Source organism: Malaclemys terrapin, chromosome 12, assembly GCF_027887155.1.
Source record: "Malaclemys terrapin pileata isolate rMalTer1 chromosome 12, rMalTer1.hap1, whole genome shotgun sequence".
Lineage (NCBI taxonomy): Eukaryota > Metazoa > Chordata > Testudines > Emydidae > Malaclemys > Malaclemys terrapin.
In genome coordinates this window covers 5,030,398-5,101,731 of record NC_071516.1, presented here as the reverse complement: position 1 = coordinate 5,101,731, position 71,334 = coordinate 5,030,398, and the positions used below count along the sequence as shown (strand labels likewise).

The following is a 71,334-nucleotide window of genomic DNA, read 5'->3' as shown; positions in this document are numbered from 1 at the left end:
AACCAGGCCTGGTCTGCTCAGAAGGCCCAGAATGGGACTGAGGCACATGTGCAGAGCGGTGCGACTGTCTTGTGCAGTGCCTGCCCACGCTTTCGGAAACGCTCCATTTGCTCATACATACCAAACCACCCCAGAGCCCTCCAGCTCTGACTCCATGACAATCAGCAGAGAGGAGCTCTGTCTATAGGCTGGGGTCACCCTGCAGGGCCAATCACGATGGTCCTTCCGGTTATTCTCCTGTATGCTGCACTGCAAGGATAGAGGAGAATGGAAGACTGTCAGTGCACTTTTTTTCCTCCAAGGGGGCTGGGTTGCAACCTCTGGCAGTAGAAGACAAGGCAAAACTTGTATATAGGAAAGGGAGATGCGTCTCCTTGCTACCGCAAATGACCAGATCTCCAGCGTGGAAGATCGGAAAAGAAGCAGCCGGGAAAGAGCTCTCTTGGCATAAGGCCACTTGCTTCTGCTATCTTATTCATAGATTCATAGATTCATAGATTCTAGGACTGGAAGGGACCTCGAGAGGTCATCGAGTCCAGTCCCCTGCCCGCATGGCAGGACCAAATACTGTCTAGACCATCCCTGATAGACATTTATCTAACCTACTCTTAAATATCTCCAGAGATGGAGATTCCACAACCTCCCTAGGCAATTTATTCCAGTGTTTAACCACCCTGACAGTTAGGAACTTTTTCCTAATGTCCAACCTAGACCTCCCTTGCTGCAATTTAAGCCCATTGCTTCTTGTTCTTATTGCTGAGGAAAGTCCTCAAGAACTTTTTCTGTCCCTCTCCCAGAGGGTGGGATGGAGACTGCCTTGTACTAGGCAATGGAAAAGGCAGAGACCCCTATCATATACCATATCCATAATCTCAGTCTCAACATTTCATCAGATGATCTACTCTTTTTGAAGGACTTCAGTTTGATTTATAGCTGACATTAAGTCAGCTTGAGAGACCTCCGCCTCCTTCTTACTCTGACCAGCCCTACCTTCATCTGAACATTTTTACTCTACTTTCTCCTTTAAAGGTCATCTTTGGTTCACGTTCTCAAAGTTCAGCTTCCACCAGATCCACCATGGGATCAAACAACAAACAACAACAAAGCCAAACAAACAGGAGGAAACCAGAGCCAGGGCTTCCGTCCCGGGTTCTCTTTTCCTTGATGCCACCTGTACATAGGGACAAAACAAATCAAAATCTGTCCCGGACATGCAGCCATATAAATATACCCAGCACAGAGGCAGACACGGCCCCTCCAGATGCAAAGATTCCCTAAGGAATGTCCCGCAGTACAGGTCCCAAAGCATCACCCCTCTTCCCCACTAGTCTAACGTACCACAGGGAATGTAAATAACCTTCTTTCTCCCTTTATGTTATTGACCTGAGATTTAATTAGAGTCCAGCTTCCTCTCTATATGAAAAATCACTTCCTGGAGCAGGTGGCTCTGCGACTGCAGGGATTGGGGGGGGCGTAAATTGGGGGAAGAGTTTGTTGTTTATTTTTGTATTTACAAAGCACAGCTTTTTCCTGATCCCGGGCCTGGGAAGAGTGACAGGATGCGAACTCCATCCATCTCCTCCGAAATCAGACAATACCCGCGGCACAATAATGATTTACAGTAGAGAATAAAAAATGGCCCCTCCTGAAGCGCCGGTGCAAACACCTGGTGCCCTCACACACATGTCGTTAGTATCGCAGGCGGAGGCGGACGCGTGCATGTGTTCCCCCACCGCCCCTCATTCCCAGCTGTGTTGTATCCTCTCTCTCTCTCATTCACACACACACACACACACACACACACACACACACACACACACACACACACACACAAAGCAAGGTTGCAGATTTCCTCTGTACAAAACAAACTCCAAGGCAGAGAAAGACAGAGGCATTGTGGGAAGGGAGGGAGGGATTTTATTCTTCGCCATTATCTCCAGTGCCTCCAGGGCTGTCTATATGACACAGAATGAATTCTGTCTCTTCAGCCCCCAGAGTTGCCCAGGTGCAAAGGTGGCCTCTTCCACTAGGCTGGGAGTTCAGTGCTGCATTTCTTAGAGGCACAATGCAGAATCTCAGCCCTGTCTTTTTAATTTGCTAGGGAAAGCTGAGGATGGGTTAATACCTTAGGATGAGCAAATGGGTTTGTATAAAATAAAAAATGACCTAAATCTCTGCCAATGTGAAGTTCTGAGGTTCAAAGTGCTCTCTCTCTCTCCCTCTCTCTCTCTCTCACACACACACTTTTGTGCCCTTACACAGTCCCCCAGACACACAAAATCCATGCCGTCTATGATAGCCTGGGTGGACAGCTGAGATGCAGGAAAGAATATTCCCAGAGAAGACAGCCCCTAGCCCATGAGATAAAGGGAATCTCTATCAGCTGTATCAGACTGGAATTCTTGCGAGAAAAGCCAACCGTTGAAGATTTCCCGGATCCATTGAATAAACCCGGATCCATTGAATGAAGGCACAAAGCTTTAACGTTTGACCAAGGATTATGGTGGAATCGCCAACAGCTGGAGTCTCGACATCAAGACTTGTCTTGATTGGATGCCGTAAGACGTCTTTCCAAAAGCTATGGTCTAGCTCAACCACAAGGTATTGAGCTCAATGCAGAAGTCACCGGGTTAAATTATGGCGTGTGTTATACAGGAGGTCAGACTAGAGGATCATAAACGGACCTTCTGGCCTTAAAATCTCTGAAATTGACAAAATGGTGCTTCTGTGGAGTAGCTGTTCTGGGAACTGTTCTTGTTTTGTTCATACTGGGAATGTGGTAAAAGGAGCAGCTGTATGATGAATCGAAAGATAAAGTGAATTCATGCTTTTACATTATTTTAATTAAATAAAAATAAGCTTTTTTAAAACAAGCCCTCCCTAACTCACCCTAGTACTGTCTTTTTTTCTTGCCGTTGTGTTTGCTCAGGTTTCAATCTACTCCGTGAGCGAGGTTCTGAGTCAAAGCTATAAAACATTAGAATGACCAGGCTTGACTTGTAACCCTGCCCTCCACTGTATGGAATCAGAATTGTTCTGCATTGTGGCATAGGCCTTATAGTGTTAGCAGATACGGAGATTCTCTTTTAGCCCAAGTGGCGAAGACTTGTGCTTTCAGAGCACTAATGTTTGAGTTCCAACCTTGTTGCCGTTAAAAGCTCTCATTTGTATGCCACAAGGTGATAACAGTTAAGTCCTAAGTGACTAGGAATTTGTTCAATATTTTACATTTCTAGAGGGTCTTTCATCCAGAAAGAACTTCACAAGCTTTGACTGGTCTGTGTAAAACCCAAACCATGAAAAATTCTACTAGTTTCAGGTTTCATTGCAACCTGAAATCCCAGTGCAAATGAATCAGGAGGTTTTGCTAAGGCACCACTCAAGTAACCCCGGGCCCAATCTGGACAAGCCTGTGATGATTTATGGCTTCACTTCAGCATTAAGCAAAGCTCACACACTGGATTGATATTCTCTTTGAGTTTCCAGGTTTTTTCAACCCCCAAAGCACAACTGAAGGAGTGCAGACCCCACATGCATCATAACTGAGGAGAATGTTTGCACAGTGTTCTGCATACAACAGCTGCCTGATTTCACACAGCTCTGCAAACTCTACATATAGATCACGACAGAAATGCAGCTACCTCTGGGGTAGAGGGCAGCAGCCACTCAGTGCACAGTACTATGCACAGTGGTGGTGAGTAGGGAGCGGAAAATATTGCCAATCCCGCTGCTGTTGTGGAAAGTGAGATGGGAGTCTTTAATGCCCACCCAGAGCAGACAGCACCTCTGGAGATTTAGATTTCATCCGCGAAGAGAATTGCAAAGCAGGGATTGGAAACAGGTTTCAGAGGGGAAAAGAACTGGCGTACTTGTGGCACCTTAGAGACTAACAAATTTATTTGAGCATAAGCGTTCGTGGGCTACAGCCCACTTCATCGGATGCAACGGTTTCAGAGGGGTAGCCGTGTTAGTCTGTATCAGCAAAAACAACGAGGAGTCCTTGTGGCACCTTAGAGACTAACACATTTATTTGGGCATAAGCTTTTGTGGGCTAAAACCCACTTCATCAGATGCATGGAGTGGAAAATACAGTAGGGAGGTGTAAATACACAGCACATGAAAAGATGGGAGTTGCCTTACCAAGTCCGGGGTAGTGCTAACGAGCCAATTCAATTAAGGTGGAAGTGGGCTATTCTCAACAGTTGACAAGAAGGTGTGAGTATCAGCGAGGGGAATTAGTTTTTGTAGTGACCCCTCCACTCCCAGTCTTTTTTCAGGCCTAGAAAGTTTGTCTTGAACCTGTTGGTGTTCCCCGTATTTCAAGAGAACACGTATTGGGCTCAATCCTGATCCTGCTCAAGTGAGTGGCTAAACTGCCATTGACTTCCATAAGAGCAGGTGCAAGCCAGCTACGATACACCGCACATCTCAGGGCGACACGCAAAACTCCCATTGAGCTCCCTGGGGTTGCTGGGTGTAATGGAGAGTGGAATTAGGCTGGTCAGACCCAGGGGACTTTTACCCTCTCCTATTATTAAGTATTAGTAGTATTACTATAATGCATAGGAAATATGGTCATGGACTAGACCCGATTTTGCTAAGTACTGTGCAAACAAAGAACAAAAAGGTGGTTCCCCCTCTGTCCTGATCCTTACACTGAATATACTCCTGGGAAGAACACGGGGGGAGGGATAGCTCAGTGGTTTGAGCATTGGCCTGCTAAACCCAGGGTTGTGAGTTCAATCCTTGAGGGGGCCACTTAGGGATCTGGGGCAAAATCAGTACTTGGTCCTGCTAGTGAAGGCAGGGGGCTGGACTTGATGACCTTTCAAGGTCCCTTCCAGTTCTAGGAGATAGGATATCTTTATTTATTTATTCCCTGACATTGTTGTTCCTGCTCAGTCACACCCACCCACCCACCCTCTTCGGTGTACAGTTGGTTGTAGTTACAAGCATTTGGCGTAAGTAACTTCCATTTGCATTAACAGGAGGAGAGAGAGAGAAAGAGGAAAACCCAGCTCAAGGCGATTTAATAAGTTCAGCTTTATGAGTTGGGGAATGAGTGGAACACACAAGTGGTAACACAGGATTAATCTCTGCTTTAGCCCTGGGAATTATGTTTTCATTAATCCTAATTTTTCCAGATGTTTCACTCCTTATACCATGGGCTTCAAAGCGTCTGTGGCTGCGAGTTCCAATGAAGCCATGAGAACATTTTAAGAGAAAGATTCAAAGCCTGAATTGCTTCCTTTTCTCTGCCACCCCCCCCCCGGCTGTGTTTGAGTGTGTGTGTGTGTGCGGTCCTGTTGCCTCAACATGTTGTGTTACACAATGTGCTAACAAGATGGAGTGGGGCATTTGGACTGGGTAATGGGAATGTGACGTCTTTCTTTATCCTCCTCCCCCCCCCCAGGTTTTACAGTGTTTTGTGGGAGGTTTGGCCACCTGCCCATAATTTGTCAGTATTTTACGACTGTAATAACTCGAGAGACAAGGTTATTTGGGTCTGAAATATCGAGATGTTTTTAAATATATTTATTCACCATGCTGCCATTGACCACATTACCCATGAATCATTAAAAAAAAAAAGACAGCAACCGATACTGTTTATGTAGGACCTACAGTGTCAAGGGATTTCACAGGTTTTCAGAGAAGGCTGCGTCTATTCTCCTGAATCTGCCATGAGAGCGGTGGCCACACCTTATAAAGGCAACCTGGAAAGAGTTTAGAAAAGAGCTACAAGGCTGCTTGGAAGTCTGGAAGACCTGCCTTACAATGAGAGACTGAGGAAGCTCGGTCTATTTGGCTTAAATGAAGATGTGGCTGGACCAGTCTCTCAGCATGTACCTGCGGGAGAAGATGTCTTACAGCAGAGAGGCTTTAATCTGCCAGGGCAAGGCAACATAAGAGCCAGTGGCTGGAAACTGAAGCTAGACAAATGAAGACTAGAAACAAGGTGCAAACTTTGAACGGTGAGGGTCTGTCAGCACTGCAACAACTTACCTAGAGACGCGGTGGATTCTCCATCACTTGAAGTCTTCAGATCAAGTCTGGGGATGAGATCCTCACTCTTTACAGCACGTAAAAGGGATGGAGCAGCATAAAAGACCCTAAAGACTCAGGTGGGAGCAGGCACTGGAGGAGACAGGTGCCAGGCTGCCTGCCCAGGACACCCTTGTACGCCCAAGCAAAGGGGGCATGCTGGGGGGTGGGGGGGCTCAAGGGCAGTGTTCTCATGTAGTCAGGTATTTTGAAGGACTCTATATACTTGTGCTTAAGCACTTGAAATAAAATGTACTTAATAAAAGTACTAACCTCCCTCCCCACTGTCCCGGATCCTGGGTGGCCCGCAGCACCCACTGTCCCAGCTGGGCTGCACGCACCACAGGGCTTTTCCCTAGTGGACCTGCTGTTGCACCGGCCAGGTGGGTGGCAGCCCCACACCCTTCACATCTGATCGGTCATGGGGGTAACGGGGAGACTTACTCCCAGCCCAGCGGACGGGTGACTCGGGAGCAGGGGGAGCCAGACCAGGCGGACACCTACCTCTCAGTGTCCTGCAGCAATGGAACAAGCCCAGTAACTGCGTCCCCTGCAGGGTGGGGTAGGAAGCGCCTGCCAGCCACTGGGCATGCATGGGCCAGTGCTGTGGGGCTGTGGGGCCTAAGCAATTGCTTAGCATGCCTCTTGCCTTCCCAGCACGGATGGTGCTGAGATGGTTCCCCAGCCCTTCCATCATAGAGCGACTGCCCATTGCAGTTAAAGGGAGATGGGGGAAATTCATCTCTCTTTTGACCCAGCCTCAGCTCTCTCCAGATGCCTCCTTCATCTGGCTGGGACACCCCCAGCCTCAACTGCCTGGGTGCCAAAGGAATACTGCTGCTAATAACAATACAGTCGACGGAAGGGACAAAGCCACCCCACTGCTCTCACCCCTTCACACGCTACAATAGGGGGTGGAGGGAACGGAGGTACATACCTCCCTTCCAAGCCCAGATCGGCGCGGGAGGGACCCCCACTCCTGGACTGGGAATGGTGTGACGGGAACATTGCTGGTGGCTGCTTGTGCTGGGACTTCAGACTTCATAGGGACTTTAACCCTTTTATAGGTGCAATAAAGATTATTTTTTTACTCTTAAAAGAGGTGTCTTGGGTTTGATCCGTGGCTCCCCATCCCCTTCCCACCCTCGTGTGGGGACTTGGTCCCAAGGACCAGGGATCACTTGGATTTCTTTTTGAATGGCTCACACAGGGGGCTCCTCCCCCGTTACTGATTGGGTCACGCCTCTTGTCTGACACCCGGTTTTATGCCCCAGGTGCTTAGTGCAGACTGGATGAGGGCAGCTGGCTGCTGTTGCTGATTGAACTTAGCAGACCGATCCCTTCCTGGTGTTACTGGGGATGGTTTTAACCCTTCACAGTCAAGCTGCACTCGTCATGCAGCCGGGCACACTAGATTCTGTACAGCTCTGATTTCTAGGTGTCTGTATTGGAACCGATTCACATTGACGTTATGGAGAGAGACACAGGAGAGACATTGTGTCTACTGGACTGACCACAGGGCAAGGAACCAGGAGCTCCTGACCTCAAATCCTGACATGCCCGTGGCTTCCAAGACACCAGTTTACCTTTGTGTGTCTCAATTTCCCCATTGGTAAAATGAGGATAATAAAAATCGTCCCTCCCTCCCAGGGGAATTGTTTGGAGCATTCATACGGCTGATTTATTATTATTAATTATCGCTATTAGACCTCAGTAGGAGCCCTAACGTGGGAGCAGACATCTGCCTGCTGCAGGGTTCTTACGCCTTCCTCTGGAACATCTGGTACTTGCTGTTGTCACAAACAGGATACCGGGCTAGGAGGACCTTGGGGCTGCTCCAGGCTGGCAGTTCCTATGCGCCTACTGTACTGAGTACATCCGAATAATATGTGCGGATTGAATAATAGTTCCATGTCGAGGAGTCTTTGGGTCCAAGGGCATGAGGCAGTTTTGTACTGTAGATATTATGATGGGTTTGCAGTGGCTACAGCGGGTGTGTGTTGCAGGTGCTGAAAGGGCCCCACCCCATACCACGCCAGCTGACTCACAAATGTTTGCCCCGAGTGGGCCTGATTCACCATTGCCTCGCGCCTCGGGAAGTCACTCACGCAGAGTGGGCGTGTCCGGAGCGGGAAGCATTTGACCCCTGCTTTGCATTAGCGTAAATAACTGCACAAGGCAGTGGCGAATCCGGTGTAGCTGCCAGCAGTCCTTGTCTGGCTGGGGACGTCCTGGGTTTTACAAACCTGTCCCGAGCCAGGTCAGGTTTTCTAAACCTCAAGAAGTCATCAATTCCAATCCCCTGCACTGAGGCAAGACCAACTCAGCCTGGACCATGCCTGACAGGTGTGTGTCCAACCTGTTCTTAAAAACCTCCAATGATGGAGATTCCACAGCCTCCCTAGGTAATTTGTCCCTGAGTTTAACCACCCTCATAGCAAGAAAAAATTTCCTAATTTCTAACCTAAATCTCCCTTGCTGCAGATGAAGCTCATGACTTCTTATCCTCCCTTCAGTGGACAGGGAGAAAAATTGATCACCCTCCTCTTTATTAGAGCCCTTCCCACATTTGAAGGCTGTTATCAGGTCCCCCTTCAGTCTTCTTTTCTCAGGACTAACCGTGACCAGGTTTTTTAGCCTTTCCTCACAGGTCAGGTTTTCTAAACCATCTATCATTTTGGTTGCTCTCCTCTGGACTCTCTCCAGTTTGTCCACATCTTTCCTAAAGCGTGGGACCCAGAACTGGACACAGGACTCCAGGGAGGCCTCACCAGTGCAGAGTAGAGTAGGACAATGACCTCCTTTGTTTTACATATGACTCTACATAAGAACGGCCATCCTGGGTCAGACCAAGGGTCCATCTAGTCCAGTATCCTGTCTTCCGACAGTGGCTAATGTCAGGTGTCCCAGAGGGAATGAACAGAACAGATAGTCATCAAGTGATCCATCCCCTGTCGCCCATTCCCAGCTTCTGGCAAACAGAGGTTAGTGACACCATCCCTGTCCATCCTGGTTAATAGCCATTGATGGACCTATCCTCCATGAATTTATCTAGACTCTCCTGTTACCACACCCCAGAATATGAGTCTCTTTTTTGCAGCCATATCACATATTCGACCCCTTGAATTTTTCCCTGGCCTAGTGTCACACATACCAAATAGAACAATTCTTACATTATGCTTGGTCTTCCCAAGGAGCACTGAAAGAAGCACCTTCTTCTCTGGGTGGACGTGAACTCACATATATGCACCTCTGAACTGGTGAGGGAGCAGAGGGGGGCACAGTAAAGGAACTGTTGGTTGTAGCACTCAAGAACATGAGGCGGAAGGCACTGCCCCACGCACTCTGGCGTGGGTGTCCTGCTCACAGCTTTATGTTTATGAATCCTACTTGTGGCATTTTCCCTAATTAACGTCAGGTGACTTCTCTCCTTTCATTAAAAGTTTCTTTTCTACACTCAGACTCTGTGCTTGTGAGTGGGGAAGTATTGCCTCTCAGAGGCGCCCAGGGATAGTGTGGAACTTTCCCAGGTTACTGGGGGGGGGGGGGGGGGGGGGGGGGGGGAGCTCGAGCCGGTTTTGTGTTGCATTGTTGAAAAGGAACCACTAGATATTGAACCCAGGCCTGGTTGCTGCTGGCTCCAGCTGGCAGAAGGGTCAGATAATACAATTACCCTGGTTCCAATTGTATATGTTTCAAGTGTTCAGTCCCCTCACATGGTAATTTTTATTTATTTCTTTATTATCTCTTGGAAATCTTAAAACCCTTGTGTGTGCTTTTATTATTGCAAAATGAGACGAGCTACAATTTATGACTATTACTTTTTTAAAAGTCTGCTCTCCTAGAGCATTAAAGTGTATCCCTGATTAATTTTTAACTCTAGCAACAAAACCTAAAACATAAGAGTGCCTCGGTGCTCAGCCCAGAACATGAGCCTGGCACGGGTTGGGCTGGTTTCCATGCGAGTGAACGTGGAGGCAGATGGCAGACATTGCCCTGAATGGCAACTAACTTGCCGGCTGTGTGTCGTCTTCTGGTTTATTGCCTAATCTTCTCCTCTGCACAGAATCTGCTTGGCGCAGCCCAGTGCAGAATGTCCAAAGTGTTTTGCCCCAGTCTCCGCTGCTGATTGCCCGTGTTGCTTGGCCTCTTTCAGGGAGCCCTGCCGGTGCTCTTTGACCTATGATGAGCACACGGACACTGCCTCTCAGGCTGCAGATGTCAGGGTACTAACCAGCTCTATGGTATCTTTCCGCTCTTCCGGGACATGCAGGTGATGCGGCTGGAGGGACAGGGCCTCCTGTTGTCTTTCACAAAGCTGGATGGGCTCAGTGCCATTCTTACTGGCCAGCTTCTCCACCCAGAGGGCCTTAGTCGTGCAGGGGTTTGTGCACCACCACCACCGTGGCTAGGTTCACCTCGGCCTCCACTGTGGTTTGCAGCCGTGGCTGTTTTAATCTCGGTCGGGGACACCCTTGGCAGAACTGGCCCCTTCCAGCTCCTCCTCCTGGCCTTGTGTGAAATCCCCTTCTGTGTAGCCTGCGAATGGATGGTCAGCGCCCATCTGAAGGTCACTTATGTTGGAGGAACCATACCTCTCCCTGTCTTTACTTGCTATTTTGGAGTTGTTGTCTCTGCTGCTCTGTGCCAGACAGGGATGTGGCAGGAGCACCGCCCCCCCCCAAGAGATTCCTTCTTACCAATCCAATCTCTTGTCCCTGGTAGGAACCATGTTTCTCTGGATCTTCTGGCTGATCTTTGTGGCAGCCCGTGCCCAGCCAGGGGATGCCTTCCTCACCCTCAGCGGCCAGCGCTCTGATCACATTTGCGGCTTCCTGCCTTCTTAAAGCAGGGCAAGCTGAGCATTTGCCAACTGCAGAATGCTCCCTTAGCTGGGGACATGATCACTGGGGCGTTGGCCAACATGATGATCACAGCGGCTGCTACCTTCGCCCTGGGCAGCATCTCCTCTTTGGCATGCATCCTGGGTCTCAAGTCTGCAACTCCCTTCTTGACTGGAAAACTCCCTCTCCAGCAACAGTGTGGCATTAACAACCTCCATGACCTGTGTGGCATCACTGGCACCATGGGCGGGATGGTGGCCAGCTGGGTTGCTTCTGTGGAGATCTATGGCCCCCACCTCTACCAGGTCTTCCCTCTGCATGCCTGGCCAGATGGCAATGTCGGCTTGAATGCGTCCTCATTGGGGGAGAGACGGGGATGGAACACCTCAGAGCAGGTTCTCTACCAGGCTGAAGGTTTTGGGGCATCTTTTGCGGTGTCCCTCTTTGGAGGGTACCTCCATGGGCTGGTTCTGAAACTCCCCTTCCTGGTCCCGCCATCTGATGACCTCTGTTTTGATGATGCTCTTTATTTTAAGGTCCTGCATCCGACTGAGATCTCGGACACTGTTAACCTCCATCAGGAAGTTCATCTGCCAATGAAGGACAAGGTTTATCTCCAGGCCTATCTCCCGTGGCTGTATCTAAATAATGCTGTGTCCTTGCATTGTGTCCATCCTGTTCCCTTGTTCTGCTTTAGGTGGGAATGACTTAAATCCACGGAAAGGCGACTTGGCTTTTCAAATCAAAATGGCGTCACATGTGGGCCTGGATTGCATCTGAAGAAGTGAGGTTCTTACCCACGAAAGCTTATGCTCCCTATACTTCTGTTAGTCTCAAAGGTGCCACAGGACCCTCTGTTGCTTTTTACAGATTCAGACTAACACGGCTACCCCTCTGATACTTGACTCCAAATTTTTGGTGACTCAAAAAGTTGAAAAAAAAAACATTGCAGGCTGAACAAAGCGTTTCATGTAGAGTTTGAGTGGTTTTTTACATTTGTAATTTTAAAAAAAGATAAAAGTAAAGGACATTCCTAAACAGAAGGTCGTTTTGAGTCAAAAAATTGACACATTTTGTTCTGAAACGATCTAAACGAACCCTGCAGCGGTATCTTTTTTCTGACATTTTTGTCTCCTCCCCCCTAACTTTTCACAGTCATGGGCAGGTAATAGGTACGGGATTCACCTTGCAGCGATGGGGCAATCCCCTCTGCATGCCCCAAGGGATGTTTAATCTCGTACTGTCTTGTTTCCAGCTCTCTCTGGGGCTACGGGTTTGCTTTGTGAAAAAGCCGTTATCGGCTCAGGTCTATTTACAACATCCATTTTCAGTGGCACCATGAATGAACACTGTGCTGCTCTGGAGACCCAGCCACCCACTCCCCAGAGGGGGACAGGAGTAGGAGTAGCTTAGGCGTTGGAGAAATTGTTATCCAGCAGATCATGTACCCCCGCCTCCTCTCCCAGTCTGGTGCCTGCCTCCAGGCGAGCAGGTGTCCCGGGAGCAGCCCACAGGGAATTTGGTGGGACAGGAGAGATGGGGGTTGGAGCTGCAGAGATGGTGGCATCACTTGATTTCTGTAGCAGCTGGTTGGGCTGGAATCCCCTCTCTGGGGGGCGGTTGGGAAGGGCTAGTCCCTTGAAAGGAGCATCCCCCACTGAGGACATCCCAGAGCAGGCACGCCGGGGAGGCCCCCGTGCTTTGTGGCACTCAATCTGCTTGGCAGATGGCAGGACTATTTGTTGTCGTGCAGGAGCCTGGAAACCCGGCAGCAGGACCAGAGAAAGGGGGAGGTTCTCCCCCACCCAGGGAGCCTCTTTATTATTGTTTAGCCTGAGGTTTTCCATGTATTTCTTGCTCAAGGACTCAGAGCGCTGCCTAAAGCCCGGCATGGAGCTAGCAGACAGCATGAGCGTCTCCAGGCAGCTCTGCTCAGACACCTCCCTCCTGAGCTGCAGCCCGCACCAGAGACAGCCAGACGCCCTGACGTTGCTCTGCCGAGGCACCGCCATGCGGGCCTCCGGGAACCCTGCTATTCTAGTCCGGCCTGGAGCCGTGAAGAGCACGTATCGGCGGGGTGGGGCTGGTGGGGATGGACAAATGTCCTCCAGGATTTACATTCTGGCCCCTCGCGTTGTGGATATCCACAGCTGCATTGGATGGGGACAGTCTGTGTCTTCCCATTGTTATCCACACCTGGGGGTTCCTGCCCCCAGAGAAATCCTCTCCTCCAGCTGGAGCCAGGGAGGGCCTGGGGATGGGCGCGTCGCAGGGCTCTCCAAAAACAACCGCTCTCCAAAGGATTGCGCCGTAAAATATTAACCAGAGCCCCTAGCGTTTATCACACTGTAAATCTGGGCTTTCAACAACTTTATGACGCTGCGCAGAGACAGGGAGAGAACAACACACTGTTCCCATTGTCATACACAGACTTAACATGCCAGGCCAATTCCCTTCTCCCTCAGTGCCCCTCACTGGAGCTGGCCGGAGGGGGGTGGTGCAGGAGCCCACGTTCCAGGTCTGGAACACCCACAGGTGCTCTGGAACTACAGGTACAAGTGCCAAGGTCAAGTCAACCAGCCTTCCTTCGGAGACGGACAAAAGGAGCATTGTGTGGTTTACTCCGGGAAGGTCTTTTGAGTGAGACTTTGAAACCAAGAGTCTGCCCCGTATGCAAATGCGCCTCCAAGGGTGTTTGCGCTCAGCCAAACCTCCACCCCAGAGGCAGCTGCATTTTGGTGGGGCAGAGTCCATGGCAATTGTGAAGCCCTTGGGATGAACAGCACTGTAGAAGTGTGAAAGATGTTATTAAATTGCATCCTTGGAGGAGGAAATGCTGCAGCGCCGATCCGAGGGAGTCCCTAGCGTGTCACTGGACATGGGCAGATACAGGATCAGCTGGTCTGGACGCCATCAGACCCCAAACTCAAACCGCACCTCTTTGGCCATTAGAAACAGTTGTCTTAACTGCTGCTGTCACTCTCCCTCCCCTGCTCCAACACCCTCATGTTCTCCAGCTCCAGGAGCCCCTGAGCTGCCCTGAGATGGACTCGTGGTGTTTTTGAGTCTCCAGGAATGGGTCCATAACACGATGGCCAGGTTTGTGCTCTTCCCGGCCTGACCCCGGTCTTAGGGTTACCATATCTCATAAATAAAAAAAGAGGACCCTCCACGGGTCATGGCCCCGCCCATTTCCCCACCCCTAGCTCCGCCCCAACTCCGCCCCTTCCCCCACCCTAACTCCGCCCCCTCCTCCCTCCCACTCCCAGCCAGGGGGAAAGGGCTGCCCCAGTGCTACCAGCATCACGGTTTCCCGGGCAGCCCCCAGACCCTGCGCCCCCAGCCGGCGCTTCCCCAGCGCAGCTGGTGCCCGGGAGGGGAAGCGCCCAGCCGGGGGCGCAGGGTCTGGAGGCTGCCCAGCAAACCGTGAAGCCGGTAGCGCTCGGGCTTTGGGCAGCCCCCATGCCTCCGGACCCTGTGCCCCCAGCCGGGCACTTCCCCTCCGGGGCTCCGGCGGCTCTGCGTAACTTACACTGTATAAGTTACACAGAGCGGAAGAGGAGCAGAGCCCCCGCAGCTGGAGGCTCTGCTCCTCTTAGGCTCTAAGAGCCGGGCTGCCCCAGCGCTACCGGCTTTGGGCAGCCCCCGTGCCTCCGGACCCTGTGCCGCCGGAGCCCGGGAGGGGAAGTGCCCAGCTGGGGGCGCAGGGTCCGGAGGCAAGGGGGCTGCCCGAAGCCGGTAGCTCTCGGGCAGCCCGGTTCTTAAACAGAGCCTCCAGCGGCTGGGGCTCTGTGTAACTGACACTGTGTCAGTTACACACAGCCCCGGCGGCTGGAGGCTCCAGTCCCCGCGGCTCTATTTAAGAGCCGGGCTGCCCGAGCGCTACCGGCTTCGGGCAGCCTCGTGCCTGCAGACCCTGCGCCCCCAGCCGGGCACTTCCCCTCCCGGGCTCCGGCGGCGCAGGGTCTCCAGGCACAGGGCTGCCCGAAGCCGGGAGCGTTCAGGCAGCCGGGCTCTTAAACAGAGCCGCCATTTTCCCGGACATGTTCCGCTTTTTGGCAATTCCCCCCGGACGGGGGTTTGACTGCCGAAAAGCCGGACATGTCCGGGAAAAAGAGGACGTATGGTAACCCTACCCGGTCTAAGCGTTTTGGGGACTAGCCATGCTGCTTGGGTCGTCTCTGCTCTAACCCTCTGGCAGTCCATCCATCAACGGTGCTGGGCTAGCACCCCAGGGCTCTCCAGAGGGAACAGATCACTGGACTTCTCCAGACTGGGGCACCTCACCCCAGAGCTCTCACTCAATCTAGCCAGGCCTGTATTTAGCAACATGGATTGGACGGCCCCCTTGAAATCTGTCCCCAATCCCCTTGGGAGCTGTGACTTCCCAGGCTGAGATGCCAAGACCAACCCAACCACTCCCTGCACTACCCCGGTTAGGAGAAGGGATCTGGGATAAATCCTCTGGAGCATCCGCGGGCAGTAGCTACACCATACTGGTCCCACCCCACTGTCGCTGCTTCCCTGGTGCAGCCGAAGGACGCTGTAATGAGTGATAATTACACAAGAGCCCCAGAGAAGGAAGTTTAGATTCAGAGGTTATCAAGTGCATGGAGCATATCTGTGATGGCTGTTAAATGGACCTCTGCAACACACATGCACCTCCACGCACCCCATCACATGCCCGCAGACACACGATGGCCACACACCTGGACACAAACAGGTGCTCTGACACGTGCACGGAACAGAAAAGACACGGTGGCATGGGCATGGACCCAAACAGGTACCACTGCTCACTCCTGCCTGCACACAGACATATAGAAAAACACACTTAGGGCAATCCCAGACATTCCCCCCCACACACACCCTTTCCCCCACACATGCATTTGCTTTTCACACTCAACAGCGAGCAGGCAGAGACTGCACAATCCTCCAAAGCGCCAATGCCCCAGAGCTGGGCACCATTCTGGGTGCCAACCAACCGCCTGGCATTGCAAGGGGGAGCGGCGAGGGGCTGCAAGGAGCCATCCGGGGGGGCTGGGATTGGGGCCACTTGCGGGGAGCCCCAGCCGCAGGGCAGGGAGTGTGCGCCCTCAAGGAAATGTGCTCACTCCCGCACTTGGCCTTGCCTGCCGGCTATTTTTATTTTCCTTTTCAGGCCAGTTTCCTTTTTCCGGCTGTTTTGCTACAATTCCACCATCGCTCCAACCTCCCTTTTCCCCTCCCTCCCTTTAGCATTTTCCTTCCTTTCCATTCACTCATCCCTCCCTGATGGTCCATAACGCTCCGCCTGCCTGGTGCTGGTTCTGACGCCCCCCCCCGGCTTGCTTCAGTCTCCACCCAGCCCCGCGCACCCTGCTCCCAGCCAGCAGGGGATGGCGTAGCCGCAGCCGCGTGGCTTTTGGGAGCAGCGGGAGGACCGGACTGGAGAGGGGCAGGGGTTTGGTGGTGATTATTAACTGGTCTATCAGGCAATCGTTTTAAAGCCTTAGTCGCTGGTGGTTCCGTGGTCTTAGGTAGCCACTGGAAGGAGACCTGCTCCCATGCACCCAGGGCCAGTGCGTTCCACACCTCGCTTCCCACGTCCGTGTAACTGCCCTGGCCTCTGTCACGTTCCCCCTTGATAACGCAGCAGCTGCTGCTCCCACCCTACTGCCCGATCGGTCTGCGGCTATCCTAGGTCTCTGAGGCAGGGCCTGAGCCGGGACGTCCAAGGGGCACCCATGTGCCTGAATCCGAGTTCAGGCCCGTCTAGGCAAAGCAAGGCCTGGCCTGCACTTTCCAGGCCAGGCAGCAGCCTGGGAGTTTCACGGCTGCTCCATGTGGCCCAGAGAATGGCCCAGTCTGCCCAGTCGTTGCTCTGCTTGCTCTGAGACTGTGCTGCCAGCTGGGGGGGACTTTGCTCCATGGCTCCCGCGAAGAACCGAGCCAGACGTTCGGACAACGCAAGTCACAGCTCGGAACCCGTCCCGCTGGGAGCTGGCAGGCGGAGGCCCCCCGGCCGCGTCTGGACTCCCTGTAGAAGGTGGCGGGCTGTGTCCAGAGCGCGAATATCTCTCAGAGACTGGTGGGATGTGTGTGAAGGGAACGTGCTCCCGTCCCCCGTGCGTACAACCCCTAAGCAACCACTCCCCCTCTGCCAGGCCCTAGGTGACTCGTCTGCCCCCGCAGCCCAAACGACAGACACTCACACCAAGGACCTGCCGGTCCCACCAGCCCGAGCAGCGTCTCAGGCCTGGCCCTGCCTGCGAGCTGCAAACGCAGCCAGCTGCGGCAATGCCCGGGGCAGCACTGGCTAACGCTGCAAAGCACCTCGCCTAAAAGAGCTCCCGCAGGGCAGCCTTGAGCACACGCATCACTGGGCTGCCTCGCAATCCCTTGGCTTTTCCACTGGCTCTGCAGCAGAGACGGGGACAGCGCGGGCGCCCGGGGCACACTAAGCAGCGCACATCATCCCACCCTCAGCCGACCGCTGCTGAGAACAAACAGGGAAAACATTACCTCTGGGGGGCCTGCGTGAATCATGCTTCCCCTGGTGCACTGGAAAGGCTGATGGCAGAGACTGGGGGCGATTGAGGAGGGGGCATCCCCCCCCCCCCCCGATATTGTTATAAAAGCTGGATGCAAACTGGCAAAATCTTTGCTATTTTAGGACTCTCGGGGGGATGGTTGCTGGGGGGCGGGGTAGCTGGTCCCCCCCTCCATTTAACAATTAAAATGCTCTCTGTATTTGATCTTTTGTTTAGGGAAAGAAGCCCAAACCCAAACAACGTTTTCAATGCAAACCCCCCTGCAGAGCTGATAGAATGAGGATCAGCAAAACAAGCCGGCGTTTGTTCTCTGCACAAGCTACTGGCTCTCGGGAGCCCAGCAGCGAACTCTGCCCACCCCTGCCACCTCCCAGCTGACTTTGCTGGGCTGGAGGGGGGCGCAGGGTGAAGCGCTGCTCCGCGCTGAGATGCCAGGCCTGCCTGGGGGAACGTACAGGAGGGAGCTGTGCTGCTGAAGGGGGCTCTGGGAGTTACAGGGAGGGGCATGGGATCCCTGCATGGGATTCGCACACCCGTGGGCATAAACTTCACCCCAGCTCCAGGACCCACACGTCTGACACCCTTGCACAGGTTGCAGCTGCCACCAGGCGGGAACCCCAGACTGTGAGGAAAGGAGACGGGCCCAGCCACCATAGACCAGGACAGGGAAAGCGCAGGCAGGCAGAAGGGGCACAGTATGAGGAGCGGGGCTGGAGGCTGAGGGAGCTAGTTTGGTGAGACACCTGGCAATCAGGACCGCAAACCATTCGCCAGGCTGCTGCCGGCCAACAATGGCCAGTAAAGATCTCTTTCCTCCCACTGTGCCGCAGCACTTCCTGCTAATGACACTGGGCCGGGGTGGGGAAGGGGCAACTCAGCAGTGCTGCCTCTCATTATTTTAATCACATGCCTGGTGATAACTGATTTTCCTTAAAGCCCCAGCTCCTGGAGGCAGGTGATTGTGGGCAACGCTCAGCTTTCTCTCTCCCTTTTTTTTTTTAAAAGTCAATTTCTAGCCATTGCCTGCAAACGTGAGCCGAGGGCGCCCTAAGGGCTCAGGAACCAGAAGGCAAAGCAAAAAGGAGCCCCCGTTTTTTTAGATCTCGTGATGTTTAAGCCTTTCTGGGGCTGGGCTCAGGCTTTCAGAAGGCTCCCATTAGCGATGCCCCTCCGATTGGTGCAGAGACACTTCCTCTCCGGTTACAATGGCGCGGCAGCCTGTAGCTAGCGAAACAAGGAAGCGCTGGGTCTTGCTGGGGACTGAGCAAGTGAGGGCATGACGGGCCCACGAGGAAACCTCCGTCCCCCTCTCTGGTGAAATCGCACTGACTTCACTCCAAGCAATTTCCCCCGACCAAGAACATAAGGGGGGGTCGGGGTGGCAGGCCGGGATCCTCCCCAGGAATCTGAGTTCCACCCTCCAGCAATGCTTTGGGCAGCCCCACACAGTGGCTGCCAGCCACGCTGCGTGGCATAGCTACGTGGGTCAAAGCCCAGTGTCCCTGGCTGCTTGGCTCCACAGTCTTTCCAGGATGTCTCTAGCACAGCCCTCTCCTGCCATCTAGCGTCGTGCAAACGCCCGGGCCGGGTTCTATGCTCCACCCCCGGTGTTGGCTTACGTTTGCTCTCAGGCTGAGACCGGCCAAGGGCCTTGGCTGGGCTCGGGTCTCAAGCCCGTGCGCTCTTTGATGGACGGGCGCCCTGCAGAGGATGCGGATGGACCACGGCCGTCCCCCGGCTGATGCAGAGCCAGACTCTGGATGCCAATCTCCTGCCTTGCTCCATGCGCAGGCCTGGCCCCAGTGCAACGGCTGCAGAAAGCCCCCAGCGGCGAGCGGCCTGGGAAGGAGAGTGACCAGCAGGATTAAGAGAAGCCAGTTCTGCCCTCCCCTGCTCCCGCGCTAGCTCACCAGCGTCAGTGGCGCTGAACAGGCTCAGCTGGGGGCATCGTTTGGCCCCGGGTGCTGGGAGCTGGACTCGGGCCTCGGGAGGAAAAGTCCTCTCGCAGAGGGGCTGCGAGCACTTTGCAAACAGTCAGGTGGGCTCAGCCCAGCAGGAAGGGGAAGCTCTCGGGGGCACAGGCCAGGTCCTTCTGTGCTTGTACGGCACCCAGCCCACGTGGGATCCTGAGCAGGGCCTCCGGGCACTCCCTGCCCCGGAGTATTAAATAAAGAGTGATTATCCCCATTTCACAGCTAGGAAAACCCAGGCAGGGAGCGAGGCAGGAATTTGCCCAGGGTTACAAAGAAGGCCAGTGTCAGAGTTGGGTGGAGATGCCTTCCGGCCCTGTTCACTGCTTTAACCACTAGCCCATGCTCTCCCCGCTTGCTGGGGGCAGGGAAAGTGCATAGGAGGGAGACCGCCGTCTCTTGGGGGGGGGTGTCATAAGGAGGAGCCCCTCCCCCAACAGTTAGTTTGGGGACTAACCTTAGCCACTGAGGCAGCTCCTCTCCAGCTGGCCCCACTCACCTGCTCCCTGCTGAAGCTGCTCAGTGCACTGACCGCAGGGCCCTCAGGATCAGGCCCAGAGGGGCTAGCTGGAGTCACCGCCATCGTGTTATCACACATTCCCCGGGTGCATTGGCGGTGACTGGGGGCAGGAGAGGGCAGAGGCCAAGCCTGCCACGCCCATTAACCCTCTAGCAGCAGTGCCAGCCGCACCGCTCCGGGGCCGCTTTGCTGGGTCGATGACGAGCAGCCCCGTGGGGTCCCTGGGCCGCTCGCGGCTGTCGCTCTGGTGTGGGCTGGCTCGAGAGGATAGTCACAGCCCTTGCCTGAGCCTGCCTCCCTCGCTTGGGCAGGGCGGTGTCCCGGAACAAGGGAGGCTGGCTCCGTTCCAAACGGACGGGCAGCAGCATGCTGGCAATGGACCACCCAGCCCTAGGTGCGGCTTCTCTGACCTGCCACCTCTCCAGGAACAACCCAGGGGGCTCCACGTTTATTCACCCCATCCAGTTCCTAACAGGCTGGCTCAGGGTACAAGCCATCCTTGCTAGAAGAAACCCAGCAGAATCATTTGCATGTCTACAGTTCCTCGGAGGCAGACTGGGAGAGGTTCATTTAAAACTGATCAAGGGATTTTTTTCACCCGGGGTATAACTAGCCTGCGGACCCCCCTGCCACAAGATAGCACTGAGGCCAGATGCCTAGCAGGGTTCAGACCAGGACTGGGCATTGATAGGGAAAGGACAGTAGGACTAAAAACCACCCAGGGTTTTGAAAGGGATCTAAACCTTCATGCTTTAGCGCATGAGCCAGACTCTAACTAACCGGGGTCACGAGGAAACATGCCCCATGGGTAGGTTTTCCCATTCCTGCCTGCTGCCATGTTCTTTGCACCTTGCTCTGAAGCACCTGGTTCCGGCCAGAGTCAGAGAGAGGTATCAGCCTAGATTGGCCCCTGCTCCAAGTTCATAAGACAAGTCCTGCGATTAGCATCATACCTGCTTTACAGCACGAGAAACTAAGCTTGACCGTCTGGGTGACTTGCCCAAGGCCAGCCAGCTGCAGAGTCAGGAACAGAACCCAGCAGAGTGATTCCGCCCAGCCCTCTGTTTTACCCACTAAGCCAGACTGTCACCGTTACTCTAGGAACTCCACTGTCGGCAGCAGTTAGGTTGTGTCAGCAGGGACAGGTGTGGGAGGTGTGAGAGGCATGGGATGCGGCTTGCTCTCCCGTAGCCATGGTGGCTCTGGAGTGGGGGGCTCATGGGCCTGTCAGGCACACAGAGAGCACATGCCACTTCTCTGAAAAACAGTGCCACTCACCTCTCCCTCATCATCCAGGAGTTCAAACGAGGGCCGGGAGCCAGGAGATCTGGCTTCTCTTCCTGGGCCTGCTACCAACTCTGCGAGCGACCTTGGGCACGTCACTTCGGGGACATCTACACTGCAAAAAACACCCTGCAGCAGCTAGTCTCCGAGCTCACGTGATGGTGCTAAAAATAACTGTGTAGATGTTCCCACTGGGGCTCTGAAACCTGGGGAGTTGGGGGCTTGCAGACCTTGCGCTCCAGCCCAAGCGGGAACACCTGCACGGCTACATTTAGTGCCTTAGCGTCAGCCTGCGTCTGTAGGCTCAGGCTCTGAAACCCGCTGCTGCAGGGTTCTGTTGGGTGTTTTTTGCAGTGTAAACGTACCCTGGTCTCTCTGCGCCTCGGTTCCCCATCTGTACTCCAGGGATAACAGCACTTCTCTGCTCCCAGGGGTATTGTGCGGGTAAACTCCTTTATGCCTGCGAGACACTGTAGTGAAGCAGAGCCATAGATGTACCTACACAGGTCGTTGCAAAGGGTTACAGTTGCAGCAGAGGGAGCGTACCCGCAAGACAGCACCACAGAACACCTGGGAGTTGCACGGGATACTCCGATGAGTCTGCACCACCTCCTTCAGCCAGCAGAGGGAATTCTAGTTTAGTGATAAAATCTGGTCCCCAGACCGAAGAGCCGTTGACTGTATTTTTGCTGCAAGGAAGGAAAGGATGGTAGTAAGATGTGACTGCAGATCGGGTAGGCCAGACCTGGGCTAGCTTTAATTCAACTGGCCTGGCTAAAAATAGCAGCCAAGGCATAGAGGCCCAGACTTCCACTCCAGCTGTACAAACTCTAGAAGAGAGGGGGGAGTTCGTGTTTTCTAGATAAAATATCCAGAATCAGTAAGGGAAGAAGTTTTATTTTCAAGCTTCTGAGAAGCTGCAAACACGGGGGCGTTCACACCCAAGAATTTAAAGCAGGCAGAATGTGTTGGTAAGAGAAAAACTGTTATTCATGAAACAAACTATCCCCTCCCCCACCATCTGGGGGTTTTTAATTCTCACCATTATGGCATTTCAACATTGGATACACTGGGGATTTATGTATTTCCCAAGCTCATGGATTTGAAGGATTTTTGCCGAGGTTTTGTTTTGGTGCATGGAAAACGCGCTCCTTTCCGACGCTGCTCCTTCGGGGAGGCTCATGTTTAAATGCCAGGCAGCCAGTAAGTAAAAGGATGTTTCTTTACGATCTCTGCTCACTGCCTATGACGTTCACTTGTCTGCACGAGGCTGGCTGGGCGCTTCTCGAAGAGCTACAGGGGCTCAGTGAATCTCAGACCAGCTCCCTCTGAGCTCATACTCACCACTGGTGTAAGAGGGCCCACTGACTGCAATGGAGTGGCACTCCCTAACTCCAGCAGAGATCTTGGCCCTTGGTGTTGTGTTTCTGACCAAGTAGATACCTTGACCAACAGCCACGATGCAGAGTACAGCAATGGCATTGTCCCATGAAGAGCAGAGAGAAGGAGATTCATAGATTCCAAGGCCAGAAAGAACTACTGTGATCAAACACTTTTTACTCCACCAGCCATGGCCACAGAGGGATTTGAACCGCTGCCCTCTAGAATCGCAAGCAGGAGCCGAGTCCCAATGCCACCTCATATAGATACAAGACTTTGCTCAGCAGCCACTGGCTAGGGTGTCCCTGAATGTCCTAATGCACCACTCAGCATGAATCCACAGCAAGTCGTGTCCTCTGGTGAAGCTAATGGGAGCAGCTCTGCCTCCAGGGCTGGAGTCCTACCAGCAACAACTGGTTTTCTATAACTGATTAAAGGGCGAGCTCTGGTGCCTCTCTTCTAGAAGCAGGGGATTTGTTTTGCTGGTAGGAAGAGGACAGTAGTTACAACAGCATAAATGATGAGCAACTAAAGGCTGGTTTTACGTCTAGGCAGCACAACCTTCCCCTTAGCACCACGAGGCAACATCAGTTCAGCCCTGACCCAGAGGGAAGAGCACCACTTCCTGAGTCACCAACCCCACTTCCTACAGCACTTTGGCTTTCCCTTGTCCACTTGCAAGTGTCCAGCACAAAGAATGATGGGAAGAGAAACCCGGCCCCGAGAGGCGATACAAGTGGTTCTCAATTGTCTATTCTTCCTGGTTTTTCCAGGACATGGCAGCAGCTGTAGAAAGTCCATTTCATTCTCCGCACCAGCCTGTTGAGCGCAGGTTGGAAGAACGAGGGAGAGAGAGCTAGTTCAAACCCATGGAATGTCAGGGGGATCTAAGATTTCCTAGACTACTTGCCATGATGGCTACCATGCCCAGCCTTTCCTGAAGCAGCAACCCTTCAGGAGCTAGATGGCTTTCTTCCCAGCATCTTCCGGGCTATGAAGCCAATATTGCATGTCAATGAACATCCCCGGGAAAGCAGCAGACATCATCTCAGGTGGTGCAGTTGTAACCCACACACCTCCTGGGTGTGGTGCTCTGTCCCATCGAGTGGTACTGAGACCACTTAAAGAGAGAGATCAAATGAGTCTACTCTACAGGGAGATGGCCTTTAGCTCATGCGGTAGGGCTCACGTAGTTAAGCTCCACAGGTCCCAGATTCAATCCCACCCACCAACAACAGGTCTGTCAGTGTTACACAGCGTGAGAGAATTCCTAGCAGACAAGAAGCATTTTCATAATCCAGGAGCCTCTTGTTACCCTATTACCCCCTTCTTTCACTGCCTGCTCACTGCCCTGTCCTTCCAAATTCCTAACATACAGACCCGCCGGAGCCAAGGCCCCCGCTGTGGAAATGTCCAACAAAGTTTTATTCAGCACAAAGGAGCAAATTCTGTTGATGCCACTCAGCTGATTTCAGGGCTGAATCTGACCCTCAGTATTTGCTACCTGGAACAGTAGCAGAGCGGGCCATGAGCACAAGAGACGTCCCTCTCCAGTCCCCAAAGAGAAGGATGGGATGCAATGGAAAGCCTGCCCCAGCACCGCCTGCTTCACCCAATGGCAGAACCAAGAAATCAGAAGGCAAGGAGTTTCCAGGAAATCAGTGTTGCTTACTGGCTAGTACGGAGGTGGTGGTACAATCCCAGGTACTCAGCACCCATGGGGAGAGCACCATACACTGCTTCCTACTGACCCTATGTGTCCCAGTCCTTTGAGTGGAGAGAGAACAGCTTCTCCCAGCAGGTGACCAAGTTTTCCACTGTTCGCGCTATCACCTTCAGCTGCTTTCTCCTGTTGCCCTGGCCTCTGTGTCGCGGTTTCTCTGTAGCTGTTGACAGACTCTTCTGTTAGCATGCAAAGAAAGAAAAACAGTCGCAGCAATGAAAACCAGGGCCTAGATACAGACGCCGAACAGGACAGAGACCAGTTCAGGGCTGTTCGTACCCCAGGAGCATGTGGGGAAAAGCAGTGGGGAGGGGGATAGCACTGGAAAATGGGGGTCCCCAAGCATGCATGTAACCCACTGGTGAGGGTGTGGGACCTGTAACACACACTTCCCAGGGGGTTGCGAGCGCTCTGCTGGATACCTGGACACTCACGCGCATGTGCACATCTGGCCGTACAGGAGAGAAGCCACCTGTGAGGTGTGGGGTTGTACCATCAAGTATCACTCTCCAGAGAGGGTGGGTGCGTTCCAACCTGGTGGAACGTCCCAAGGCAAAACTTCCAACTCTGACAAATTGGGTGGAGGAGGGGGCGGAGCCGGGGATTTCCTGAGATTGTGCCAGGTAACCTGAGCTCCTCGGCAGAGTCTTGCACAAGGGCATCAAACATCCGAATGGATTCCCTCAGCTTGGGCTTTCCCCCGCGACTCTCCCAGGTGAAGAGTGTCCGTTAATGAACCCAGCACTAGTGCCAGATAGGGAGAGGGTGGCGATCAGCTTGGGGTTTCCCCAGGGTTCTCCCGCAGGGAATTCATTTCAGACAACAGAACAGCTCAGTGACAGTTCGAAGGCATCATTTCTGGCAGGGGCGGCTCCAGGCACCAGTGCACCAACTGCGTGCCTGGGGCGGGAAGCCGCGGAGGTTGGCCTGCTGGTCCCTGTAGGTTGGCAGTCAGGCTGCCTTTGGCAGCATGCCTGCGGGAGGTCCGCCGGTCCCGCGGCAATTCGGCGGCGGGTACGCCGAAAGCATGGGACTGGCGGACCTCCCGCAGGCATGCCACCAAAGGCTGTCTGACTGCCATGCTTGGGGCGGCAAAAGACATAGAGCCACCCCTGATTTCTGGGGAGACCCTGGATCTTGCCCCAGGCCTGCATGTGCTGCCCAACAAAGACAAGGGGGGTGAGGTAATATCTTTGATTGGACCAACGTCTGGTGGTGAAAGAGATACACTTTTGCGCTTGTACAGACCTGAAGAAGAGCTCAAAAACGTGACTCTTTCACCACCAGAAGTTGGTCCCATAAAAGACATTACCTCACCCACCTTGTCTCTCTAATATCCTGGGACCAACAAGGTTACAACACTTAAACTTCTTAATGAATGGCTGCTATTTTTTGCACTGTGCCAGCTGCATGGCAGAAGAGAAAAGCAAGCCCTGACCTTGTGGATTTTCTTGCAGTTCTGTTTGGTCACAGACTCCGTGTTGCTGACCACCTGCATCACAGCCACCACTTCAGGATTCCTCCAGGGGCCTCTGACCATGTTCCTGAGAGACATGCTCATGGTGGAGATAGACAGCAGGATTTTCTGCTCCTGAACAAAGAAAGATGCAAAATCCAGATGTGCAGAGCCAACTCAAGCAGAAAGCTCTATGGTTAAGTAGAGGAGCCAGCGGTAGCTTAAGACAACCTCGGGGTCCCAGCGTCTTAGATCACTGGAGTAAATAGTGCCCTAAAATATAGTCGTCGCCCAACCCTGCCCAAAAAAAATCCCTCCCCCCACTAGAATACAGCTTAGGGCCGCTGTTCTGCTGACCGCTTGGGGAACAAGGCATGAGGCTGTGGCCACAGGCAGTGTCACCGTGCAAGTGATACAAGTGTTACCTGCTGCCCATCCACCTGCACCGCCACGTTAGCGCTGCTGCCGTCCAGCAGGCTCCCCTCCACCCCAGCTGCTAAAGAGACCTGCAGCCTTTCCCTCAAAGGGCAGGTCATGGGCACATCCATTTCCCTTTTTTGATGATCCCCCCCCCCGCCACACACACACACACACACTTCCCCTTGTTTGAATACAAAAGAAGAAGCCCTCAGTTATTAGCTACACAAAAGCTGCGGGGCAGAGCAAACAGCAAAATCCTCAGGTGTTAATAAAATAATAATAATAATATATTAATTATTATTATTAACACCTGAGGATTTTGCTGTTTGCTCTGTTCTGAGTTCCTGCCCCGCAGCTTTTGTGTAGCTAATACCCGAGGGCTTTTTAGCTACACAAAAGCGGCGGGGCAGGAACTCAGAACAGAGCAAACAGCAAAATCCTCAGGTGTGAGCAGTAAACCGTGCGAAAGCAAAAGGGCACATAGCGCACTGAACTGGTTAGTGTGCCTGCGTTCTACTGCCTCCTCCTGGATGGAATCGTAACTGCTCCAATAGCAAATGGCAGTTCGGAGTCCCAGGGTTTCGAGTTCTATCCCCTGCTGTAGCCACGGAGCTCTGCGGTGCCCTGGTGTACAGCACAGGGACAACACTGCCTGCAGACTTGTCCCACCAGGGTCAAGAGTGGGACTGGAACTTCTGTTAGGGCACGTCTTCACTACCCGCCGGATCGGCGGGGAGCAATCGATCTATTGGGGATCGACTTACTAGTGAAGACGCGATAAAATCGATCCCTGATTGCGCTGCCGTCGACTCCGGAAATCCACCGCGGCAAGAGGCGGAAGCGGAGTCGACGGCAGAGCGGCAGTGGTCGACTCGCCGCCGTCCTCACAGCCAGGTAAGTCGACCTAAAATACGCCACTTCGGCTACGCTATTCACGTGGCTGAAGTTGCGTATCTTAGGTCGACCCCCCGTAGTGTAGACCTAGCCTATGTCTCAGACACTTGTGGCTGGGCTTTGTCTAGCTAGGGGAGTGTGTCGAACTGGCTCGAGAGCGAGCGCCAGTCACAATTTGGCCATGTCTCTGCTGCCACGAAATGCCGAGTGGCCATGGCATGAGAGTTAGTCACTGCTGGGCAGTTTGGATGGCCACTCTCGCATTCCCACAACACCTGGCTTTCCTGTACTTCTGGAATGGCGTGGGCCCACCCCACCGGTGCGACCTTGCGCACGTGGGGCATAGGAAGTCGCGCTGCAGACGCCATTTTGAGGAGCGCACCGCTCCACCCCTGCTGGGGGAACCTCGCACGCATGGCATGAATGAGGTCACGTTGCACAGATGACGCCATTTTGAAGGGCGTGCCGGTCCAGCCTTGCCACGTGGCCTCGCATGCACAGCGGGGCGGGGGGAGCAGTGCGCTCTCCAAAATGTCATTCCCTGTTCGATACTGGACAAAACCACCTCTGATTTTGTCTCAGTCCCGGACAGGGAACAAACCACCCAAGAAGAAGACTCTGCAGCTTAAAACCAGACAAACGGCCTGCCTACGTGCACTGCAGGATCGCCTGGTGTGACCCAGTATTGTACAGACTCACATCTCAGCCCCCACTCTCTTTCTCACACCCATTCAATGGCCAAACCTGTGTGAAAACAGGAAGAGAACCCACGTCACCCTGTTCCACATACACAGACAGTGCTCACTGAGCTAAAGGGAAGTACTGGCTGTTAGCTAGCGGTACAGGGCTGATGACACACAGTTGAGTAGTCCTGATTTCATCTAGTACAGGATGCTGGTGTACACACACACACATACACACACACACACACACACACACACACACCCCCAAAGCACGTTGCAGAGAAAGCATTTACCTTGTTAGAGAGGCAGGCTAGGCCAGCTCTCCCCCTCCTTGGGGTTTCAGCAGATCGAGTCAAGTTTTTCTGTGTAAAATAAAAGGATTGCAAGCTGATCAGCTTTGGGCCTTTCCCCCCGGCTCCCCTGAAGTTACTATCCCGCGCTCTGTGCACAGCACAAGCAATATGCGCTGGGGAGAGAGACCCACGGAACTGAGCAGAGCACCCCTTGAAGCTCTATGGCTGGCTTGATGGGGGGACAGTGCCCCTTACAAAAATCTCCTGGCACTTTTCATGGGGGTGGGGAGTTTGCTGTCGCCTTGGCAGCTGAATTCCAGTGGCACTCTTGGTACACTCTTCCCATTCGCAGGGAACACTGTTATACTCCAGCAATGCCTAAAGGCCCAGGTAGGATGGACGCCTTATTCTGCTGGGCGTTGTACCCACATCAGCGGAACCACGGTCCCTGCTCCAAAGGCCCGACACAGTCTAAGACAACCCGTGCCACATGGCCAGATAGCTACATTTGTATACCCGCCCGCCCACCCGCCGGGGACTGTCCGCTCCACTCACCAGGTTCTGGAGCTCATCGAAGATCACGGCTTGGTATTGCCGCAGGATTTCCACAATGCTGCACTTCGCCTTGCCCTTGCTCAGCACCGATACAAGCAGCAGCAGCAGAACAGCACAAAGGAGAGTCCTGGGGAGAATCTAGATGGGAAAGAACAACGCAGCTGCAGCACGGGAGACCTGCCTTCCCTTCGCCTTTCAGGCTGAAAGGACGCTGGTTCCGCTTGTGTGGTTTAAAAGCTGCATGGTCGGCTGAACAGGGAGGGGTCAGCGTGGACTCCAGAAGTGCATATGGGGAGCTCCTATGTAAGAAGTGGAAAGCATGAAGAGTACATTGGACTACAGTATAAATAAGGTATCCTTCGGGAATACATGTCCCTGGGTCAGCTAATCAGGTTGTGCAGCATTCCCGACAGATCTGGACTTTATCAGATCAGGGGAGAGGAGACTCCAAAGCCGAGAGGCCCTCCTGGAGAACACGCTGCCAGCACTTCCTTCTCCTTTTAGAGCAAAGGGGCTTCAGTCATGGGAGAGATGCAGTCTTAGGTCGGATGGTTCCCGGCCATTTCAGGGGCAAATCCAAAGACTTCATTTAGAATTAATGGCAACAGCGTCTCAATCCTCGGAGAGGTGTTTTTATGTGTCCAAACAAAACTGGGGGCAGCTGTCAGGATGGTGCATAGGGACAGAGGAGGCCTGAATTGGCAGAAGAATGGCTGCTGTGTGGGAAGCCTATTTTGTCACATTTTTAAAAAGGTGCTGAATATAAAATACAGGAGCAATAAAATCCAGTGAGACATGGTCTCTTGTGCAATTGTTCTGCGCGTGTTCCAGCTTTTCAAAAAGTTCCTTTAATCCAGGTGCTCAGGGGTCTCACACAGGAACGAAACAGACGCTCTTGATGGCTAAATGGGGGCGGGGAAATAGCCTACACAGATCTCTGCTTGCATTGGTGCAGCACGGATCCCTAGTCAAACCTTCAGGCTTCAGGCTTTCCACGCAGCACTGAAGCCAGCCGTGGCATAGCACTGAAGCCAAAGCTTTGATATCTGAGACTGTTGAGTGGATGAAGTAAATAAATTTTATCTCAGTGCTTGTCCTGTCTTGGAAAAATCAATGATCCTCAGACGCGTCAAGGAATGGTCTAGGTTTACTTCCCTCTGCCCCAGCGAAGGGAGTGGAATTTCTATTTGGGTGTGGCAGAATCTTCTCAGATACGCCAATTGCACCGCTTTGTTTTCTCTGTACATTTCCCCAAGAGAAGGGAGATATCACTCCAGAGCAAACTTCAAACCAGGCAGCACAGAAGAGATAAATAACGCTCAAAGACATTCATCAAAATGCCAGCTTCGCTGCAAACGGAATATCCCTTTCCACACAGACACCGGCCAAAGTCTAAGGGTTGCTACTCAGGAAGGCTTCCCCACAGAGGAAAGAAGGCCATGCAATTTCACTTGAACTATTAAGTAAAGGACTCTTTCCATAAATATCAAATTCCGGAACAGAGCACCATTTCCAAGCAGCTGGGACGGGTACTACATTTTCAGTCCTTAATATGTGAAGAAACACAGTCTGCCATTAAAAAGACAGGCTGGCTACACTCTCAAAGGCTATGACCTGCAATTCTCACAACTCACGTGACCAGCCTGATGGAGGGGTGCCCATAAGAGATACACACTTGTGGAAGGAAGACTCTAATGAACAAATCATGAGAACTGTTTTCTCTTAGTAATTGGCACTGTTCAGAGGTGGAAAAAGTTATTGTAGTTAATTCACATGCCTGGGGATTACTAATTCTCTCTCCATGACAGTTTGAAGGTTTGGGCCCCTGCCCCCCTTACACACACACACACAACATCCTTTCAAAATTGGCATCACTTAATATTTGTTAGTGGCATCCAGGAAAAGTTCATTCTGGGTTTAGAAGTCACCTCCTTCCATGGAAGGACCAGGAGTGATTTGTAAGGTTAAGAACAGGTCTGTGAACTGGGTAGAAAAACTCAGGTATTAAATTGTGCTTTGCATATGCCTGAGGGAGCTAATCTTTTCTTTCCTGGCTTTAATCCTCTTGCAAACAGTGACAGATAAGGGAAATCACCAGTATTGATAGAGCACTTCCTGGTGGCACATGCTCTAAACTCAGAGGCACAGATGTGCTCCAGCAGAAATCACTTTGGTCCCCACACGGTGTCCTGGCTTGCACTGTCCTGATGACCCCTGTCGCTTTGGGTATCTTGGAGGGCAGAAGGGGTCTGGTTGGCTCTGCCTTAAACCTGGCAGACAAGCCCGGAGGAAATCGATTTCAACACACTGCTAATTAAGGACAGAGCTTTCCCCCCTCCGCCAGTGCGCTGATTTTTATACACTTCAGGGCTAGGAGTTTATCCCCCCTGCAAAAGGGTCTCTCTCCCTGGCCCGGCTGCCCCCGACCACACCAGGAGGCTGATGCTTTCCACAGAGCTGGGACGAGCCCCCCCCCCCCCCCCCAAGCATCTACACACGCCCACGCTGGCTCCGTGCAATGACCGGGCTCCAGCCATGAGCCAGCCCCAGGACGGGGGAAGATCCTGCCCTTTCCAGAAACAAGCAGCCGCTGCTGCAAAGCGGGACCATTTACAGGAAAGTCTGGCCCGTGGCGAGCGGGGTTTAGACAGGAACAGTCCCTGGGGGCCGGTGCGGAGTGGGAATTTCCAGTCCCTTCTCCTGGATCTAGCTGGAATCGGTGCTTCTCCTATGCGGGGGGGACGGGACCCCACATGGTCCCAAAATGCCCTCTCAGCCCCCCCGGGCGCAAACTTCCAGGTGGCAGCTGCCGCTGGCTGGGATCAAATCCCCCCCCCTCCCCCCGGGACACTCACCATTTATCGCTCGCGGTGCCGATCCCCACATCTGCAAAGGCCCGGGGAGGGAGGCGAGGCGCCCAGCTGCATGGTCCCGTACGGTCCCTCCAAGCTCCAGGATGCCCGGCGCAGGGGACCTGTCTCAACCGGTGCCCCTGCCGCTCCCTCGCCTGCCCCAGCTGGGTCCCAGCATTTGAACTTGGCTCCAGGAGCTAAGAGTAGGAGTGGGAGGGGATAACGCGCCCGCGGCTCTAGTCCCACCCACCCCACGCCGCCCCCAGATCCTGCCTGCCCCAGTTATCCCAGCCGGAGACCTGCACCTGCCCTCCCAGAGCTGGAAGAAGGGGAAAGGGGGCGGGCTGTGTGTGTGTGGTGGGGGGGAGAGTGAAGCAGTTTCTCAAAGCCTCGGCACAGGGATAGGATCATGGCAGATTATAACAACTTGGTTATAGAGGAGCTGGAGAAGAAAGTCTCTGCCTGGGAGCGGAGGGTCAGGTCTGATCGCTCTGTTTTACAGCGCAAACTGCTGGGAGTCGAGTCCCAGTGTGCGGAGGGTGGGATTTTCGGGGTGCTGATGAAGTACCTGTCTGGAGAAGGTGCTTTTGGACAGCCTGTAGCACTCCTGGCCTGAGGAGGTTGTGAAGACTAGGACTATAACAAGGTTTCAAAGAGAACTGGATAAATTCATGGAGGTTAAGTCCATTAATGGCTATTAGCCAGGATGGGTAAGGAATGGTGTCCCTAGCCTCTGTTTGTCAGAGGGTGGAGATGGATGGCAGGAGAGAGATCACTTGATCATTACCTGTTAGGTTCACTCCCTCTGGGGCATCTGGCATTGGCCACTGTCGGTAGACAGGATATTGGGCTGGATGGACCTTTGGTCTGACCCAGTCTGGCCGTTCTTATGTTCTTATGACCTGTCTATGAAGCAACAAGGGCAAGTCCCTTCTGGGTTTCAACCTAAATTTCAAACCTTGATTGTGAACTCTTTGGGGTAGGGACCTTGTTCCATGTATATACATTGCCAAGTCTAGGACAGGGCTACCACACTACAGGTAATAAATAACCATCTCCCTTCCTCCGTGTTTCAACCACCACCACAACCTCCAGAAAGTCTCCCGAAAGCCAGTCTCAAACTGAAGCACATGGTGCCAGCTCCATCAGGCATGCAGAGGGCCAGGTAAGGCTTCCAAAACACTATGGAACTACTACTGCTGAAGACAGCCATGCCTAGGCCAAGCTGCCAGAGGTTTGAAGATCCTGAAACAAAAGCAAGAGGAAACACTTGGGAATTCTGCTTTGGAAATAAGGTGTTGGCTCCATCCTTGCTCTCACAGAACCACCTTTTGGGGCTGAGAAGTATTGCTGCGGAGCTAACTGCTGTCAAAGATCCCGGATCGTGGCAAGCCAGACCTTTCCCTTTCAGTTTCTACTAGCAACAAGTTTTAATCATTAGCAATTTCTGACAGTGGATCTAAAATGGAATTAACCTACTTTAGTGCTCATAACTGCACTTTGTACTATAAAATCATCTTGCTAGATGTTATCAATTTATAGAACTTACTGTGAGTAGCCAGTGTAATATGGTTAAGACACTTGAGCTCTGTATACACACAAAGAGAGGTTAACAAGGTACCTTTGCTGGCCTCAGATGAATGAGCTCAGAATCATATTTGGAGTGTGAAGTCAGCTAAACCTAATTTAAATTCTTCTCACCATGATTTTTACAGAACAAATTGCGGATGGCTAATCTAAAGATTTGACAGCAACCAAAAGCATGCTAGGCACCTGGGTATTAATAAGACATGGCCCATGCCACAAGTTTACAACTACGTTCATACATGATGAAACAAAGATTAATGGAACAACAAAGGAGGAATGGGTTAAGAGCAATAGTTACTTGGCAAAGAAGAGGGCGCAGAACCATGAAGCAAAAATGTGTGGCTTTTAGGATACCTGAATAACTCAACCCAATTCTTACAGACGTCTTGGCAGCACTAAGCCTTCCAGAGGGATCTGAGAGGGGAATGGTCTGCTGGATCATCAGTTGAAGCAGAAGGAACTATGTATACTCAAGGACACACCACTGAAGGCTGGATCCTGACATGTTTATTGTGCTCTATGTGCATATAAATAAAATTTACAGGTTCAAAAATCCATTTTCAAAATGTTAAGACATCTAAAAACATTAAGCTGGTAAAGGGAAGAGTCCATTTAAAAAAAAAAAAGCATCAACAATTAAGGGCATTTTGAAAGATAAGGTGAAAGGTAGAAACACTGGGTGGCAAGAGGAATTTCATGCTGGAAAGGAAACAAATCCATGTGTTGGTACATAGCCCTCACATCCCGATGCTTTCAATATCCCATTCTGTGCTTCAGCACTGGGAGAGAGCGTACATTTACCCTGAAGGTGAATTTTTGTATTACTATGTTGCTACATTTTATGCTCTTTAAATAAGGGAAAGTTCACTCCAATCTCACACAAAGTCTGAATGAATGGACTTTGTGTTGGGAACAAAGCAAGTGCAGGGGAGGATGGAATTCAGCCCTCAACCAATGGGCAGGGATGTGAGGTGGGGGTCAGTGTCCCAACCCTCCAAACCCCTCTCCCCTATTTGGGACTTTCCCAGACATTGGATCCAACAGCCCTTCCCCAGCCCATTCCAAAGCAGAGTGTAAAAACCCCACTGTGTTTCATCCAACACAGCCTCACTGCAGGACTTAAGGGCCATATAGGGCTTTTTAGGCCCTCTGTACCTGGGTGACCATGAAGCCCAAGCTTGCTGCCCTGATTACTCTAGCACGTTTCTAGCACTGTGGCACTTTCCAACCAAGAGGAACAGTCCTCTCCCCCAAAGATCTTACAACCTAGAGAGACAAAGGACAGATGAGAAGACAGGGAAGGGACACCATCTATAAGCAGAGGGGTCAGGATAGGCCCCGTAGGTACTCAATACAGTATGTAAATGGCATTTGTTAATATATGCAGTAGCCATGTTGGTCCCAGGATATTAGAGAGACAAGATGGGTGAGGTAGTATCTTTTATTGGACCAACTTCTGTTGCTTTAAGCTGGTCTCTCTCACTAACAGAAGTTGGTCCAATAAAAGATCTCACCCACCTTGTCTAATTTGTTAACACATTTTTTTCAAGCTGACCCCCTGCAGAACCATTATTAGTTTACCCAACTCTGGGAAATCCTAGTTAAACTATCCCCTTGTCTATACCTCCCCACCCCAACCAACCAACACCCCTGTCCTCTCTCAGTACGGTTAACCCAGACTCAGCCCCTGCATCCCCCATGCAGAGAACCGTCACTCTGCCTCTGCATCAGCGACGGAAGGAAAGTCACTGTTGGTGGTGGAGAATCTCTTGGGATAGTGGAGGTCTTCCCTCTCCATGCTGCTTGCCTGAACAGCTGCAGGCCTGAGCCTTTGAAAGTTTACAAGCCCCCAGCACACTAATGAGGTATACCTTTCTTAATGAAGGTACAATTGCACATGTTCTCACCAGCTATGAGAGAGAACACATGGGCTTCATTTCGCATTTATAAATCTGGAAGAAAAACTTTCATCAAGAGTTGCCACTCCTTAAACAATGTGGCACTTAAAGCAAAAGAATATGAGAAAGCTTGGCAGACAGATACATTCCTCACACGGGCATCTTTGTAAGGAGTAGCTGGCCTTTCATAGGGTACCCACCCACTAGTCACATCCAACCACCCTGCATTTACTCTTTGACACGCAACAGTCACTGCAATGGAGGAGATGGTGGTCAAATAGAATTCAAAGCGAAACACAAGACAGTTGTATTTTATAGCATCCCATTACATCTGTACAGTTTTCCAGGCAAGTGACAGGTTTTCTTCAAACAGCATTCTATGATGATGATACATACTTTAAAAAAAAAAATCACTATATCCTAATATACAAATGCTATTAAATGAAGTTGGAGACATTTGTATCTTTCAGTTGGTGAAGAATAAAATAGATACAATCTCTCTGGAGGACATTTCTTTTCACTCAAAGGAGGATCAAGAGAATGAAAGTCTCCCCTTTGGGTCAAAAAATGGCATTGCTCATAGGTTTAGAAAACTTTACTCATGAACCTAAGACAACTTACAGGGGCTACAGACACAGATATCGTCTATGTGCTCCAAGATCATCCCAGCAACAAGCTAGTTTCTCCATCTGAGCTTGGAGAAGTTTTTCATATCCATCCATCCTGGAGATCAGCTTCAGTTGTTAAAGCACATGGCTTCTGAATGGTTCTAAGAATAAGGATTTTTCCTTTAAAGAGCCTCGATTTATTTTTACCATGTTGTTTTAACACTACTGCTGTAGTATTAAAGTGAAATTATTCCATTAAAAGAAAATGCTTACATTATACATTTAAAAATTAGAGAAAATATCACTAAAAATAGGTTCTGGTTATTGGATTTCACAAAATGCTCAATTAAGAATAGTTTTCCACAAAAATCTGACCAGGATTCTACCCCAAAAGTTGAGGGGGCAGTTCCAGTCTAGCTTTGTCACACCAAACATACAGTTTTGCCTTCTGTTTCTGCCACCATGCCCTTCCTTCCATCCCAACATTCCAGGCATGTCTTTCAGCAATAATTGTTCTTTGGTTCCTCGTTCTTTAAGCCTTAGTATGCTTAAATATGAAGGGGACAGCTTTGTTGACCAAGAGTCATCATTAAAAGGGCCAAACACCAAGAAACTGAAGGCCTGGTTGACAGGAAGAGAACTCGTGCCAGGAAAGACACTAGAGGAGCTGCACGTCATCAGAAAGCGATCAATAATTAAGGTTTGAATTTACAGAATGGGTTCAGACATCCAAATGAGAATGCCCATCAAACCTACGCAAAATGACTCAGCACCATCACCTGCCAGCAATGTTCACAGAAGACATTACAACACAAACGCATCGGATTATGCCTCACCAACGACTGCAATGTGCAGTCTCAAGCACTACCGCAGAAGTGGAAGGGACCGTCTCCTCATCATAATACTGTTTTTGGAAAACCAGGGGTCCTCATTTGTTCCACCAACTTCCTTAGTTTGCTCTAAGCAATTGTGTCGCTGGCAGGGTTGAGGGTGTTGGAAACATGTCTAGCAAAGGGGCCATGTCCTGCAGGGATGATTGAGGCAGATGAACATGGCATACTCTAGAAGGCATTTTTAATTTTGGCTGCCACAACTACTAGGATCTCTCCAATTTTTTTCTGCCAGTTCTCTATGTCCTTGGACACTTCACACCACAACTCTCCATGGCGGGGCTCAGCATTCTCACAGCGCTTCTTCACCTCTTCCTGCTGCTCCTACAGAGGAAGAAAAACAACAGGTTGGGACTATCTTAATCCCGCAATTCTTTCTCCTAGCTGAGTAAGACCGTCTTCAGATTCTACCATTCCTTCTAATGCATTGGTACATTGTGCTGAAAGTTAAGCACTTATACCAGGGGTAGGCAACCTATGGCACGCGTGCCAAAGGCGGCACACGAGCTGATTTTCGGTGGCACTCACACTGCCCGGGTCCTGGCCACCGGTCTGGAGGGCTCTACATTTTAATTTAATTTTAAATGAAGCTTCTTAAACATTTTAAAAACCTTATTTACTTTACATACAACAATAGTTTAGTTCTATATTATAGACTTCTAGAAAGAGACCTTCTAAAAACGTTAAAATGTATGACTGGCACGCGAAACCTTACATTAGAGTGAATAAATGAAGACTCGGCACAGCACTTCTGACAGGTTGCCGACCCCTGACTTATACAAACCATTAAAAAAAGAAAGAGGTGGGAACCAGGGTTAGGAATAACTGAAGGTTAAAACTTGGCAGCAATGACAACTGCTTTGCAAAGCAGCCCAATGGGCCACCAAACTAGGTTTGGTTTTCCACCATCTACCTTTCCCCACGTTCTTTCCATAGCTGCTCTTCAACAGAATCTAACATTGGTTTTGAGAGAACACACAAAAACGGACATTTTGCGGAGTTATGAATCTAATAGGGTGCTCTAGAGCCTAGTCTTAGTACATTCCAGGCTGCCAGACAATGAAACTGTTTCCCTAGTCGCAGATCAGGCAGAATCAAAGCAACTGTGGTGGATTAAATTAAATTTAAATTAAATTAATGGAGATATCCTATCTCCTAGAACTGGAAGGGACCTTGAAAGGTCATCGAGTCCAGCCCCCTGCCTTCACTAGCAGGACAAGTACTGATTTTGCCCCAGCTCCCCAAGTGGCCCCCTCAAGGATTGAACTCACAACCCTGGGTTTAGCAGAACAATGCTCAACACCCCCCTCCCCCCCCCCCCATGCTTTCCCTGTGTTGCCTAGACAGTTAGCAGTGCATGTAATGCTTGCCACAGCTCTTGTACATTTAGGCAGAATATGCACTTCTCTCTACATGCACGCTCCAGCATGTGGAGGGAGATGCCTCTCCCTGAAGCTGAGAAGTCTCACATCAGCTCAGCACCAGGCTTCTCATGAGCATTACATAGGAGCTGCCATACAGGATTAGAACAATGGTCCATCGGAGCTGGTCTGCTACTTCCAACTGCAACCCATATCGATATTTCAGGGAACGGGATAAAAACCCTCATAAGGGGCAATTATCCAGCAACACCTACAGGGACACTTCTGACTAACCCCAAGCAGTTAGCGGATGGCTTATGCCTTGAATGAAGTTTGATCTCATACATTTTTGTATCAGCTAATGTAACTGTGGATGGCAAAGACAGGCTGCCAGCTGTGTCGAGTTCTTTGTGGTGGTGGTTTTTGTGAGATTCACTCCCGGTGGACTGAGTGGAAATACCATCTTTGGAGAACCACACAGAAAAGATAGTGTACTTGGGGTCAGTGCTCAACAGTGCACATTTTACTGCATCTATTATTGGGGTAGCAGTTTCTAATTTTAAAAATCCGTATTATTTTTCCATGCTGTGATATCTAGAGGAATTGATTAAGGAACACCAGAGCGTGCATGTAGAGAGAAGTGCATATTCTGCCTAAACGTACAAGAGCTGTGGCAAGCATTACATGCACTGCTAACTGATCCTGAAGAATCCTCCATCCTCTGCTTCAAAAGCAGAAACTACACACTTCAGTTTAAGAATAGATGTGCAATGGCAGAGGGTGTTCAACATGGCATTTGGCTTGATAATTTCCATTTCCTGCAGAACCACAGAGAGAGCACAGATGGGGTACACTAGACTGACAGTTGCTCTGATCTATAATCAAACACTAGGATTGCACACAATTGTTTCCCAGCCACATAAAGTTGTCTGTTAAGATACAGAACCCTTTTTGTTTAGAGTTTTGAGATAGCTGCTCTGAAAGGTTCTGGATTCAGAAAATGATTAAGTCATTTGTAGGTTTACATTTCCTTTCATAAAGGAATTTGGCAATTTCTGAAGCTGAAATCTAAAAAGTAATTCCATCTATTAACAATGCTGGTTTTAAAAATATCATGTTTTAAGTCACACGGCTCATAATTATCTAGTTAGCAAAAGCAGTCTCAGCCTCTCACTCCTCAGGCCACGTGTACTGCAGAGACAATGCACTCTCTGCTAGGAACAGGCTGAGCAGGGATTCCTGTTGCTGATTAATGAATAGTGATGATGGGCTTCAAAACCAGTCCTGTTAGCCAGCAGAAGGTGGGGTCAGGACCCCATATCACTCCCCAGGAGGTCAAGTCTTCTATCTATAGAGAGAGACACTCTCTTACCTCAGTGCCGTGCTGGAGCTCGAATTTGTAGAAGAAAGCCCAGGCATCCCCCAGGTCTGAATCTATCTTCACTGTTCGATGGAACCATTCTCGGGCCTTGGTTATTTTACGCTCGCTCCAGAACAACCTGTTGTGGGAAGGAAAGGGAGAAAAGCAGAAGTGAGCAGTTGGCAGGTCACTCTCTCCTTGCAGAGACAACGGGTCACCTGACACCTTGAAAAGTTCAGCTCTTGGCTCTCCCAGCACAGAGGGGGCAGCTTTGCAAAAAGAGATCCTTCTGGCTGGGAAGGTGGAAGAGGGACTATAGAGGTAAAATGGAACACCCACTGTTTCCTTGCTGATTGCTGACAGTCTAAAAGGCTAAATTAGCCCCCAACCAAGGAAGGGAGCAGGGGGGAGAGTCAGATGTTCTGAAGAAAGAATGTTATTTTCTTGAAACCCAGGCAGAATCTTCCCCCCCTTATTTGCTTACTGTCAGTCAACCATGCTGCACCAAATTCATAAAATGAGAGGCTCATGCAGGCAATCTTATCTCCCACCATCATGTTCTTAATGTTTTAAGATGATCTTGTAGCTATCTAACAAGCTATGTACAATCTTTAGATATTTGGAGTTTATTTAAGTCCTGTACCTACAGAAGTGTGTCCAGATTTATGAAGGCCAAGATCTGAAGCAGAACCCATCGTACTGTGTAGCAGAGCCATCAGTACAAGTGCATGTATATAGCGAAATACTAAAATCTACTGAAACAGACGTACATTGAAAATCTGTTTCAATGCAAAAGGGTAGGCGTGGGATTTAGATGTTTAAACCCCAACTTTTGCACTCACATTGCCTGTCGCCATTTCTAAAATTTGCTCATGAATTTCAAAACTTTTCCCCCCCAAGAACTAATCAACTGTGTCAATATTTTATGGGTTTGGTTTCTGTACATCAAATAGAGTTCAATTAAAACTAGCGAGGTCTTTATGAATAGGAGGCTGTGTGATTGGCTAAGCTGTTAAGTTGTATAATTTTATGGTTTGATAACATGATTGTTTTTTAAGCCTTATGATACTCTTGATTGTTCGGTGTTAGATAAACTGTGATTTAAAGAGCATGAACACTGATATGAAACAGACAAAACACCTGCAAAGTAACAATCTGTAGTAACTTATTTACTTTTAACAAAAGCTCTTCACAATCATGTTACAGCCCAAAGTATCAGAGACACATACAGAAGACTCATTATGGGAGGTGGAAGCAACTTGTGCTGGGTTTAGTTTAGCTACTAAATAGTTTGAGGATGTACCAGAAGGGGCCTGGAACCAGTTTCTTTAAAGAGAAAGTTAAAATTCTTCTTCTTTGCTGACAAAACTGAAGAAGTCAGCTGTCATTGTCTGGCAGACCCTAGTGCCACAGTAACTGGAGTGAATCCTGTATGATTTGCTTTGGCTTACAAGAAAAGTTGTGTAAGATTTGGGCACTGTTTTACACACTTCCTCTATTAAACTCTTCTGGTATTTACAAAAGAAAAAACAGCTGTTTCCAATCACTATTGCACTAAAGTCAGCCCTGCACTTGACTGGAGGCTTGTAACATAAAAGAACAGGAAAAAAGCCATGAAGCACAGTGGATTAAAATACTAGCCCTTCAACATTAGATTAACTCAAAATCTGGTCTAGGCAACAAGAGAAAATGACATTTTAGTTTTGTTTCAATTCCTAAATGTACATTTGCCTGCTTCACAGAAGCAAATTCAGCATGACCGGCAACTTATACTCAAGAAATGCCCAAAATGAAACAGCATGGGATGATGGAAGCAGCAGAACTGGAAAAGGAGAGTATGGCAGGTCAAGATTATGGGCCACTGGCAGAATTTGGGGACTAAGAGGGAAGAGACAGGGAGTTTAAATAGCACCTGTCCACATTAAACTGGCATAGTGGCCAGCACAAGCAGCCCCACGCTTCCATGGGCATGAACAACATGTCCCCAAAAGGAAAAGCAATTACAGCTTGACTTCAAGTCTTTGTCAAAGCTATGTACCAAGGGAGCCCATGCTAGTGATGTTTTCAGTGTACCTAAACCTAACACTAGAACAGATCTCTGCATGAATCCACAGTGTTCCCCACTGCACTCCTACACTTCCCAGCTGACATTAGTACTCTGAGAAAAGGCAGACAGCTTATGTTCAAGCAAGAGAAAGAAGCTGATTTGCACTGATGCTCAGAGCCAGCCATCCAGATGCATCAGTTGTTCCTGGTTTTGAGGCATATCAATACTGTATTGAAGCAAGGCCACATGCTACTGATCTGCAGCAGTGTTTTCATGGTGTATGTGACCTTAACTTGTGTCCAGAGACAAAATGTCTATTTTTACTTCATTAAAAATAGGAATAGCTGCTCACTTGGCTACAGCCAACAGGACGTGAGGGTCGTGCTCACACTTCTTCAGGGCATCCACACTTTTGGTCTTTCGCTGTGGTCTTGCCTCAAGGAAAATTGCTTCTGACCATAGGATTCCTAAAAACCAAACAGAAAGATTCCAATTTTTGTTAAGTCAAAGATTAAAAGGTCACATTTTACCAAGAACAGCAAGTATGGTAGGTGCTTAAATCCAGAATGCAGTGTGTCATTACTGCTTCAGACGTTCAGGCCAGAAAGGACCATCATGATGATCTAGTCGGATACTCCCACCTATTGCAGGCCACAAAACCTCACCCACCCACTCCTATAGTAGGCCCATAACCTCTGGCTGAGTTACTGAAGTCCTCAAATCTTGATTTAAAGACTTCAAGCTACAGAGAATCCACCACTTACTCTAGTTCAAAACAGCCCAATGACCCATGCCTCACTCTGAAGAGGAAGGCAAACTCCCTCAGGGTCTCTGCCAATCTGACCTGGGAAAAAATTCTTTCCTGACCCCACATATGGCAATCAATGAAACGCTGAGCATGTGGGCAAGAACCACTAGCCAGACACCTGGGAAAGAATTCTTTCTAACTCAGAGCCGTCTCCTCTAGTGTCCCATCTCTGGCCAGTGGAGATATTTGCTAATAGCAGTCACGGATGGGCCACAGGCCATTGTAGGCAATCATACCATCCCCTCCACAAACTTAGCAAGCTCAGTCTTAAAATAAGTTAGGTTTTTTGCCCCCACTATTCCCCTTGGAAGGCTGTTCCAGAACTTCACTCTTCTGATGGTTAGAAACCTTCATCTAATTTCAAGCCTAAACTTATTGATGACCAGTTTATATTCATTTGTTCTAGTGCCAACGTTGGCCCTTAACTTAAATAATTCCTCTCCTTTCCTGGTGTTTATCCCTCTGATGTATTCATAGAGAGCGATCATATCTCCTCTTCTACTTCGTTTTGTTAGGCTAAACAAGCCAAGCTCCTTAAGTCTCCTCTTGTAAGATAGGTTATCCATTCCTCTGATCATTTTAGTAGCCCTTTTCTGCACCTGTTCCAGTTTGAATTAGTCTTTCTTAAAGATGGGAGACCAGAACTGCACACAGTATTCCAGATGAGCGTACACCAGTGCCTTGTATAATGGTAATAATGCTTCCCTAACTCTACTGGAAATACCTTGCCAGATGCATCCCAGGATTGCATTAGCCTCCTTCACAGCCGCATCATATTTGTGCTTCATAATCATAGTGTGATGGACCAACCTAATACTCAAATAGCTCTCACCAAAACTCACTAACTTTGTACTGAATGCTTCTTTGTTTTGTGCTCTGCAGTATCAGCTGCTATTCCCTGAATACTGAGTCTCCAGCTATGAAGCGCTTCTACAAGACACTCTTCGCTTTCCATTTTTTTTGGTACTTCATACACTAGGTATGTGCCGGCCCAAAGACTTTCAGCTGTGACCACCACACAGTGGGAACAGTGCAATATAGAACTATCCTCAAACCTCTTCTGGAGACCCTGCATCATGCAAAACACATGATTGGTGTTATGCGGTGGCCATCAGCCATCTATGGATGCCTCTGTAAGCAATGTTTGAACACTGTTATCCCACAAGTGCAGGTAAATGTTTTAATTGTACAGACAAATCACACACATTGCCTACATACTAATTCAGTTAATTCATGAGTGCCACAAGGTGGGATACACTCATCAACTTTCCAGTGGTTAGCATGAAGGGATAAATGGTCTGGTGAAACTTTCCACAGCTCTCTTCAGGCACCCGGTATACTTCCCAACAACACTGCCAACCTCCCAACAAATTACTAGAAGCAAAACTAAAATGCCTTGAAAATATATACATTTCTAGCAGTCTGCTACGAAGGGGGCACTTAGTATGAAAATAATAGACCACCCAAGGTCATTATTGGCAGATTGACGGTAGCCAAACTTGAGCCTGGTCTACACTACAAAGTTTTGCCAGCATAGTTGTCGGCTAGAAGTCCGGGGGAGGGCGGAAATCACACCCAACATAGTTATGCCACCAAAACCCTGGTGTAGATGCAACTATGCTGACAGAAGAATGAGATGGTGCAGCTATGCCTGCAGAAGAACTTCTGCCAGCTTAGACTGCATCTGCACTAGAGGGCTCTGCTAGCATAGCTACACTATAGATAGACAAGCCCATAGTGAACGACCCAGAACAAAAAGGTTACCAAATCTTTCAGATAGCCAGGAGTGAAATTGTTCAGTGTGTAATTTTAATTGTACAGGACACGCTACATCTACTTAAGAATCATCAACTCTCATCTCTTCAAAGCAAACATGACAGGTAACTACCCTCAGGAGGAAAAACATTAAGAAGCTGTAAAATGTACCACCTGGAAGCAATTGGAAGAGTTTGATGAGGAACGCTGAAGTCCTCCCAATGATCCTTACTGTACCCTGCTGCCAAACAGGCCAGTCACAGGAGGCCCAGAAAAACTGCTCTAAATGCCCACAGAAGTTTAAGCTTACACATCCCCAGAGAATTTTTCTTTCATTGCCAAAAAGCTGAAAAGGAAATCTGCTCAAAGGAGCATGAAATCTTCTGCTTCACTTGTCAGCCAGCCACACCTGTGGAACACTCTAGAGCTGTGGAAATCTTTAGAAGTCTCACATCTGCCAGGATTCCATCAGGTGGTTCGTGCAATAGCTTCCTGTAAGTGGCAGCCATATATGCACCATAGGTAAGGCTACGATTCTGTCATGGATATTTTGAGTAAAAGTCATGGACAGGTTACGGCTTCCGTGAATTTTTGTTTATTGCCCGTGACCTGTTCATGACTTTTACTCAAAAAATCGCTGACAAAATGGGGAGGGAGGAGGGTCCTGTACCCTGCCCGGGAGCTGCAGGGGGGCCCCGTCAGCAGTAGTGGCCGGGGAGCTCTGGGATCCCCGCAGCGGCTGGGAGCTGTGGGAGGTCCCACTGCTGCCTGCAGAGGCTGGGCTGCTGCAGTGGTCCCCTGCTGCTGGCAGTGGTTAATCAGCTGCAGGGCCCCCAATGTCACAGAGGTCTCTGGAAGTCAGAGATTCTGTGACTTCCGCGACCTCCGTGACATAATCGTAGCCTTAACCATGGGGGGGGGGGGTGTACGTATACACACGTGCACGCGCATACACACTCACTCTCTCTAACTTTGTTCTGATTTCACTGACAGTTTAGAGCAAGAATTTTCCCTTTGTGTCTTTCAAGACTTCTCTTTACTTGCAGGCTATATTTGTACCAGTGTAGAAAAGTCCATGACCTGACCTGAGCACATGTTTTATGACTATTGTGGTATTCCACAACAGGGGGAAAAAAAAGATCCTTAAAATAAAAAGCTTTTCTTTCTCAAGATTATTTAGCTATGTAGTTGCTACAGGGCTGTTATACAATTGTGACTAGGAAGAGAACTCAGCAATCATGAATGGCAGGGAAGGAGGTTCAGGATGAAATACTTACACATGGCTCCTGCTACAAAAAAGTTTAGAAACCCTTGACCTAGTGGGAGGGTGGGAACTGGAACACTTGCATTCTAGTCCTGGTTCCAACACCAATCTGCTGTGTTATCCTGGGCAAGTCACTTGCACACAATCAGTTTTCCCCGTCTATAAAATGGGGATAATATTTACCTATCCCATGGAAGTGTTGTCAAGCTGCCGACAAGCTCCGACATAAGGAATTCTTAAGAGTGCACATCTAGTCATGGAAGATGCAAAGAAATCTCATAATTCTTCCACTAAATCATACCCTGTTGAACAGTTCTACTGCACAAATGATCTCTGTTAACCCAGAGTGTTTTCATTCAACCCCAGAACCCAGCACCTCCTTTAAACAGGAGCAATCAGTTTAGTCCTCAAAGAAAAAATGTCACCCATGTCCAAGATACTCTCTCAGGAAACCAGGAACCACATACCGGGCACGGGCCTGATAACACAATCCAAGCAACACTGCAGGAAAACTGAACCACCTGTGAACAATCCATGCCCTTCTCTTCAGGCAAGAGGCAAGAGCATCTGAGACCTCGAACAGATCTGCAACGCTTCTTTTGCGGAAGGAAATTACCACCTCCTAGAGCAGTGGTTCTCAAACTTCTGTACTGGTGACCCCTTTCACACAGTAAGCCTCTCAGTGCGACCCCCCTTATCAATTAAAAACACTTCAAAAATATATTTAACACCATTATAAATGCTGGAGGCAAAGCAGGGTTTGGGGTGGAGGCTGACAGCTCGTGACCCCCCCCATGTATTAACCTTGCGACCCCCTGAGCGGTTCTGACCCCCAGTTTGAGAACCACTGTCCTAGAGCATATCAGAATCTGACCAGTACATAAGATGACACGGCTAGCAGAAACATCTTAGAGAGATGAGGACCCCTCTTATCCACCAAGCAAAAATAACTGCATTTCAGAAAAATCAGCTCCTCCTTACCCGAGTTGGGACATTCCTGCAATGCCTTGGCCATCAGCGTATTAGCAATGTTTTTTAGTCCAGCTCTGTATTCTAATCGCACAGACTCTAACCTGGTGTGGAAAAGACACCATTGTCAACATCTCAATTCAGTAGCTAAGAAAGCAAGAAACCCGTGAGACATTTCATTTAAAGGACATGGGACTTGTTAAGAACACATCTACCAGTGCTCTCTGCACAGCTGCCAGGAGACTAATTTTGCTCACTCGTAAGCTCATTGGGCTAAATGTGTTCAGCAGGAAATCATGGAAGAATCAATGGCTATTATAATTTTTCCATCCCATGGGTTAAAAGATCATTGTGACCTTTATTTTGAACAGTCATCTTAGATAAAAGCATTTAGAGGAGACTGAATTAACACAGAAATGGAAAGGTAGTTTAGATTAATCTACAGTTTCCATTACAAGAAAACAGTTGGCAACCAACTGCATCCCCAGAACAAGTAACATGATGGCAGCTGTGTCCTAGATGAGCCCCCCAGAGGACTACACATATTCAGAAGGGAATTGTTGTCCCCAAAGCAAAAGAGTGAAATACCCAGGATTTCCTTCTGGTTGTATGCGATAATAGAGAATCCATGCTCAGACGGCAGGAGGTTGGGGAAGGGTGCAAGGTGGTTAGCATAAAGAATACATTGCCTGTGTTGTTCGTGTGTACTTAGGTCAGCTCTACACTACTCACCAGAGGTCTGGATTCTTCGGATTCTTCAAGCGAGACTTCTCCAAGATGGCTCTTGCTCTGGTCAGTTGCCCAACTTTTTCCTCCAGCCTGGACAGCAAGAGCCACAGGGGTGTGGAATGGGGGCACTTCTTCAACTGTTTAAAAGAAAGCAAACAAACCAGGGTTTGGGGCAACAGGGAGAGATGACGATGGGGAGTTTATAGTATTGACTGCTTTTATACCAAAGCTGCAATTACTAACATGTCTCCAATTCAGTTTCATGGCTAATTTTAAGATCATTCACTCTCGTATTCCACATCACTCCCAAGACATGCCCCAAACATATTTGAAGTATATGGCAGCATGCACCTTTTTGGTGGCTAATGCATCTCTTTGGTCTACATAAACTCTCTCCTTGCACTTTGTTCCTCGTAAAACCTACCAATGGGCACTTTTTTCCTTTGGTAGCCATTAGAATATTAAGTAGAAAAAGTAAATATTTTAAAGGGGAGCTTGAATTCTCCCTCCCCCCAATCAAGAACAAGCATCTGGCCAGCTTCCTCTTAACATTGTCAATACAACCTAAAGAATAGGTAACTCAGCTATAGCATAACGACAGTCAATCTACTTGGATGTGTGGTTTGATGTTTATACTACAGAGCATGAATGTGAGGCAAAGAAGAGATTAGCCTCTCATTTTATGCGGACAAATCTGAATGCACCAAATATATGTAACCTGGAATGATCTAGTGGAGGATACATTCTATCCAGAGACTCTGGTTTAGATGTTCATCCTTTGCTCATCCTCATCACCTAGCCATTCCTATGTGATCATTCTACCCTTTTAGCAAGATGTCAGCATCCAGCCTACCAGTCTGCCAGGGACAGATTCCTACAAGTTACGGCTTTTGCTTTGAGGAAGACAGTCAATACATGATTTCCCTATACTGGAAGAATGAAGCAGAGATGGAATCATGTCCATCCTTACCCCTTGATTATAGGCTTCCCGAGCTTTTTCTATTAGCTCGTCTTGCTCCTCAATCTGCCCTTTCATCATCCACAGCTTGGGGAAGTCTTCATAGTGCTTCAGGGCTTCCTCACAGAGCTCCTGGGCAGCAGCAATGTTCCCAAGCACCCATTCCAATTTCACAGACTTCATAAAGACCTGAGACCAGACAAGAAGGTGCTTTCTCATTAGCAGTTATTGATCCAGTAACATATCAATGCAGTGGATTCCTTGTTCCACAAACATACACCTATTACATGCACAGACTAGGAACAGGCTTCTGAAAACATGAAAATTAAGGCTAAAAAAATTCTGGGAGTCAGCAACAGCTTGAGATCAACACAAAAGTTATCCAGGAGTTGGAACAACATGATCAACCTTAACCTTTGCCCCCACTGTAAGCAGAGTGCAGATAGTGACATTAAAGAAGTATTCCAGGCAAAAATATTTAGGCAGTAGAAGAGCACATGAACATGAATTTGCTCACTGGCTTTCCTACCACACCCCACTTTCCTTTCCCAGGTCTCTACCACACTTGTAAATGTGGCTCCCAGGACCTCTTTCTCTCCTTCCCCACAGTCCAAAGCTCTGAACCAGAAGGCTAAGGACTGCCACATACTGCTTTCAATTCTTTCCTTTACCATTTAGAAGGGCCATTATTGAGAGGCAATGTGCTTCTTGCTGGTCCAGATTGTGACAGACTAAAACCAAAAATCAAATACAGACTGCAAGATGTTTAGATACTATTAGCTTCCCACGCACTTGAATGCCCCCAATAGCCCATCCAAGGAGCAACAGCATCGAATCTGACATACAAAAGTTTCACAACCCTGACTGCCAGGTAGAGAGGAATGTTTAAAAGATCAAGGATGAGAGGTAATTTTTTTAAATTAAATCTTGATTTATTTTCCCCATTACATAGACTAGATGTATTTTGTTTGAGGGGTGGGGTGGGAGGGTGTTTTAAAATGGTCCAGTTGAAAACTGGCAAAATAACTTTTGACTACAAATAATATTGCTAGCAACATCCTTCAGACTGATACACCAATGTAGTTTTGTATCACAAAGCAGAATAGTCGGGCCTTTTAGATAATATGCCTGTATTAGGAACTCAAAAAAATACGCACTAGAAAGTCTTCCCTACAAATAGGAGAGTTTCATTTTTAAAAGCGAGAAATGAAATGCAAGACATGCTTTATGTAACATGACTATTACATAAACTGTCAGCTGTAACTGGGAATTTCTTGACTTTTGCCATCTGGGTAACAATCTAAAGTTTTATTTGATCCCAGACTTTTTTCTCCATAATACGTTTACTTCATGTTGCAATGCGCTGGGGAAGCACTTTAACAAATCAGCCACGTCCCTGCAAAAAACAAATAGCAGGATGCCAGCTGGTACGTCTCTGGGGTCATGAAAGTGAAGGAACTCCCTCTTCTTCCCTCCCGTCTCCCCCATATCAAAAGAAGACTGTCGTTCCACCCATCACATGTTCTTACTCTGGCTGTGGGGGCACTGCTACGTGCTTTCGCCAGTAATCTCCTCGCTCTTTCATATTCGTTGTTTTCAGACTCCAGCTTCACAGCAGCCAGCCAGATCTCTTCACTGTTGGGGTTGGCCTAGGAGAACAGAGTGACAAATATATAATCTGATTCATCAGAAGATTTAATCCTTTGTTTGGTTCAGATTTAAACTGTAATCAGGCCCTTGTCGATCAGCACCAGGATTCTTTCAGTTCAAGCTCTTCCCAATCATTCATCTATGGCCTTTTAAGGTTACAAAGAGTTCTCCCAAACAGACCCACAATCCAAGGATCTACGCCAGTTTAGGAATGGACATTTCATTTCTAAACTGCTCAGAAGAGTTGGTCCTTGAACCTTCTTCTGAACCGTCAATTAAAGTAGTGAAAAGATTATAACGCTGACGCAGGGACTTTTTTATTACCCCTGTAGACAGTGCCTGGCAAAATGAACCCTTGATCCCTGACTGGGGTCTGTAAGTGCTCCTGCAATACAAATAACTTCGGGGCATCAATGCTGGGAAAGGTTCAGAGCTCTAAGAACAATTAAAAGTTCCCAGAACCTAGCTGTGGAATCAAAAATCAGTCACCTCCAGTAAGAACGAGTCTCTGCTGTCATTCAGTTTTACTACCATTCTGCTTTGGAGGCTCCACTCTCCTCAGCATCAGCACTATGGAGCTCCCCACTCCTTTCAGTGTCTGGAGGATAACTTCCTTCATTTTGCAGTAGGCTGATTATACTGGTCCAGGCTACAGACAATTACAGGGGGCAAACATGCACTATTTGTGGGTGTGATCCTGGTTCTGGAATCCAAACCGTTACATTTCAATGAATGGAGGAAGTAGACTAATTCATCCAGAGGAACCTGCTGATAGCGGGGAGACTGCTAATCGGAAAAATTGGAACGGGAGCGGCAATGTTGAAAGGGTTGCAGTCTATAGGTTGCTTCCAGCCTGCTTCTCTATTCTATTTGGGAAACAGAACCAAAAAGGAATGGTGCCATTTTGAAAGGCTAACTTTGCTGCTGCAGGAGCTCAGAGCCCTCTCTAGAAAGGACCTATTCATTTGCTTTGCTCTGTCCCATCCTGGCAGTAATTCATTTATGCATCTGCCACGTGCTCAAGTCTGTCAAATGAAGGCTACACCCACCTGGAAAGCCAGGGCCAAAATGCTTCTGGCTGCAGGCACATCTCCAGCCAGCCACTTTGATTTGGCTCCCATGAGCCACAGTACTTCTGCCTTAGGACAGTGCGCCACAGCTCTCTGCAAGAGAGCCTCCAGCGATTCCCTGAAAGGAGAAGATGTGAGCTGTGATAACACGAAGGCACATCTATAAAGCTGAATTGCCGGATCTTACTTCCACTATTACTCGATGTTATAAATAGTTATTGTTGCAAAGTCCAATGCTATAAACTTTGATAAATCATGTCATAAGGAGATGGGGATGGGTTCTTTTCCCATGAAGTTTCTAAAATCAACTTCTGAAGAGGGCTCTACAAAAAGTGAATCGTTGTTAAGACACCATCATGTGAAGCAAGTGTTTATGGAGAGACCGCATAGGCAGCTTGTGTGTTTTGGAAAGTGCTGTTCAGCTAAACAATACACCGTACTAGATATGGTGGCAACTGTGGAAGAAGTCTTTTCCAGCATTATCAGCTGGAGTAGCCTGGATCACACTGATAAGAGGTTATGTTTTCAGTAGAGTAAAAATGTATTTTACAAGTGAAATGAGGGGGCTAAAAGTCAGTCACCACCAGGAAACTTGAAAGGCTACTGACAGCGGTGGAGGGAAAAAAACAACATGTTGAGAAAGTGCTCGAACATTACAAGCTAAGTCCCAGATCCTGCCATCAGTTACATCTGAGAAGTCTCATTGGCTTTAACGGGATTACTTGCCAGTGTGTCTGTAGCATTGTGGCCATAGGCCCTTACAAGTTTAGCCCCTCTTCCAAGCTTTCTAAGGAGAAAATATTAGATGCATGTGACACAGCACAAGCTTTAAGATACACTATCTGCAGTTTGGCTTTTCTTTTCAAGTTTAAGTTCAAGAGTGATCTTAATCAGAACATTTACCTGATACAAATTAGCAACATTTTTAATTAAAACCTGACTGAGGGCCTCCCTGCACACACACTGGCTCACTGATCAATCAGCGTACCTAGAGAAGTTTAAATGAAACAAGTGACTTACCATCCTACATTCCCACCATTTCTCAGGTGTCCCATTCCCAAGAGGTTTAACACCACCTCCATATCATTCCCACATACCAGGTTGCCCCATTCACCAAGAGGATTTTTAATGACTTCATACCAGAAGTAGGTGCGGTCTACCACCATAAGAAATTAAACTCAGCTCTGCATACAATTCCAATGGGTTTTCACCAGCTCAGACTTTTTAAATCCTATTATTCAATAGTTTATGGTCAATTTATTAGCTTCTCTGCCTACACCAACCCCAACCCACAAACTTTAGAACTGTAAGAACACCCTTTTGGTAGCGTGAGAATTATGCAGCATATGTACCTGGTTCCGTGGTTCTTTTCAAAGTAAGCTGCTCGCAACCAAACACTTTTCTTGCTTGGGAAAACTTGTAAGGCATAAGCATAAATTGCCCGAGCACACTCTAGGGCATTGTGAGCAACACACTAGAGAAAAATGAAGGGAGGGGAGAAAATCCAAAGGGAGTCAGTACAGGCCCTAGAGATATAAAGTGCAGGATAGAATGATGTACATATCAATGGTGACACAGAGCTCAAGGTTTTACAAGAATTCCGGTGAGTGGTATTTACCAAGTACATATAATAACAACAGGACAAACATCTGAATAGCAATCACTTAGCAGAAATTAAATATATACTGGATTCGGAATAATGTTTTACCCTAAATAAGGTGCAATTATGGGATTCTCACAAGCACCTAGGAGTCCCAGGAACACGCATGCCATTGATTTTCAATTGGTCTTGTGCTCTTACATTATTTAGGTGATTTTTAAAATTCAATGTTTTTAAAATTGGTCCTATATGCTTGCATATGCATTGCTTACCTACAGAACTCGCTGGTTAGCATGATTACATGTGCACTCATAGTTTGTAGGCTCAATTCCAGGTCAACATATTGAAAATGTAGCTTTGGAAGTTTTATAAAACTAATACTGGTAATTTAGTTGTCAGTGCATATTCAGTCTGTTCCAGATTGACAAAGAAATCCAGTTAGATTATGTAAACATTTGAGCTAGAATTTTCAAAGGAGCCTAAGGAAATCTGCCACCTAATTCCCTTAGGTTCCTTTGAAAATTGCCATCTTGGCCTACAATATCTACTTATATTACAAAAACAACTGCAAAATTTCTGCACAACTAGCAGTCTCTAGAACGTCTCTAGAAGATTGCTGCAACTCAAAACTGAGAAGTGCTGACAGAACTCAGAGACAAGCTTGCACAGAGTCTGTTGGCATCTGGCCAGTAATATCAGCCCTTTATTTTCACAAAAAATAGATCTAACTTCCCAATTGTCAGTCCCTTTCCCCTACTATAATTAAAAGAAAACAGAAGGGTCCTAATCGGACATACACTATCTGCATCTTCCATCCAGGTATGTTTCCGATCTTCCTCTTCGATCCCAATCCCAATCACAGCTCGCATAATAGCCTGACACGTAGCCACACTCCCAGCTTTATCACACTCCTCAGCATCCTAGAGACAATGAGAGCAACACTAAGACAATCTGTTATTTCAGTGTGAAAAGCCAGCAAAGGAGACAGCACATTCTATTGCATCCTTTGAGCAGGAGACAGACTGACAAAGCATGACCTCTCCAGCCTGGAAGGGTCCTCTCTCCATTTCACGGATTCCCTTTGGACTGAGCCAACTGTGGATTTTTCCAAAATAAAATGCTGAAAACTATGAGAGGAAGTGGGGAGAGAGAGCATGAGAAGATGAGAAATGCTCCAAGACAGACTGAGCCATGAAACCTAACAAAAATCCTGTGTATGAAAACAAATACACAAACGGAGGATGGTGGCATCAATGCTCATAACCTCAAAATTACTGAACTTTCTTTATGTTTGCCTTGATTCTCAGATCTCAATGTTTAAATAAAACCCTGTCGGCCACCCACCACCAAGTTAAGAAACATTTGGCACATTTATCAGAATACACAGGGGAAAAGGTTTGTTTTAATATACACAGCTAAGCAGATTTTGTTGAAACCTGCAAAATAAATTCTACTTCTGACAGGACATCCAGCATGGAAAATTCCAGCACTACAGAAGTTTGAGAAAGGAGGACAGCAAGGTTTATAATGGAAGTTTAATTTCAACCCTCATTAGATTGGCTCCTATTGCTATAAATGAAGTTGTATCTGGTTTAAATGATAATGGGAATGGTAGTTTTATAATTAAAAAAATTAGTTTCCTTACTGAAATTCTTTTGAGTGGTGTGCCAAATGTGCAATGCAGATGTGAAGAAAAGCTCTGTGTAGCTCAAAAGCTTGTCTCTTTCACCAACAGAAGTTGATCCAATAACATACATTACCTCACCCACATTGTCTCAGTGCATATATGAGATTCAAGTTAACGGGGGTCGGCTCAGACACTGCCTTACTTGAATTTTAGTTTGCATTCAGAACAAGAACATATGAAAACACTTTGCTGCCTTCATGCACTCCACCAAGTGCTTTAGGCCAATAAACTATTTTATAAGTTATTTTAAAATCATTTTCTGCTTTTCAAGTCCAATTTTTTAAACAGAAGGATTAGAACATTAAGCCAAGTGAGAGGTACATTGCAGAGGCTATTGCCAATCCAGGGGCTTTGCAGGCTTCATTGTTACCAAAACATTCAGATGTGGACACTGCACAAAATCGCTCCTCTACTTTCTGCTGTCCACATGCAATCAATTACACCCACTTCTTGTAATATGTTGTCGGAAAAGGCCTCCTTTTGGTGAGTAGATGGTTTTTAAACCAATAAATCCAGGTGTAGGTAATACACAAAAGCACAGCTTGAGGCTTGTGCCCCTTACACCCTCATACAGCAGCTGCTTGAAGTAGCACAGTTCAAAAAAAAAAAAAAAAGACGTAAATCTGACCACAGTAAAGTACATTCTCCAGCTAGATTGCACGTTACTCCCAGACATACCACTTAATCATGGCACTAGCCTGGTTCCTTCCAGCTCAGATAGTTATTGATCAGAAGTGACTCGGACATGGGACACTGGTTGATATCAGAAATGTTAAGTTCTATATTATTTTGCATCAGTGGGCGTCAGAGTGGGAAGAGAATGCATAATCTGAAATGTCTGACTGGAGCCCAATACTAGCATGCACAGAAGGGTTTTTTAAAAAAGGGAACACACACGAGTACCTGGATCCACTGCTCCCTGTTGATTTCTACCCCATTTGCCCTGAGGGACGTGATAGCTCTGTCAATGATTTTCTCCACCATCTGAGTGTTTCCATTGGCTTCCTCCAGTTTGGCAGCAGTTATCCAAATGTGACGGTCTGTTGGAATGTTCTCACGGGCTTTGTTTAAGACTTTGCGAGCATTCTCATATGTCTCCAGCCTTGCCAGAGCAAGCCATAGCTGGACAGCAACAACAAGTTAGATATTAAAACAAGGAGACAACACTTCATACAGCAGTATCTGCCCTGTCAACAGGCGAGAGAGAAGGCTTTGCACCATGCAGATATATACTCTTTGGTAGATTCTCCCCATCTCACACTATAACGAGGCTGCAAGATGCCAATATATAAGTAGTAAAATAATCAGAGTTTACCACTGGCCTTGAAAATTCAATACCTCTTATTCCAAATGTGTGAATATGTTGTCTCTGTTGAACTTCTGCAGTAATATTTTCTATTGTGTTGTCAGCTGGATTTATAGCTCAGTGTATGGTTCAATGTTTTTAAAGTGAATAAAACAGTGGCTTAAGTAATGTGTGTGTGTTTGTGCAATTATCATAAATGCATGTGCAAATTAGGTAACTGTGCAAGCAAATATGCCTAACTAGCCATTTATGGGTACAATTACCCAATTTACATGTACAATTACAATAACAAGTACACAACAAAATGACATGTAAAAACATGCTGAAAACCACCACCTGAGGCATACAAATTAACCCAGAAAGATACTGCCAGACCTGTCTTGCTGGTTAGTTAAAATGCCTGGTAAATCCGCACACTGCACTTTACTGTCAACTTTGCTTTTCAAAGCTTGTAAACATCAGACCCTTTCTATAGGAATATCCTTAATCTGAAGGAGAGAGAGAGATTTGTTGACTTACTTCCACGCTGGTTGGACAGCATTCCACTGCTCGGCTCAGCATTATCCTAGCATCTTCAGGTTCTTCTAACTCCACTGCTGCCTTCCACAAGCGTACTGAATTCGGAACATGCTCAAGGGCTAGAAAGGTCAAATAATAATATGAATCTTGGGAAAGAAGGCTTTTACAAGAGAGAATGCTGTACTAGCAATAATCATTTCTGCAAACATAGCTATCCCTTTTCTTTCATAGAGGAAGTCTTAAAAAAAAAAATTTAAAACAGTTTTGCTCATAAAAAGTGAAGCTGGAGAGGGAGAAAAAGTACCATTTTTCCAAACCAGAAGGTCCTTTTGTTTCTCTTCAGCCAGTACAAGATGGAAGAATTGGAGTAAAATCTAGCCTGAAATTCCACAGGCTACAAAAGTCTTAACTTGTAACATCTGTGTTAACTCTTTCAGAAACTGCTTCAACAGTTGTCAGAACACAAAAATCAGGAAAGCAAGGAACCATAAAGCACTGTTTCCCCATTTCAAGCCAAACAAAACTGATTTTCAGACAACTGCTGTGCAAGTTAAAGGCTTTTCCACTTAATCTTGACTGTGCCCAGTTTGAGATTTTAGAGCTGTTAGATATTACAGGTCTAAGTAGGGTTCAAATCAATTTTAGAACATTAGGACAAATGTTTTAGCTCCTTAGGACATGCATTTTGTTACTGCATCTTTCACTCAGGTATAAAAACAAGCATGTAAGGATTAATTCTGACAAAAATGGATATGACAGAGGGTGTTCTTTTGTTACTACAAGCAACACCAAAAGATTACAACAACAGAATATTTCTCTACTTTTCAGGTGTTTTTTATTTGATGCACTTCGTGTACATTCAGTTTCATTGTTTTTCCTGTCTGGTTAGTCTTTCCCATGCTTATATGGGAATGTTATAGCAACAGGGAAGAGAAACCTTTTTAAAAACAGGAAAATGTGATTGTAAAACCACAAAAAAATTGAAAGATGATTCCAAGGCAAGTGTAACATTTGAAATTACTTTTAAAATCTCAGTTTTTGAAGTTGAGCAGGTTTCAAGTTAATGGTGTCCCTTTAATTGTTCCAACAAAGGTCCAGGGAAGACAAAGACTGTTATCCTGAGCTTCTCTCGGACTCAAAACCAGAAGGAAATACATACAGAAAATGATTATGGTATTCTGACTAGCTGGACGTTAACTGTTCTTCATCAAGTTTATAGTGGCAGGAGCTTTTCTTAAAGCATTCTAAATGAGTAATGTCAGCCTTTGATAGCTTTAAGTGCTACTCGGCAGGAAAGAGCATGTCTTCACAGACACAGCATTCATTTCTACACCTCAAAATGGATTCTAGCCCTCAGTTTGCTGCCTCACTAGAGAGGATAAAAGCATTAGACGCTCTAGAGTGTTTGCTGGGTGATAGGATCATACAACCCACAGAAACAAAAGAGAAGCACATTACAGGATCATATTTCAGTGCTGCTACTTGGCACTTAGCCCTGATTATTTTCTGGTAAATACTGGTTAAAATTGCCAGTCTTCACATGATTCCTGATCCAAATACCTCCAGGCCTCAGTTTTGTGCTGCACCATAGGACGCAGTAGCGGAGGAACACCATGAAGCTGATAGTAACATGTGGAAATTAGAAGCAGCATGATACATTTATATTCTTTTCCACCAACAGCTATACACCAAACTTCTTACCAGATAATATTCTGAACTGAAAGCTGCTCACAGAACATACAATATCTCTAATCATTTAAACATCAGACGGAAAAAAATAACTTGTGTACTTAACATGCTGTAAATCATCGTTCTAATCCAGCTCACAAGTCACATCCAGAAATCTATCACTTTCTCATATGACTACCATCTGGTTTTCTATTTAATACTTACTGCAACTTTTATAGGCGCACACAGTTTAATAGCAGCAGCTGTGTTTAGCAGCACATTGCAGAACAAATTCTTTTGCAGTATCTAACCCATAATTAAAAAGCCACACACAAAATAAATATCTGAACTCTTGCAAGTTCCAGAACAACAGCTGAAGCGCAAATCTTTTATTCAAATGTTGGCAAGTACAACACAAGTGTCATTTCATCACAGATAACCAACTGCAACAGTCAGATAGGAGGCAATTTACTTCCCTTGGTCCTAATCCTTGCAGTAATCGTACTAGATGCTATGCAGTCATTTAATACTGTGAATTGATGCATATTAAAGATCTACAAAGACATTAAATCCTTATCCTGTTCCCTGGACACCTAGAAAACTGCAGTAACTCTGAGTGTTTGTAACAGAATTTAAATGCTAGGATTCAGCAACTTGACAAGGAGGTAGTTTTAATCTCTTCTGAAATGGGACTGGCACATTAATTCTTTGGCTGCTTGAAGTTAATGTTGTGGTGCCATGAGCAAGACCTCTAATTTCAGCACACCGGGATGATCAGTCATGAGAGAGAAGTGCCAATCATACTGTTGTGTGCTAGTTACTGAATAGGCATTATGAGTTTGAAGGAGGCAGTACACTTCAGATGGATGAGAGCTGTGATGGCAACAGCATAAAAGATGCAAGCATTTGAGTAAATAATGTAGAGAAAAACTATTTGTCATAGGAACATAGGAATTTCCATAGTGGAGATCTATCCAATCCATTCTCCTGAATCCTCTGTCCAGAGGCTTCAGAGAAAAGTACAATACCCCACCTCTTGGAAGTCTCTAATAGTTAGAGACTGGCTTAAGTCCTGAAGCACAAGGTTTAATATCCCTTCCAGATTTTTTGTTGTCAAAACTGTAACTCTATATCCAATCCTATTAAGTTTTAGCCTCAACAACTTCCTGCAGCAATGATTTCCAGTTTAATCACACATAGTGTGAAAGGATATGTTCTTGCTGATGACAAGAATAACATTTAAAACTCCAGGCCATGCCCTAAAGTGTTTATGTTTTATTATTTTTTTAGAAGAACGCTTGCAGGAAATTGAAGGGTTAGTTGTTATAACCCTGTAGAAGGTCTCACCTTTCCTAAGGACACGTTTCTTTGCTCGTATATCTGTCTCCAGTTCTGCTGCTCTGATATAAATCCGGACAGACTGTGGGAGGTGGCGGACTGCCTGGGCCACCACAGCCTTAGCCGTATCTCCAGGCTGCAGCCGGGCAGCTTCTAACCAAACATCTTCACTCTGTGGGTCAGCAAACAATGAAATTGACACCCTTTCCATCAGCGCAAACAGTGGCAAAAGTCCCATAACAAGTTTAAACTGGAGCTTTCGGAAACACACTATTTCAGCTCCTCTGATAAGTTACAGGAGTGGTTATATTAATCTATACTGAAAAGCTCAATGGAAGAAAATATGCTTTTAGTAAGAGAACTAACCACACTCTTTTCACAAATTTTTGCAATAATCCACAGAGAGGCAAAACAACTCTTACCTTGGGGCACATTTCTGTCCCCTTCATGATGAGGTTTCGAGCTACTTGCAGTTTGCCAGTAACCTCTTCCAGTCGGGCTGAAGCTATCCAAGCTGGTGGATGATGAGGGTTGGTCTCCCGCACAGACTTCAGAAGTAAACGAGCTTTCTTGATGTCACTGGTAAAGGAGAAAATACAAACAACAAAGCTTTTAGTAAGCTAAGGAACAGCTCTCCTTCACCAATAAGCTCCCCACACCCAGTTCCTCACAATCACACTCAGATGTACATTAACTCAGACCTCAGACATTTTTACACACAGATAACACATTATATACTACCACTACAACACTGTGGAGAATATATTTTAATGTAAGTGAGGTCAATGTGAAGGTTGCATATAATTAAGTGAGATTTTGAGGAGTTGCACGTGTGCACTGTGGTTTGTTGCATGCTGAAAGTGAAAGCTTGTTGTGGAATTGACAAGTGTGTAAGCATTTTTGGCTATTAAGGCATTTAAGGCAAAGGAGCTGAAGTTCTTGCACATGTAAATGTTGGTTTCACTTGGCAACTTCCTGGATTTTTAGTGCTGGCACTGAGAAAATGGATTTATGCTACTTTAATTCTAAGTAAGTCTTTTTTATATGACTAAATACAGATGTCACAGAGGATTGGGCTATAGGTATTTTCACAATGTCACCAGGTCAAATGAGGTCAGTATTGACTAAGGGCAGTCACTGATCAGCAGCATGTGTGAAATGTATTGGGTTATTTCCTAGCAGATAGGTAACTGCATCACAAAGGCGCCAGCCCATCTGGCATGCTTGTAGGCAGTCTACACAAGAACCGAATGGGTAAAGAGACTGTACTCCCTCATAGAGGCAGCTCATCCAGGCCCGGAATCTAGGTATGCTGGTGAGGGAGAACTTGCAGGACCTGGCCTATGGTACTTCAGTCTCCAATGCCATCAGTCTAGCAATTTTCACAAATACAACATATTAATAAAAAGTAAAGATGAGTGGAATCCTTCAGACATGTACAAAGGTCACCTGGAAGCCATTTTGGCCAGATACATTAGAAATATAAACTTCCATTTACATGCAGAAGGGTCAACCATTAATAAATGCCAAACCAATTCACCCCAAACTAGACTTACTTGATATCTCCTCCATGTGTAGGTATCATAGAATTCAAGTCTGTCAGATATCCCTTTGGGTCCACCACAGTTTGGCCACTCACAGAGTCAGACACCTGGGAAAGTAAATCCAAAGCTGAAATTACCAGTCAGAGCACTACAGTTTTGGCAATGAAAAATACATTAAGAGTGAAAACACACAAAAACTGTTCTCTCTTAACTTACATGGTCATCTGGTATGAAAACCAAAATGGAGTAAACTGGAAAACTTTGCTTATACCCATGGTTTGTTTGTTTTTCTAAAACAAATGACAATGCAGCTTTATTTTGCAGAGCATCTTTCCTACACAATGTATCCCAAAATGATTTACACAATTAAGCCATATTATCAGAGTTTAAGCAAACAGAGAGGGGAATTAACAGGCTTAATCAAAAGGAGAAAAATGTTTGCAAATGAGATTAGAAATTAAAGGGAAAGTTACTGAGGTAAAAAGATCAGAAAGGGTGTTCCAAATGGCAGCTGCAGAGGAGACAGGTTTTGTACCAACACTAGTAACTTTGTAAAGGAGCAGGGAGGGGAGGACTGAGTAGAGAAGAACATCTGCGAAGCAGGATGGAGCCTGTCCACTGAGGAAGCTTTTTAGCTAGACCCTGTTACAGTCAGAAAATAGGAATTGAAACCAAGGCGATGCAATCAAACCTCTCTATATGTGAGAAAGCAGGCAGAAATAGCCTGCACGTGCTGTGTAGATACAGAAGCGCCCCGACTTACGCAAGCATTCTGTTCCGGAACTCTTTGCACAAGTCGAATTTTGCGTAAGTTGGAAACGTATCTCTGACAAGTACGCGTGCGCAAAAAAAAAAAAAAAAAACACGTATGGAACTTTTTCCGTAAATTGGGTTTGCATAGCCCAGGTAGCGTCTGTATGTGTAACTATGACTGACTGAATTTCCATGTTCCCACTGAATTACAATCTTGAAATCTAGTGCACTTATTATGCAATGCCAATTACAGAAAAATATTTACATTTGATATTTGACCCAGGTCACCAAAAGTTTAATGGTGTAGACTTACAAAAAGTCCTTCAATTTGGAGAAGTTAAGGGCATCTGACATCACCTGTCCTATTGAGTGGGTTTCAGTCAAGAGAACTGTCAAAGGCACGAGAACTTGCTGCAGGCACCAACACTGATAGTCACCCTACCCATGAACCGTCATTTGTTAATATTACATACACTCTAGTTTTATGTTTTAAAAAGTTGGCAAACACATAAGAACTGTTAATTTTACTAGAAATGGCACTGGTACCAGCTTGCAATTAAAAATAACATGAAACTGGCTTGCTTAAGGAAATCCCCAAAAGGATTAACTATGGAATTTAGCTGAAGAGTAAAGTAACAATTAAATATTTGATTTTACTGGGGAGAAGGGACAATTAGAGAAAAAGAAAAAAGTTTTTGTAATATTGTCTACAGAAACATCCCCATGAGTATGTTGTTAATGGGCACTGGCCTTTAATGTAGTCAACATTCTATGACTATGTAAAAACAAACAAACAATCTGTGTATGTATTCAATCATATCTGATGTTAATGACATGGTGCATTTTTTACTTCTGTGACAGCACTGCAGAACACAGATATAGGAAAGGAAGACGGATTCTTTCACCTGAATCAACAGGACTGTTAGTTAAGTTCCAAACATCTGGCCAAATTTTGCCTAGAGTTAAACTGCGCAATCCCTCTCAGGTAATAGGTTGGACAAGCAGAACAAAGGGTGCAATTTAGCCTGACAAATCTTTAATATTTGCAAGTATACACCACAGAGTCAAAAAGCACACAGTTGGACTTTCAGATCCCATGGGAGAGTTTAGTGCTAGTGGTTAGAAAGGCCATCTTTTCACCACAGCTTTGGAGCGGAGCCTGGAGCTGCAGCGCAGAGCAGCTCCGGAGCAGTGGAGCTGCAGGTTTTTGCCTGGAGCTGGAGCGGAGCCGGAGCACAGCTCCAAAGCCCTGCTTTTCACGTCTGAACCAGCATGAAATTTTCTCTTGAAATCACTGAAATAAATATAGAACTCCATGATACCATTTCAGAGTAAGGGTTGTGTACTGAATGGTTCACTAATTAAGAGAAGAGGAACAACCATCGCACCAAACTAAAAACTGACTCTGTAGACCTGATGTCCATTTCTGCCATGACTGGCAAGCTCAACTCCTCTGTGATGGTCCAGAATGCACTGACCCATCTCCCAGAGAATTCCTCTAGAACAGGCCTGTAGCTAAGGGCTGTAGGGTATTCTTTTAATTATTATTGCCCTGCTTTTCAATGTTTTTTTCACTATTTAATATCCCAAAGAGAATAAAATAATAGTTTTGAAAAACCAGGCTTCATTACAAAACAGGTACACCTTCAGGGTTATTGTGTTCCTGTGGCCTTACCTGGCTCAGTCTCATATCCATCAAGGTATTCCTGGCCTGCCCAATCTTCCTCATATCCAGTTCACCTGTCCCAGGTGTCATTAGCCCAGGTGTCATTCCTCCTGGATACGGAGTGTTCAAACCCCCTGGATACGGAGTGTTCAGACCGCCAAATTGCTGCCAAAAAATGAGATATATTATTAAGGTTTATGCTGGGATTTTCAACAGAACTCAAGGGAGTTAGATGCTCAGCTCCTATGGAGTTTCAATAGGTGCTAGATCAGGGGTGGGAAAACTACGGCCCGGGGGCCGCTTCCGGCCTGTCAGACGTTTTTCTCCGGCCCTCGAGCTCCCGCCGGTGTGCGGGGTTGGGGGCCTGCCTCGCTCCACCCGCCCAGCACTCTCCAGCCCCCACCTCACAATTCTGTTGATGAGCATCATCTTCTGGCATGCAGCACCACACTGCGCAGGCGCGACTTCACTGTGCTGTTTCCAGGATTGGAAACCCGTCCCACGCGGCAGGGCGCCCAATCCCCTCCCGGTCTCCTACGGCCCCACCCTTGAGAGCCTCGAAACCACCCAGGGGCTGCACCCAGCCCAACTAGGGTGCCTCTACCTGTGACAGTGCCTGGTATGACAGCCTTAGTGTCACTGCCGGCAGGGCCTTTAGGAATCCCTGGTACCACCCTGTAGAGCCCCCCTTCCCCGCACCTCGGTAACATCCCTTATAGAGCCCCCCCATGCTACACCCCACACAGTCCCCTTCCCCCACCGGGCATTCATGGCCCGCAATACAATTTCCATACCCAGATGCAGCCCTCAGGCCAGAAAATTTGCCCACACCTATGCTAGATGTTTATGAGTTTGGAAATCTTCCCCAAAGTATTGCCAGTACAAGTTGAACAATTGCCTCCCAAGTCACAGTATGCACAGTGGTTTTTATATTGGGAGTTGAATAACTTCCTATGGACTATTCAACAATAAAACATGAGAACAGGTATGTTCTCAGATTTATTTAATTAAGAAGTGTCAAAAGATGATAATGACAATATTAACTGAAAGAATATTAGCAATAAAATCATATAATCATTTGGTATCAATTTAAGTCCAATAAGTTTTCTCTTCCATCAGCCGATCACAGTACTCTGCATCCATTTAAACAATTAATTATGATCCAAAAACTTCAACCACTGACCTGTCAACTGAAAGTGAAATGTCTTAATTCTAGAAGAAATCGAATACATCAGCCACTAAGGGAAGTTAGACGCCAATTCATGTTATATATTTGGAAAAGTTTCAGTCAATAAGAAATACGTTGGTTCATTGACCAAAATTAGTTAGACACCCCTTAGCCAAAGAGAGCTAAAACAAAAGAATTTTAGAATCTTCCCTTGTTAAAACAAAAGGCTCTCTGATTATTCTTGCTCAGATTCTGCTCAGCTCCAGAGTTTGCTGAATAAAATAGAAGTTTTCAATAAGCCTGGGACTGCAACATATAGCAACCTCTTCTAAAGGCTCTTGTACTAAAGAGGTCTTTCCATATGCTATTCACTTAAGAAAGGATTAAGCCTAGTGCCTTTGTCTTTATTTTAAATGGAATTGCAGGATGTGTTCTAGGCTAAGAATAAGGCACATTTCACAGCAAGTGCTTGTCTCTAGCTACTATTAATAATTTTCTCCAATTTAACATGGGTAAAGCGGTAACTTCTTCATGTTTGTTTGTTTTCATGCTCACCGTTTGCCGGGGGTCCACAGAAGTGTGATTCTCCCCAGTCTGTAAGTGTTTAGCAAAGAAACTATCAGGAACAGGAGTCAGTTTCTCATAACGTGGGTTCCTCTGACGTTTGTTCCTAGCATCACCAACTTCTGGAATACTCAGCCACTCTTCCTCTGTGACTTCCGCTAGCTTCCTCTACACAAAAAAAAGCGGTCATTACTGATTCTAGAAAATGTTGTTTGAAAAATTGTAAATTTTTCTATTGTTTAGTGGACTATCAATCCGTTGGTTTCAGAGAATTCAGGGTCAGTGGGGTCCCATTTTGAAGTAAAAGGTCAACACTAAAGAATTTCAGTGCACAGGGGAGTTGTATACTTTTAATAGGAACCTTCTTTGTACAGACTGGGATCTTAACCTGATATTTTTATATTTTTGCCTCGCTAATTGGTAGCGATTGTTTTTAAATTTTAACAGGGTATTATGAATATGTAGTTTAATCTGACTAACCGCAATGTCCATCTTGAAAACGTTGAGAGTCAGGACTGAAATTTTTCTCCCTCCACATCAGTTATGTCAATCGTGAACATTTTAAAAAAGCAGAATTGCAACGCAGCTTCTCAGCCGGGTGACCAGACCAACCCACTCTCAGGGTGCAGGGCTTGTTTACACTTGTGGAGCCAAAAAGATCCGATACCAAAATCTGTGTCTATTTCAATACCCTAATATGCCCATTTGGCAGAGAGGAAGGAATGGCGATGACCACAGACACCTACAACTAAATGGCTGGTAAGTATTTAATCCTACCAATCCTCACAGTACACACATACAAACTACCAATCATACTGATTTACTGTTAATAGCATATACCAACAGTACTTTGGTTTAAATCAATACTGACCAGTAAAAAAAACAACCACCTGTGTCCCCAATGCAAAACATCATACTACAATACTTAAGACATTATCAGCCCAAAATTGGTTTCTGCATCACTAGCTACTACCTTCGTACCCATTTTTGTCTATTGTTCAATGGAAATCAGTTCTAGTCTGAAGGCAGGGGACATGCATAACATTCTTAACAAATTCCCATATAGAAAATACTATAGAATAGGAACTGTGCAAATAAATGCCCAAAGTCACGTCCATCTCTTCACTCTTAAAATGGGCTATTTTCTTCATAACGTGTAGGACAGTTATCTCCTTACTTTTAAATCTGAGAACTGCTGCTGAATTTTGGGACGTTCCATACGGTACTTTTCAATCTCCTCTTTCTCCCGTTGTTCTCTAGAAAATAAGGAGTGCTGAAGTCAAGCTCACAGAAACACTAAATCCAGTACCATTATTATAGAAGAAACCTGTTTGGTCAGAGCTCTTAAGGCATAAGCCTATATCAGAGAACTGTTACACATACTGCATATAGCAAGTTGAAGTTATTTATCGATTTACAGAAGAATATTAAATATCTAGTCAAATAAGGCATATTTCAGGATCCTCAAGCAATAATACTATAGAATAAAAATTGAACTTTGCATCCATGTTTAGTTTTAATCTCCAGCTCCCTATGGATCTGATAAAATACTGTTTTTAGTAACGTTTGTTAATAAACATACAAAATATCTAGATTAGAAGACTTTTCTAACAATATCTCACTTGTTGTGTGATGCATTTAAGTTCAATTATATTAGTTTTGGATTAGCATCTCTCTAAATCACCAAACCTCAGCCATTTCAACCATATGCAAGAGAAGCTAGTCAGTATTAACATCTGTTCAAGGTGTCATGCAAAAAGCCAAGCACTTCTGAAAATCAGACCCAGCATCTCTCACATAGGCTACCCAAAATCAGTGGCTGCTTTTGAACATTTTGCCTTTTAGAGATTTGCCCAAGAACACAGATTGAGACAGCGGAAGAGCTGGAAACAGAAGTCACAAGTTCTGACTCCTAGACCCACCTCCCACTAAAATCAGCAAATAATGCCTCTCTTGACAGTGCAATAATTATACCTTCTCTCTTTTCTCCGTTCATCCATTCTCTTATCCAAAGCTGCATAAATAGCATCAGCTTCCTCGTCGTCTTTTTCATATGGACCACTTGAGAACAGGCTCCCCGCATAGCCGTTAAACTGAGAATTTTAAACACAGTAACTCCAGTTTAAAGATGCTATTATATATCTAGCACAGTTATCAACATAATTTGGGATAAGGAAAAGACCTCAGCAAGCCGCTTCTAACAAGAGCATCCGGCTAACACAACCCTAAATAAAAGCAACCCTGCCCTTGCCCATACTGTATGCATTTCAACAGCAAAACCTTTCAGTAAATAAAAATTCCCATAAGGAAAAACCATTTCCTTCAATTTTGCCTGGTTCAACTATACAGTCCAAATAAAGACAATGACACGTCAAAGGGTGTCATAACTATAAAGGGAAGGGTAACAGCCCTCCTGTGTACCATACTATAAAATCCCTCCTGGCCAGAGACACCAAAATCCTTTTACCTGTAAAGGGTTAAGAAGCTCAGGTAACCTGGCTGACACCTGACCCAAAGGACCAATAAGGGGACAAGATACTTTCAAATCTTGGTGGGAGGAAGGCTTTTGTTTGTGCTCTTTGTTTTGGGGGTTGTTCGCTCTTGGGACTAAGAGGGACCGGACATCAATCCATGCTCTCCAAATCTTTCTGAACAAGTTTCTCATATTTCAGACTTGTAAGTAACAGCCAGGCAAGGCGTGTTAGGTTTACCTTTGTTTTCTCAACTTGTAAATGTTCCTTTTGCTAGAGGGTTTACCTCTGTTTGCTGTAACTTTGAACCTAAGGCTAGAGGGGGTTCCTCTGGGCTCTTTGAATCTGACTACCCTGTAAAGTTATTTTCCATCCTGATTTTACAGAGATGATTTTTACCTTTCTTTCTTTAATTAAAAGCCTTCTTTTTAAGAACTTGATTGATTTTTCCTTGATTTAAGATCCAAGGGGATTGGATCTGGACTCACCAGGAATTGGTGGGGGGAAAGGAGGGGGAATGGTTAAATTCTCCTTGTTTTAAGATCCAAGGGTTTGGATCGGTGTTCACCAGGAAATTGGTGGAGAAGTCTCTCAAGGCTACCCCGGGAAGGGTTATAGTACTTGGGAGGGAAATATTCTGATGGGGGAGGTAGACAGAGTTTCCCAAATAACTCATAAATAATTTGGGTGGTGGCAGCAAAAGCAGATCTAAGCTGGTAGTTAAGCGTAAAGATTTTCATGCAGGTCCCCACATCTGTACCGTAGAGCTCAGAGTGGGGAAGGAACCTTAACAAAGGGCAACAGAGCTCAGATTTCATTTCTGGAGGCAGATGAAAGATGCATCCCACAAAGTACCGAGACTAATGTTTTATTTAGATATCCCTCCCAAGATACTCAGGGCATGGTACGGACAATTAAACCATAATATACAAACATTAAAATGAAAACCACAAAAAACGCTGTGGCATCTATGCAAACAAAACGTAGTGTTAAGTGCCTCTACAAGGAACTCTGCCCTTGTCTCCTCTACTGGAGATTTGCCATTATGAAGGGGGTTAGTAGTGTGTGTGCGCTGGGGTAGAGGGGAGCAGAATTATAGACACCTCCCTCAGCCACGAGGAAAAAGCTAACAGAAATGCTACAGTTGCATCACCTCATCATAATTGGTGTCATTCAGATCTTCATCATCATCATCAGCCTGGTTTTTCTTCATCTGGTCCCCAACAGTTCTCTTCCCTGGCGGAGCATGACGATCATCCACTGGGTCGTTGGCATCTCGAGCTGGGCCAATATCAGAACGGGTGGTAAAACCCGTGGCACTATAGTGAGAGACCAGTAGCCATGATTTAGCCTATAGTAATAGTGCTACAATATACAGATGTGTGTTTTAATCACTCTGAAAGTGAGGCATTACAAATCTTAGAATCGTAGGACTGGAAGGGCCTTGAGAGGTCATCTAGTCCAGTCCCCTGCACTCATGGCAGGACTAAGTATTATCTAGATCATTCCTGACAGGTGTTTGTCTAACCTGCTCTTAAAAATCTTCAATGATGGAGATTCCACAACCTCCCTAGGCAATTTATTCCAGTGCTTAACCACCCTGACAGGAAGTTTTTCCTAATGTCAAACCTAAGCCTCCCTTGCTGCAATTTAAGCCCATTACTTCTTGTCCTATCCTCAGAGGTTAACAACAATTTTTCTCCCTCCTCTTTGTAACAACCTTTTATATATTTGAAAACTATTATCATGTCCCCTCTCGGTCTTCTCTTTTCCAGATTAAACAAACCCAATTTTTTCAATCTTCCTTCATAGGTCACGTTTTCTAGACCTTTTATCATTTTTGTTGCTCTTCTCTGGACTTTCTCCAATTTGTCCACATCTTTCCAGAACTACGGCGCCCAGAACTGGACACAATAATCCAGTTGAGGCCTAACTAGCATGGAGTAGAGCTGAAGAATTACTTCTCATGTCTTGCTTACAACACTCCTGCTAATACATCCCAGAATTATGTTTGCTTTTTTCTTTTTGCAACAGCATTACAGTTGACTCATATTTAGCTTGTAATCCACTGTGACCCCAGATCCCTTTCCACAATACTCCTTCCTAGGCAGTCATTTCCCATTTTGTACGTGTGCAACTGATTGTTCCTTCCTAACTGGAGTACTTTGCATTTGTCCTTATTGAATTTCATCCTATTTACTTCAGACCATTTCTCCAGTTTGTCCAGATCATTTAGAACAAACTTGTAATTCACAGGTATGTTACCTGGCCCCCATAGTTAAATGATGTGATGTGATGCTGGAACAACTGTCCTCTTAAAGAGACAGTTTTACGCAGAATGGACCCAGGTTTTATACAGCCCTGCTCCCTGTTTCCCCACCAGCTATTATCCCAACACTGCCACTCCTCCAGGTCCACCTCCTTTTTAAAAAAATGTGGGAAGCAGCACAGGCCAAGGGATGTGCTGGCTCCCAATTTCCGCAGCCCACATCAGCCTGGAGCGGCGAACCACGGCCAGCGGGAGCCGAGATCGGCTGAACCTGCGGACACGGCAGGTAAACAAACCGGCCCAGCCCACTAGGGGGCTTACCCTGGTGAGCCGCATGCCAGAGGTTGCCAATCCCTGATTTAGGTAATCCACCTCCCGAGAGGCGGTAGCTAGGTTGACAGAAGCGCAGCCCCACTGTCAGTTTAACTGGATCGCTCAGGAGTGTGGAGTTTTCAACCCCCTGAGCAAGGTAGTATACCAACCACAGTGTAGACATTTCCAACGCAAATCCACACCCCTGAGCGAGGTCCTTACACCAACCTACCCCCCGGTTTAGAACGGGAGAACTTCTCCCATCCACATAGCTCCCGCCGCCGGGGAAGTGGAGTACGTACACCATTTAAATCGGTTTAAATTCACCCCAGGGGTACAACTGTCTCATGTGGGCAAGACTTAGGGTGACCAGATGTCCGGATTTTATAGGGACAGTCCCAATTTAGGGGCTTTTCCTTATATAGGCTCCTATTACCCCCCCACCCCGTCCTGATTTTTCACACTTGCTGTCTGGTCAGCCGAACAAGACTTAAGGTGCCAGGAGAGGGGCTCTCTTTGGCCTCGCTGGGACCCAGGCCCTGCAGCCCCAGCGCCCTCCACCCACCAATGGGGGGGCCGCGCCTGCACGGCCGGGGGAGGGGGGCGCGCACACACACACACACACACACACACACACACACGAGTTGGGGGCGGGAAACAGGGACACTGCGCCCGGAGCGCGGGGCAGTCCCGGCTCTCCAAAGCCCAGGCCCGCAGCGCTGGGTCGGGGGCCCAGGCCCGACTCCACGGGGGGAGGGCGCAGGCGGGGCCCTGCGGCGGGGGGGGCCCAGGCCGCCTCTCGCTCACCCGCGGCCCAGGCCCGGCACGTAGCCCAGCGGCGCCGGCATGCCCAGGAACGGCTTCTTCTTCTTGTTCATGGTGCCCGTGATGGAGGCGGTGAGGCCCGAGGCCCCGCCGGGCCCGGCCGGGTTGGAGCCCCCGGGGGGCGCCGCGGCGGAAGCGGAGGCTGAGGCGCTGCTGGCCGCCATGTTGGGGAGCCGAGCGAGGGGGCGGCGCTACCCAGGCGAGCGGCGCGGCCGGAAGGGGCGGGGGGGGGCGGGGTCTGGGTCCCGCCTCAGGCAGGGTGTGTGTCGCGCACACGCACACACACACACACACACCCACACACACACCCCGTGTGTTACATACACAGAGTGTGTGTCACATTTATAGACATACCCCCCAGTGTGTTACACACACACACCGTGTGTTACATACACCCACAGTGTGTGTCACATTCATAGACATACACCCAGTGTTACACACACACACACCGTGTGTTACATACACAGAATGTGTGTCACATTCATAGACATACACCCACAGTGTTACACACACACACTGTGTGTGTCACATTCATAGACCTGCACCCACAGTGTTACACACACACACAGATACACACCCACACTGTGTTACACACACATTGTGTTACATACACCCACACTGTGTGTCACATTCATAGACATACACCCAGTGTTACACATACACTCACCATGTGTTACATACACACACAATGTTACACACGCAGAGTGTGTCACATAGACATACACCCACAGTGTGTTACTCACACACACACACACACATACATCATGTGTTACACACACACTGGCCCAGTGGAGCCCTCTGCCCATGTGGTGTTAATTTCTGAGCAGACTCCATTATAGATTGTTTTAGGTAGGGCCCCTAAACTGTCTCTGACAGCTATTTTAAATGAAGGGCATGTTCACACCCATCAGTTTCAACAAGGATTTAACCCGTCTTTTTACAACAGCACAGTGTTTCACACACAGCATGTTACACACATACACATCCCCTCAGTATGTTTTAGAAGGGGGCAGCAGCCTTTCTGGGCCAGGCCTGCGAAGATCCCTATTGCACATGCAGCACCTCTCATCCCCAAAGGCCCCAGGACACTTGGCAAACTGTGCAGATGCTGCATCCGCCACGACAAGGGGATGTTTTGACAGAGGAAGCCAGGACCTTGTCTACACTAGGTCTTATCTTTTTTTCTTAAATTTCTGGATCTGGCCCTCTGTTCATAAAGTACCTCTGAAGCACAGCTGAGGTTT

At 47.5% G+C, this 71,334-nt stretch overlaps 2 protein-coding genes across 2 annotated transcripts; both read right to left on the bottom strand.

Annotated features, from left to right (window-relative positions):
• Nucleotides 1-23,977: 23,977 nt before the first annotated feature.
• Nucleotides 23,978-31,623, bottom strand: C12H20orf204 (chromosome 12 C20orf204 homolog). The gene is made up of 5 exons (XM_054046222.1): nucleotides 31,450-31,623; nucleotides 28,595-28,732; nucleotides 28,040-28,108; nucleotides 25,732-25,884; nucleotides 23,978-24,472 (listed from the first exon to the last, which is right to left on the bottom strand). The coding sequence occupies exons 1-5, from the start codon at nucleotides 31,450-31,452 to the stop codon at nucleotides 24,323-24,325; spliced, it is 513 nt and encodes a 170-aa protein (XP_053902197.1). The 5' UTR covers nucleotides 31,453-31,623; the 3' UTR covers nucleotides 23,978-24,322.
• Nucleotides 31,624-35,226: 3,603 nt separating this feature from the next.
• On the bottom strand, nucleotides 35,227-70,286 carry LOC128846404 (pre-mRNA-processing factor 6). Its single transcript, XM_054045474.1, has 21 exons — nucleotides 70,073-70,286; nucleotides 67,838-68,003; nucleotides 66,188-66,306; nucleotides 65,391-65,469; nucleotides 64,205-64,381; nucleotides 62,491-62,646; nucleotides 60,075-60,169; nucleotides 58,941-59,097; nucleotides 58,528-58,690; nucleotides 55,513-55,631; nucleotides 54,591-54,809; nucleotides 52,798-52,920; nucleotides 51,753-51,874; nucleotides 50,380-50,518; nucleotides 49,210-49,329; nucleotides 47,693-47,869; nucleotides 46,726-46,859; nucleotides 46,006-46,097; nucleotides 41,550-41,664; nucleotides 39,163-39,289; nucleotides 35,227-36,753 (listed from the first exon to the last, which is right to left on the bottom strand). The coding sequence occupies exons 1-21, from the start codon at nucleotides 70,252-70,254 to the stop codon at nucleotides 36,601-36,603; spliced, it is 2,934 nt and encodes a 977-aa protein (XP_053901449.1). The 5' UTR covers nucleotides 70,255-70,286; the 3' UTR covers nucleotides 35,227-36,600.
• Nucleotides 70,287-71,334: the final 1,048 nt, after the last annotated feature.

What these genes read in the sequence shown, in the direction of transcription:
- C12H20orf204 (XM_054046222.1), bottom strand. An exon ending in TAGCCTGCCTCTCTAACAAG is followed by an intron (nt 25,885 to 28,039) that starts GTAAATGCTTTC and finishes TTCTTTGTTCAG; the next exon opens with GAGCAGAAAATCCTGCTGTC. An exon ending in ACTGCAAGAAAATCCACAAG is followed by an intron (nt 24,473 to 25,731) that starts GTCAGGGCTTGC and finishes GCATGCTAACAG; the next exon opens with AAGAGTCTGTCAACAGCTAC.
- LOC128846404 (XM_054045474.1), bottom strand. Translation starts at nt 70,254, where the DNA reads ATGGCGGCCAGCAGCGCCTCAGCCTCCGCTTCCGCCGCGGCGCCCCCC. An exon ending in AGCAGTTCTCAGATTTAAAA is followed by an intron (nt 64,382 to 65,390) that starts GTAAGGAGATAA and finishes TTTTTTGTGTAG; the next exon opens with AGGAAGCTAGCGGAAGTCAC. An exon ending in ACAGGGAGCAGTGGATCCAG is followed by an intron (nt 52,921 to 54,590) that starts GTACTCGTGTGT and finishes CATTGTCTCTAG; the next exon opens with GATGCTGAGGAGTGTGATAA.